The 72,089-nt window shown below is 40.4% G+C and overlaps 4 protein-coding genes across 6 annotated transcripts; 2 read left to right on the forward strand and 2 right to left on the reverse strand.

Annotated features, from left to right (window-relative positions):
* Positions 1-931: 931 nt before the first annotated feature.
* Positions 932-10,533, forward strand: LOC131239284 (sterol 14-demethylase). Its single transcript, XM_058236909.1, has 3 exons — positions 932-1,079; positions 4,065-4,606; positions 9,409-10,533. The coding sequence occupies exons 2-3, from the start codon at positions 4,139-4,141 to the stop codon at positions 10,405-10,407; spliced, it is 1,467 nt and encodes a 488-aa protein (XP_058092892.1). The 5' UTR covers positions 932-1,079; positions 4,065-4,138; the 3' UTR covers positions 10,408-10,533.
* A 3,730-nt stretch (positions 10,534-14,263) lies between these two features.
* On the forward strand, positions 14,264-27,830 carry LOC131239285 (chromophore lyase CRL, chloroplastic). Of its 2 annotated transcripts, XM_058236911.1 has the most exons (9): positions 14,266-14,755; positions 14,889-14,938; positions 17,908-17,968; positions 18,063-18,098; positions 23,983-24,033; positions 24,992-25,084; positions 26,299-26,403; positions 26,533-26,625; positions 27,178-27,830. In XM_058236911.1, the coding sequence occupies exons 1-9, from the start codon at positions 14,597-14,599 to the stop codon at positions 27,319-27,321; spliced, it is 792 nt and encodes a 263-aa protein (XP_058092894.1). In that variant the 5' UTR covers positions 14,266-14,596; the 3' UTR covers positions 27,322-27,830. The 2 variants fall into 2 exon arrangements, with proteins under 2 accessions (XP_058092895.1, XP_058092894.1); XM_058236912.1 differs by lacking the exon at positions 23,983-24,033 and having other exon boundaries at positions 14,264-14,755.
* Positions 27,831-29,300: 1,470 nt separating this feature from the next.
* On the reverse strand, positions 29,301-35,817 carry LOC131239286 (uncharacterized). Of its 2 annotated transcripts, XM_058236913.1 has the most exons (7): positions 35,622-35,815; positions 33,775-33,946; positions 33,309-33,358; positions 31,295-31,595; positions 30,845-31,033; positions 30,198-30,380; positions 29,301-29,606 (listed from the first exon to the last, which is right to left on the reverse strand). In XM_058236913.1, exons 1-7 carry the CDS (start codon positions 35,786-35,788, stop codon positions 29,361-29,363), a joined length of 1,308 nt encoding a protein of 435 aa, XP_058092896.1. In that variant the 5' UTR covers positions 35,789-35,815; the 3' UTR covers positions 29,301-29,360. The 2 variants fall into 2 exon arrangements, with proteins under 2 accessions (XP_058092896.1, XP_058092897.1); XM_058236914.1 differs by lacking the exons at positions 33,309-33,358; positions 33,775-33,946 and having other exon boundaries at positions 35,622-35,817.
* A 4,581-nt stretch (positions 35,818-40,398) lies between these two features.
* LOC131239287 (probable beta-1,4-xylosyltransferase IRX10) lies at positions 40,399-54,052 on the reverse strand. The gene is made up of 4 exons (XM_058236915.1): positions 53,652-54,052; positions 42,797-43,185; positions 41,521-41,762; positions 40,399-41,196 (listed from the first exon to the last, which is right to left on the reverse strand). Exons 1-4 carry the CDS (start codon positions 53,755-53,757, stop codon positions 40,683-40,685), a joined length of 1,251 nt encoding a protein of 416 aa, XP_058092898.1. The 5' UTR covers positions 53,758-54,052; the 3' UTR covers positions 40,399-40,682.
* Positions 54,053-72,089: the final 18,037 nt, after the last annotated feature.

The raw sequence follows: 72,089 nt of genomic DNA on the forward strand, positions 1-72,089 counted from the left end.
ATGTATCCCTTGATTCTAGGATAAAATATACATGAGAAGTATGCGAAAACAAAATGGATTTGGATATTGATTTTGACAACATTTCAGCCTATAATGTTTGTATCTTCACAAGAGAAGAGTTGTGCGGTTTGAATATCCCTGTGTTTGGTTTATAATTAAGTATAAGTAGTTTTTATTTAAAATTACTTAATTCCTTCATTCTAAAGGTGTTTGGCTCATAAGTTGTTTAAAATAAACCACTAAGCTACTAATTCTACAAACAAGTTATCTTAGTTTTGATTTATTGAGAAGATAAGTATGTTTGGCAAACAACACAACGTTGAGAAGATATACATGTATGGAGAGCTGATATTCATGTTTTCCCAGGTGTATGTGACATTATGTGAATAGCAAAAAAACATAATGGTAGGCCCTAGTTAATTTTCAATGGTAGTAAATCAGTCCTCACTGCTTCCTGTGGTGTAGTCCACTTGGGGCTTCAACCTGTCTGCGTTTTGGGGCCCTAAAATGATCTGTTAAAATGAAAGGACGGCACGGGTAAAACATATACATCATGGTAGGCCCCACAGATCCTCCGATCGGACCGTCCGTCTTTATAGCTAGGCCCTGGTGTGGATGTAAGGCGCGTATATCACAGTGGGCCCCACGGTTGGGGATCCACCAAGGTCCGTGGATACGGGGTCCACCCAGACCGCGACCGCCATGGTGGGACCGTGGGGTAGTACCCAATCCGCGCCTGTACTGGGGAGGGTAGTATCCAATCCGCCCCCTTACGACCCGGACCGTGAAAGTGGGGCTTTAGGTCCAATCGACGCAACCGTCCGGTTTTAAAATACCGGTTCGTACTTTTAAGCGAGAGGGGGTCAAGTGACAAAGTAGCGAACACGAGAGTGGGAGAGTCTTTTCTCAGCTCCGGACTTCATCCCATTCGTCCATAAAATACCGAACAGTTAATCTTCATCTTCCCCAAACCCTTCTCTCTCTCTCTCTCTCTCTCTCTCTCTATCTGTTGCGGAGGCGACGAGGAAATGCAGCAGCTGCAGTCTCCGCCGCAAATGCTCGGATTTTAACGAATCTAGGTCCAATTTCTCCTCCTTCCTAGAGTTCAATCTTTATTTTTATTTTATTTTTATATTTCTGCAGATTTTTCGTATTTTTCAGTAAATGATCTGAAATGTGCTTTTCCTCTGATTTCTTACCTGCATTTTTGAGATCTGAACGCATAAAAAAAATCTATTTCTCTTTCAATATAGTGAGGTTTACTTGGAAATTGCGATTTTACGGAGTATTCGGACGGCATCTTTCTCGAATCTCTGCAGATTTGTTTTCTTCTGTTGTCTGATCTCTTCGCATCTCGGATTCCTTTGAACTGTTGTTACTCTCTCTCTCTCTCGATGCTGTAATTTAATACTCATAGGCTAGCGTTTTGAGATCAGATCCGTTTAAAATGATTAGAATAGAGGATTCTAGCGATTGGCTTCTGATGATGATTTATACCTATATGTTAGTTTTTTCTGCGATCTGAACTGCTTTTCTTTTCTTTTTTTCTTTTAATCACAATTTCTTCATATTCACTTTCAAATAGCTTAAGAAGAGTGTTTAGCGATTTCTCACTAAAAAGTATTTAAATGAATTCGTTTTACGGCAACCTCTTTAGCTTATTATGTTGTTGTTATTATTATTATTATTACTACTACTATTATTATTATTTTTTAAGGTGATCTGATTGTTTTCTGTTGTGGCAAGTTTATCATTTTTTCGTATGAAAATTTAGCATATCTTGTTTGATCTCTGTATGCTTTCTCTTGGTGTGTGATCTGGGCAGATGTGGGGCCGACGCGATGCATTTTCACCATCCAACCTGTTTATCAGATGCATTGTCTCTGAAAATCCCTATTGCCCAAACCTCAGTGGGATAGAAAACTCATGCTGGCCGCTGCAAAGAGAATGAACTGCAAGGGAATGCCTACCCGTGAATTCCACAGGGGTTCGCCTGGGTCGGAAAACAGCCTGAATCTTGGCATGCCTGTTCATCAGGACTGGATGAATCGTCTGAACAGCTTTGATTATATATATATACAACACGGTGGGTCCCCTATGCTAATAATTGGTGGGCATTCTCTCTCAATATTATCCCTGTGCTGTGGCCCATCTGAGTTTTGGACCAGTATGATTTTTTAGGCTCTCAATGTTTTCTGAGGTGAAGCATCTACATAACTGGATCTACATCTGCCTGGTATGGTGGTAACGGTAAATGGATCGCGCTCCTCTTTTGTGATCTGAACTGTTTTTTCTTCAAGGAGTTATATATGATACTCAGGCTGTGTATGAGGCTGTGTATGACGCTTGATACACAGGCACTCAGAAACTGCACACGTCTTATATATTAACTCAAATAAACAGAATATATTGTGTGGACCACTGGGCAAATCCAAAATCCCAATATCAAATTGGTTGAACAATCCTAACCTCTAGCTCGTGAACATTTGTTTGTGTAAATGGGAGAGTTATATATTTATCATTGTTAACTGTCCAATAAATGTCCACCAATCTGATGGTCAGATAATCATATAAGCTCAATTTTTGGTTCATGAGACATCTACACTGGGTAACATAATTTGGACAACCTAATTGGACTACTCATATGCAACATGTGCAATTTCTAAATGCATGTGGCAATTTCTAAGTGCATGTGGATCATCCATCACACTCTGCCAGAGTATCAGAGTTTTTCTGTATTTTTTTGGAAACCTGTCTCTATAATCCCTTGGTAGATTTGCTTTGTGCTCCTCTTTTAATCTTCAGCTATCATTTTGTGATCTGAACTGCTTTTATCGAGTTTTACTGCAATTTTACAAGGTTTGCTTATGAAATATTTCTCTCTCAAGTCCATTAGTAGTTTCATATTCTGCTGCTGTTTGATATTCACATGTTCGGTTTTGTGATCTTCTTTCCTTTCTGCAGAATTTTCAAGTAGGTTCACTGGTTGGTTTCCACAATTTTCAATGCGTTTGTGTAATTTTCTTGCAATTTCTCACTGAAATTGGTTAGCAATTTTCCCTTTGCTATGGTCTGTTCTTTGTATGTTAGGCACTGGTTTGCTTTTCTTTGTGCAGACCTTGCATTATACTACAATAAATGGTCTGAACTAAGCTACTATAATTTTTGTGGTTATTGATAAAAAGAAAATCTGAAGATTCTGAACTGTGCTCTTTTGAGTTGCCTTTTACAACTTTTTTTGGCAAATTTCTACTGGAATCAATATGCTAAAATAGATTCCAGTATTCCACTTGTTAGTTTTCTAGAAAGTTTTCCTGGTCACTGCTGGTATTAATTGTTATTTGATGAAACCAATTGGCAGGTTTGCTTCCTGCTTTTGATCTGTGTAAATTAGGTTGCCTTTTCTTTCTGCATATTCTTTATTACAGTTCTGTTTACCCTAGTAATAATCTTAATTTGATTTTTAATGACTTTTGTATGGTTTTAGCAAACTAGGTTTTGAGAACAAATAGTGGGATAAGTTGCTTCAAGTCACATAAACTGCTTTTGGTCTTTTTATTTATTTATTTAATTTCTTATCAGTTCTAGGAATTTATACTCTTGACTGGAAATTCTGCAAAACCAGAAATTTCCTGTTTCTACGACTTCTCTAGACTTCCAACTGGAATGGCTATCGTTCCCCAACAAGGCATTTTGGGGCTTTGAAAGAAAAGAGTTTTGCCTCCCCCTCTGTTTTGGTATGCTGAGATAAGGTGGCCTCGATATATATAAATATATATCATTTTTTAACTGAATTAGATCTAGCAAAACAGCTTTAGACATGTGTGCTTTCTCTTTAGTTTTCTTGCTGCGTTGTGAGTTTTTTTTTGAAATTATACGTTAGGACATTTAACTCTTTCTTTTCCTCCTCCTGTTGTTGTTGTTACTATTATTACTATTTCTCTCTCTCTCTCTTTTTTTTTTGCAGAATTTTATTTGAAGTCTTTCTGTAAGAACTTCTCATACTGAAACATTTTTTCTGTTTCTGTGATTTTTATTCTGTATTTACCCTTCTGATAAAGCAGCTGTGGTAGAAGGCCTTTCTTTGCTGGTTCCGCAGCTTAATTTTGAGAATCTGGTTTAATTCACCTTTTTAGCAATGGATTCACTGAAGGAGAATAAGTTCATGAATGCTGGCCTCATCTTTCTAGCAACAATTGTGTTTGCAAAAGTCATGTCCGCCATTATGATTGCTAGGGCTAGGAAACGTCTCCCTCCTACTGTCAAGGCGTGGCCGGTTCTTGGGGGACTTGCTCGGTTTATGAAAGGCCCGGTCGTGATGCTTAGGGAAGAATATCCAAAGCTTGGGAGCGTATTCACATTGAATTTTTTGAACAAGAACATCACATTTTTCATTGGGCCTGAGGTGTCAGCACATTTTTTCAAGGCCCCAGAATCTGATCTTAGCCAGCAAGAGGTGTACCAGTTTAATGTGCCCACTTTCGGTCCAGGTGTTGTTTTTGATGTTGACTATTCAGTGCGACAAGAGCAGTTTCGGTTCTTCACAGAGTCTCTGAGGGTGACCAAGTTGAAGGGCTATGTAGATCAGATGGTTGTTGAGGCAGAGGTAAGTCTTTCCAAAGAGTTTGGTCTTGTTCTGAAGTTGAATGAGTTACGATCTTTGATTGTTTATGCACACGCATGTTGAATAGCACTACCCTCACATATGTGCAACTTTGTTTTCCTGTCTCTTCTCCCATTGTAAAATGCCTTCTTTGATGGACACTGCAGATGTTTTATTACACAACTGTAGCCTCACTTCATCACGATCACCATCACCATATCACCATCATGATGTTGTCCCCTTACTTGGGGTCAGCCGCTGAGAGAGCATTTTTTTTTTTTTTTGGAAAGGTGACAAATATTATAAAAGGAGGAGAAAAGTGCATGGAAGGCAGAGGACATCTGCTGAGAGGGCAAACGCCACTGCGATACAAGAAAACTGAAATCATAATACTTCAATAGAGGAACAATGACAGCCCATTCTAAGATTAAACATTTAGCCTTATCTGAGGCCGAGTCCGCAGAGTTTGAGGAATTCTCAAAACATCTCCCGTTTCTTTCAATCCAGACAGACCACCAGATTGCGAGGATGGACATTCTCCATATTCGCTTCCTCTTCTTATCCAAACTAACCTGAGGATTTGCCAAGGTCTCATTGGAAAATTTATGCCACAGACTTCAAAATGGACCTGAGGATCATGGCAATCAGATGAGGAAAACCCAATCAACCAAATGTTGATAACGGAGATCCATTGATATGGTGTTCTTTGGGATGCAGAAAACTTTCTCTGCATTCTAGAGAGCACTTTAAATATCGTTACTCCCTTGTAAAGAAAAAAAAAAAAAAAAACGTTCTCTTCTTTTCAGTGGGACCTCTCAAAAATAGAAGGGTGTGGCCCCAGACCTAAGCTCTGTTGGTCCTACACCTCTAGAATGTTTCACGGTCCACTGGCTTGGGTTTGAGATGAGTTTGGGTGAGTTTCCAGGTTTAAGCTTGGCTATAGGTTTACTTGTAGGTACTTAGCTAAATCCTTGCTGGATTGAAAAATTTAAAACAAGACCCTCCATGAAACCAATATGTGTTTCATGTGCAGAAAAGAAGAAGAATCTGTTGATCATTTGTTCATTCATTACATTGTAGCGAAAGAGGTCTGGAATTTATTCCTTGTTCAATTTGAGATATCGTGCATATTCAAATAGATCTATTGAGGATCTGTTGATTGAATAGCGACGCAGTCTGTTCAATGGAAGAAAGGGGATTCTGTGGATCATGGTGTTCTTTGGAATTTCATGTGGATTGTGGAGACTGGAGAGAGAGGAATAGAAGATCCTGGGGACTGGAGAGGGGAGGGCCTTATCGGTTAGCTTGAAGCTCAGGCAGGGCTCTCTTATTTATTTATTTATTTATTTAAGTGACGAAAATCTGTTAGAAAAGATCAAAATACAAGAGAAAGAGGGAATCTCCTGCTGAGATAGTGCGAGAAACGACCTCCAAAGCAAAATAGAAACATGCTAAGTAATGGGATAAACAAGGCCCCATTCTGCTAGGAATTGGTGGACTCTCAGAATTGTAGAACCCGGAGATTTAGAGGTCGTTAAAAAACATCTCCCATTTCTTTCTTCCCAAACCGACCACCAAACTGCCAACAGACCCATTCTCCACATAATCGTTTTCTGTTTTCCCAATTTTGGCCCTAGCCAAGCTTTAATCAGGCTGTCAGTGGAGGAAGGGAAACACCACGCAATGTTGAAAGAGCTGAGAAGAGCTGACCACACTTGACCAATGAACGGATAGTGAACGAATAGGTGATCAACCGATTCCGTAAGTTCTCAACGGGCAAGACTTTCTTCTTCGCTACTAACCAGCTGAACACCGATATCTTTGGAGGCACTTTCTTCTCAATGGGCTTTTGAGAGCTGTATATATTGGATTGGCTATAGGCTGTGTTTTTTCTTTTTTCCTTTTTGGTGTGGGGTCTTTGGATTCCGTTCTAATGGCTATTGGTTGGCTGTCTGTTGTCAGCAGCGATGAGAGGATCACTTATTGCTGGCCTCTTTGGCAGTCTTTTCTAATAGGGTTCATTGTCCTTGAAAGTAAATAAATAAATAAACACAGTTTTGATAAAATGTTCCAAAGTCAATGGAGCTAGAGCCATACTTCTACCCCTGGGAGCTTGAAATGTACTTCCTAGTTTGTCGAACCGGAGCTTTCTTTTGGAGATTTGATATTGCCTTTATCCTTGGAAGTTGTCTACATTCTTTCATCACTTGCATATCTTCTTTTTCAAAAATAGGGTGAATGGTAAAAGATAGGGAATCTGAACTATGATGTGCATCACTGGTCCGAACATCACTAAATATCCAAAGCTGCTGCATTTGAACAATTATGAATAACAAGTCTATAGAAGGCGTTAGTCATGGTTTAAAACATCTTCCAGTATGTCATCATCATCATCGCTGTTGTCAACGTCATCCTCATCATCTAAGCTTCATACCAACTAAGTGGGGTTAGCTACAGGAATCCCTGTTTCAACATTCCACTCTTTCACAGACGTTTTGCTCAGTTACACCAGAGGTCCTCAGGTCTTTTCTTACTGTTGATGGCTACAGTAAAAAAATAAAAAAATAAAAAAAGGAAACGCAGGAGATCCAAGCCCCACAAAGCAGATCCGATCAGCAACAAATAGCACATGCAGGTCATTGACAAAGAAGATCTGATCCCGACCACGGTCCTCCGAATTAGAAAACGGTTCCAACAACAATGGTTGTAGATCCGATGGTGGCGGGTTATGGATGTCAGGTATTATGTGGAGAACGGCTGCCTTGGTATGTTTTTATATGCATTTAGAGAGAGCAATGGAGGGCTTGCAATGTGGAGAACGTGAGTTGATTAGAGTCAATAGAAACCCTAGCCTCCTCACTTTTATATAAAGCTTGAGTATGTGTCTAAACCGTGTAAGGGGCACAATGGGCCTTATTACATGGGCTTGGGCCTACTTCCTTTCAACACTTACTACCTTTGTATGTTATCACATGCATTTTTTATTTTTTTTTAAAATTTTTTTTAAAGTTTTTAATTCCCAGTACAGAACTTAAAATCATCAAAATTTACAGCAGCATGATGATATATGGTGTGTGTCATTCGAACCATGGCAGTACACATTTGTTTGGAACCGCACTATACATTCTCTGGTGCTGATATCTTAAACCTTGGTTTAGTAATCAGTCACTGAAAGAATCAGTCACTTATTGCAAGAAATCACCCATGTATAATGCAATTCTTCTTTCCAAAATTTTAGAATCATTGCCAAAGCATTACATTACATTTAAGTTGCATTTCAAAGAAAAGACTTGTATCCTGGACTCGCATTATTTGCTTCTATAGGATTGAGATATTGAAAAGTAAGGAATTAAAACATAGCTGGTCAATAGGTAAAACATGAAATTTGGACATTGTATCATTAGTCTGTCAGCTTCAGTGATCTGTGGAACTGATACGTAATCAATCTGATAGTCACCTTTTACGGGCCCTTCAACACACACATGCACACATGCATGCGTATGCAGGTCCATGTGCATGCGGGCACACACTAACATTCCCACCATCATGGGGAGGTTAGCAACATCCCCTAGGCCCTTAAATGACACATGAGCCGACCAAATGTGATTTGAAACTGTTCATTTATTCATACAACTAGGGGCAAGCCATGGTGCAAAAATTATGCCAATTGGATGATCCTACATATCCGATAGCACTTTGATGATTCTAACCATGCAATCTATGGCTTGAAAAAACCGGACGGTTATAGGCTAGGAATTCCAATAATCATTTGATCTTGACCACTTTTCTAATTGTATGATGCTTGTCATGCTTTGTTGTACAAGTCATGGTTGCCCAGCCCGTATGGGTTATCATCCGAAACCGGTACGTATCGCCCATTACATATTAGTATAGCCCATGAACAATATGGCTATATCAGCTCAAACCACAGCCCGATAAAGGCAGTGTGGGGCTGTATTGGTGGAGAACAATATGATAAGAGATACACTGATTTTAAACCTTTGGATTGGTTCTTCTATAAATATGCAGGATGATGAATGCTACAATGCAACTTGCATTATGGAAGTGCGCTAGATATCTGCAGGATGAAGAATGCTACAATGCAACTTGCGTTATGGAAGTGCGCTAGATATCTGCAGGATGAAGAATGCTAATACACAGGTTGCACCATAGAAGTGCTAGGCAGCTCCCCCTCCAAATGATACACATTGCAAAACATGTAGTGATTGGGAGTGTTGATCTGGTGGGCCTACATCTGTAAATGCGATATCACAAAAATGGAGATTGGACCATGTTAGCCATCCAATCAGTGGCCTGCAAAGGAATGGTCAGAGCAACAATCCACCTTCAACCAACAAAACTAAACAATTTGTTGGCCTATAGACATCTAAGTGATGGCCCACCTCATCAACGGTCCTTATCATGATTCATGACTCATGATCGCCACTTTTACTGTGAGGAGGGAGCTGCATAGAAGTTCCATGATGCAAGCTGCATTGCATAAAACATTTCTCATGCTGGATTTCTATGCGCACCATGTCATGGAACTGTGTAAGAGAAAACCACGTGCATACAGTTAATACCATGCCATCTCATGGATTTGTTCTTTTAATAGATGAAAATCAAATAAATGGTCTGGATCGTGGAACATTGAGCACTTCAGGTCAATTCATGTTCCGATGCATTAGGACTGGATAATTCCTCGTGCTGATGGTACACTATGCTCTACAGAAGAATGTCGTGGCCTAAGACTGGTTATCCCAAGCACGGTTCTGATTGCTTGTCCTCTTCACTCAATTTTGTAGGACTACTTCTCAAAGTGGGGCGACACTGGTGAAGTGGACCTAAAATACGAGCTGGAGCACCTCATCATCTTGACGGCTAGCCGATGCCTCTTGGGTAGGGAGGTGAGGGACATGCTATTTGAAGATGTCTCTGCCCTCTTCCATGACCTCGACAATGGCATGCTCCCTATCAGTGTCATCTTCCCATATCTCCCAATCCCTGCTCACCGCCGCCGGGACCGGGCCCGAGCGAAGCTCGCAGAAATATTCGCGAACATCATCTCTTCTCGTAAGTGTGCCAGCAAGTCGGAGAATGACATGTTGCAGTGCTTCATTGAGTCAAAGTACAAGGACGGCCGCCCGACGACCGACAATGAGGTCACTGGCCTCCTCATTGCTGCCCTTTTTGCCGGGCAGCACACCAGCTCCATCACCTCCACCTGGACTGGGGCCTACCTTCTCCGCCACAAGGAATACCTCTCAGCTGTGACTGAAGAGCAGAAGAGCCTGATGAAAAAGCACGGGAATAAGGTTGACCATGACATCTTATCGGAAATGGACACTCTTTATCGGTGCATTAAAGAGGCCCTTAGGCTCCACCCTCCATTGATACTCCTGATGCGTAGCTCGCACAGCGACTTCACCGTGAAGACGCGGGAAGGAAAGGAGTATGACATCCCAAAGGGCCACATTGTGGCCACTTCACCTGCTTTTGCCAACCGGCTTCCTTACATTTACCAGGACCCGGACAAGTACGACCCTGACCGGTTTGCACCAGGCAGGGAAGAGGACAAGGCTGCAGGTGCATTTTCCTACATTTCGTTCGGCGGTGGCAGGCATGGGTGCCTCGGGGAGCCATTCGCATACCTGCAGATAAAGGCGATATGGAGCCATTTGCTTCGAAACTTCGAATTGGAGCTCGTATCTCCTTTCCCAGAGAATGACTGGAATGCCATGGTCGTGGGCGTGAAGGGGAAGGTGATGGTTCGCTACAAGCGTCGGCAGCTCACCGTTGAGTGAATGGGTTTGCTTGGTTTCTTTAGTTATGTTTCTTTTCAGATTTCTGCTGTCCAGTCATTCTGATTTTTGGCTTGTAGACATATCCAAGTGGTGGTCCAACTCATCAATGCATCCCAGCTTCCTTCACTCGCCAGTGTTTGCTATCTGGATAGTTTTGTAGGCAACTATGAAAAACAAAATAAAACCCCTACGGACTACAAGCGGCAGTACCGTTTGGTAGTTGCAGGGAAAATATACACATTGTAAGAGACGGCCACTGACAGGTTTCCATGTTGTCGATCTAGCTATGATCATTCCATGGATGAAGCCCATCACTTGCTGTCTTTTACTAGGATGTCTTCTTTATAACAACCAAATGGTTCTCACATTTCAGAGATGGGGGAAGAATTGCTAGTAAGGATCTCTGGGGACTGGAAAGGAGCAAAAGTAGCAGCCATTAATGAATTCAAGTCAGCTGAAATCTGAAAAGCAGCAGAACTAAACTGTCTGCATGGCTTCTTCTTTTGCCTTTTGCATTTGCACTGTCCTGATTTCATCTCTTCTAGTAATTCTTTGTGCCGGCTCTGAACCATAACAACCGTTTGGTCATTATAAGGAAAACCAAGTAAAAGACAATTGCTGATAGGCTTCATCGATACATGTAATCAAAGCCAGCCGCCAATTGGAAGCCTGTTGGCCATCTCGTTACTGGCGAAGAACGAGACAGGACCGCAGTTTGTAGGAGTTTGCTTTTGTTTTTCCATATTTGCCTTTCAAAACTAGGCACAGGGAGAACATTGCATCTCATCTCAGTTTCATCCATTTACTATTTAGGTGTTAATGCTGATGCAGTTTCTTCAGGTCGGGCCTGTGGCTTGTTTTTACCAGATTGCTGATCTGATTGGGCCCTACCCTGTAAATGCCCCAGGTTGGGAGATTGTGACTGAAACTCTGGCCTCTTCTCTGTTGAATGCAGGCCAGTATTATGACTAATTGATAGCTGAGTGTTTGCAGACCACTTTTCTTACTGGGGAGATTTTCGGGGGAATGGTCCCATCCGTTATGGGGCCCATGAGGAGGACGGTTTGGATAAAAAGATCCGTAAGCCCGACATGTACAAAGCTTGCTATTCCTTCTGTTATAGGATTTGTTTAGATGAGATGCTCTTGTTGTCATTTGCTTTGAACATTTTTGCCTGTTTTTATTGCCTATTGGATGTATCAGATGGATAGGATTGGTTGAGATGCTCTTGTTGTCATTAGCTTTGAACATTTGCCTGTTTTTCTTGCCCGTTGATGTCTCAGATGGATGGGATTGGTTTTTTGGTCTTGGCTCTCTGATCACTGGACTCTTCTAGTTGAATGTGGGCCGTTAGTTATGCATTTGCAGCCACTGATGCGATGGTGAGGATTGCCCCTTGGAGCTTTTTGGGACACAATCCGTGATCATTAGACGGCCGGGATGAATGGAGGGTATACGGTAGCCAAACAATAACCAGGGCAGTATGGTGCCCTTGCACAATAATCCCACCTTGACAGATGGCGATTAGGAGGGGTGTTTTTTTTTTATATCAATAATGGACAATCAATGGGGAAGGAACCTGCTGCTTGGGCGGTGCAGATGATCCACAATTACTTGTAGTTTTCTCTTTTCCCACGTGAGAGGGATGTTCCCAATTATGTCGCTTCTAACCAAAAGCACTTGGTCACTGATCAGGCAAAAACAGATCTCTGAGTATAAAAAAATTAGTTTTGTTTCCATCGTTTTTTAAATTTCTATTTGTGGCCCATGGTGTGGACGGCTAAAATTGACGAGATCATGCAAATTTTGGGCGACTGCTAATCCATGGGTGGGCCCTACTTGTCTCAACCATTCGTGTGACCTGCGTGCGTGATGAGCAGCCGATGCATCTTATACGGTGCTCTGTATAAAGAAATGGTGTCTTTTATTCAACCCAACTATTTTAAATTTGGGGCCCATCTTTTGGCAATCAAATATGCACGTCTAGTGGGCCCCAGGATGAAAATGGTCCATCTACTAATATCTCCCCTCTGTGGTGTGGTCCGTGTGGATGGTAAATAGCCAGTGGTCCATTTTTTCACGAGGAAAAGGATGTCTTGAATTGGACGGTTTTGATCGACCGACGAGGACCGTTTTGTACTATCCCACAAAATTAGTGCTATGTGGAATGACTTTGGACCAAGCAAACTGCTGAACCGAACATGTAGATTGAGATCATCAGAGGTAAATCTCGTGAGAATAGATAGAAAACGTAATTCAGTGTTAGCCTTCCAATGTGACTGAAGTGTGTGAAATCCGGGCCATTCACTAGGTGGGTCCCGCCATGAACACACCTGCCCAGAAATCAATCCGTCAACTCGGTTGGAATTCACACGTGTACATTTTACCACACGGATCATTACTCATTTTCCTCATAACAGTCTATTTCCTGATGCAGAACTGATCCTGCACAGCTGAGGTACCACACCTTGTAACATGCCACTTGTGTAGGGCATCAGGGCCATTAAAAGGGTACCTGCATCAGGGCCATTAAAAGGGTAGGTCCCACCGTGAAGATCAAATAGGACAAAAGTCAGGTCATTCTGTTCATCGGTGGGGCCACACTGTTGAAATCAATGGACAACCTATGGTTGACTCAATATCCTGGTGTGGAGTGTGGGCCACCAAGTGATCAGTTTAGACTGATTCTCGACAAGCGAAATCTTAATGGCGGGGCCTACCATTTCCATGGTACTGATTTCTGACACAGGTGGCATGTTAGAGGGAAGGACGTTAAGCAATTGTGGTATGGTTGCGGGTATGCGATCAGTTATCTTCCTTGTATTCGTGTGGTCAACCTGATGAGCAGACCATGCTTCATCTGTTTATTTATTTATTTACCTGGGCCGTTCAAGTTGCTGGGAAACGGCATCTTCTAGCCTACGCGGGACCCGAATACCGGAAGAGCGTGCAATGATCTCTATGACCCACCTGTGATATTTGCGTGACATCCACTCCGTCCATCCATTGCCACGTTGGACATAAAACCATTAATCAGGCCGATCGAAAACTCTAAGTGGGGTCCGGATGAGGGCACCCGCCACAGCAACCTTCCTGGGGTTCACTGTATTGTTTATATCCCATCCAGTCCGTTCATCAGGTGATCCCCTCCAGGATGTAGAGATATCACAAAGGCATCCTTATCCAAAACTTAGGTGAGCCACACATTGCGAATTTAGATGTTTTAGTCGTGATTCTGCATTGTTCCTTGTTTGGGAACACGAGTTTTGGATCCAGCTTAATTTTGTCATTTACAACAGTAGGTGGACCGATGGACGGAGTGGATGTCACTCAAACGTCACAGTGGACCCCCTGTGCTTGTGGTCTTGCACCCTCTCGTAAGTGGATTGCGTATTAAGTACGCTATAGCCTACGGAGTAAACTCTCTCTGGGGCCTAATGTAGATTATGTTTCTTATCCATGCCGTCCATCCGTGTTTCTAGATTATTTTCGGTTATTAGGTAAAAATAGCATACACAAAACTCAAGTGGACCACACAATAGGAAACAGTGGGGATAATGATGTCCACCGTTAAAACCTTCCTAAGGCGCCGTAGGATGAAGGGAAAACACAAATATCAGCTTGATAGAAAACTTCTGTGGCCACAAGAAGTTTTCAACGGTAAGCATTCAGTTCACACTATTTCCTGCGATGTGGTCATAAGATTTGGATGTGCTTCAATTTCCTTCTCACGACCTAAAATGATCTGGTAAAACTAATGGACGGTGTGGATAAGATACATACATCACCGTGGGTCCCACAGAGTTTACTCAGTACGCTATAGCGTGCTGAGTTTCTCGGCACGCTATCCGCTTCCCACGCTCCGCTCTGCAACAGATTCCGCTCCTCCGCATCTCTCTCTCTCTCTCTCTCTCAGGGTTTTAGGAAGGGGAGTTGTATCCAGCAAAATCCCATTCAATTCCATTCTATAAGAAAATCCAAGAAGAAGGAAAAAAGCAGACACGGACAGGAGAAAAGAAGAGTCACGTGTGGTGTGGGCCACTGCCATCGCGCCTCTTGATATTAGCCGTACGCTCCCTCCCAAAATAAATCCTCTCCGATCCGATCCGATAAGAGAGAGAAAGAGAGATGCTTTCCACATGGCTCTTTTCTTTTTCTCCTTCGTACTGCTTTTAGCGGGTTGGATTCGATGACGGGACCCGATAAGAACGGGCCGACCCGAGTGAGGGGGCTGGTGCTGAAAGCTCTGGTTCTGATCGGCGGGGCGCTTCTCATCAAGAGATTCTCCAAGTCCACCACTCGTTGGGATCATGCCCGCATTGTCGCGGAATCCCTATGCGGTGAGAAGGTACCCTAACTGCCTTCTTCCTTTTCGTTTTTTCCTTTCGTTTTATTTATTTATTTATTTAAATTTTTAAATTTTTGGTGGGTTTTCTATGATTTCTCAATTGGGTTTTGTTTTTCATGATTTGGATGTGAAGTTTTCACGGGAACAAGCTCGCAGGGATCCCGTTAACTATTTCAATTTGAGGTATTTGCATTCCTTTTTTCTGCCATAACTTCTACTAATGAACTGAATTGGGTAGGATTTTGATGAATTAGTAGTTGGTTTTTCGATTTTTGGATCACTGCTTGCTAGTTTTGGTGTTCTGTGACATGATAAGATTATGGGTGTTGTTAGTTTGCTAATGAACTGAATTGAATAGTTTTGCCAATGAACTGAATTGGTAGAATTTCGATCGGTTAGTAGTTAGTTTTTCATTTTTTTTTTCGACCAATGTTTGCTATTTTTGGTGTTTCCTGACATGATAAGATTATGGGTGAAGTATGTTGACGAACTGAATTGAGTAGAATTTCAATCAATTAGTTCTACTAATGAGCTGGATTTGTAGAATTTTGATCTTTTTGTAGTTGATTTTTCATTTCTGGGATCAGTGTTTGCTATTTTTGGTGTTTCATAACATGATAAGATGACTGGTGCAGTTAGTTTGCTAATGAACTCAATTGAGAAGACTTTCAATCAATTTGTTCTGCTAATGAGCTGAATTGGGTAGAATTTTGATCGATTAGTAGTTGGTTCTCATTTTTTAGATCAATGTTTGCTATTTTTGGTGTTTTGTGACGTGATAAGATTACAGGTGAAGTTAGTTTGTTAATTGACTGAATTTTAGTAGGATTTCAATCAATTAGTAGTGTTTATTTATTTATTTTAATGAATGTTTGCTATTTTTGGTGTTTGATGACATGATAAGATTTTTGGTGCAGTTAATTTGTTAATGGACTGAACAGATGGGCATTTTAATTGACTGGTAATGATTTGTTTGTCTTTGGGATAAATTTGTGCTGTTTTGATGTGGCAAGTGTTGTGATTCTTACTGTAGCTAGGTTGCTAATGATCTGAATTGATGACAATTTCAACAATTTGTTGATGGATTTTCTGAAATCTTTTTGAAAGATAACCACATATTTAATAAAGCAAAGGCACAAGTAAATGGGTTTTTTCGTATATGGGATGAGTGTGCACCATTTGATGTTGTAACCTGTCAAGATACTGGCTGCGATTAGTTGCTTGATGAACTTAAATTGTTGACAAATTCAATTGATTCCTTTTCTTCTATTGGGACCAGTCGCCTATAGCTGGTTGTATTCTACAAATCATTTTTTATGCCAGTAAAATGCTCGTAGAAAGGCCTGTACCCTCTCTCTCTCTCTCATCAATTTGTACTGTTACATTGTTGTAACATGTTAATCTGTTAAGAATTGAATTGATGTGGATTCTGAACCACTTATTATTATTTATTTATAAATAATTGTGTGTTTTGGATGCATTTGTACCATTCCGAGGTCATAACATGTTAAGTTAGGTGCTCTTCTCTCCCTCTGGGGATATTCTATCATTTCCAGCCTTGGTTGTAATTTTTCTTTGAGATCAATATATAACAGTTTGTGACTAACTTCTATCCTCTGTCATAATGTTTTTGGATGCTTTGATAGAAGCTTGATTCGGGATGTGAAAATACACTGCTTGTTTGGCCATATATGCCTTTTAATATTATTTTGAATGACAATGAATTTTATTAAACCCAAAAGGGAAAAGAAAAGGCTAAGGGCATGTTTGGATAGTTGGATTCCATTTGGCTCAGTGGATAATGTAACATGATAATTTCCATAGTCGTTGCAGAAAATAGGATTCCAAATGGGGTGCCTGGCTGGATATCAAGTGGAATCCTCAAATTCATTAGACAATGCTCACCTTATTTCTTGTGTTAGAGAACTCTGGCCATGGATAAGAGTAATGATTATAATGTGTGGAATCCACATTACAAAACAACCCAACTGTCTTATCAGTGGAAAAGAATTTCCATTTCTGCATGGATTCCGTATATCCAAACACCCCCTAAGATAAATAGAAAGAGGAGCCCATGTCAATTGACCCTCATGTCACCCCCTCTATAGCGGCCTATGGCTACAAGCAGCCTCATTGGCCTTATTGTGAGCTAAAGAGAGATGGGCTTCTGACGATGATACCATCAATTTGATCTCAGACTTCTTTTTTGAAGTTCAGTACTTCAATATTTATTTATTTTCACTAAAAAGTTTAGCATCTTCAAATATACATTTGGCTTCATGTTTTGATAAAACGCAACCTTCTCACATTTCTATGATTTTCTTCGGTTTTGAGACATTTGTTAATGTGGGTTCAGACAGATAGTTGACATTTAAATTTGGTTTCTGCATAAACTGAATCAAATAGACATTGGTGGGCTTCTATTGTAAGGACTAGGGCTGCAACCTGGCTTCAGATCAACTTGGTTTCAGGTAATTGTTGAAAAAACAAAAACAAGTTGGCTTCAGGTCAAACCAAACCTGACTGACCCGACCTGAGTTCAGGTTGGGTAGGGCTGGGTTGTCAAGGTCCTTGGTTTGCTAACTTGAGTTCAAGGTGGGTGGGGTTAGGTTGTCAAGGTCCTCTGTTTGCAACCCAATTTGATTTCGCGTTGGGTTCAGGTTGAGCAAATTCGGGTTGGGTTAGGAATAATCACATGTATTTGGGTCGGGTTGGGTTGAGTATGGAGGACTTTGGGTTGGCTTCGGTTTGGGCACCTTGGTTTGGAATTTCGTGTTGGTTCAGGTTGCGATTTGTTTCCCCTCAACGTCATGTTGATCGTAGGTTGACCCTCAACCCGATCCAACCTGCTGAGTTGCACCCCTAGCAAGAAATCCTTGAGCTCAATGTGTTGAACGCTTGCTCTTTCGAGGGGATTGCATATATTTTTTCTATGGATGAGTGAGTTTATATGGCTTCTTGACATGCGTAGGGTAGATACCTTATACCATATCCAAAAGCATGCTCCTCCTATTTTGTAATTTGCATCTGCACACACATTTTCTGCATTGTTCTAGAGGTTTGTTTTTTTTTTTTTTTTTTAATAAATAAAATTCAATTTTCAGACTGAGGCTTTTCTCTGATGCAATATTTCTTTCCTCTTTTTCCAACAGAATGCTTACATGCCCAGCAACAGAGATGGTCGATGGTTCAAGGGTTTTATATTTTGAACAAGTTGGTGTAACTTGATAGCCATGTGTTGACATTTAGCAATTTCATTTGTTGCATTGCAATACATAATTTTTAAGAGTTCTTTTTCTGGTGGCAGGCATTTTGGAGAACTCCTCAGAAGCCCTTTCGACAAGTATGTTAACTTTCACCTCGTATTGCAACATGCATTTTATCCTCCTATCTATTTTACTTGCCACATGCGGACATGCTTGCGTTTGTACTTTTGCCAACTTATCGTGATTCCATTTTCATTCTTCCTTCTCTTTTAACACATGCAAACATCCAAAATTTCAATTTCTTATTTTCCCATGTCTATTTTCTAATACCAGCTGCCTCTAGATGACATTGAATTTATAAAATGGTTGCAGAATTAGTTAGATACTGCATATTTGGTTGAGGAAAGAAATAATCATTTGCGTGTGATATGCAGGACTAGAAGATATATGGATTCAATTCTTTGGGCTTTGGCCCAGATTATTTGTACATGTCCCATTGTAATTGATGGCATTCCATGGTCTTCTGTTCATTCTTTTGATGTTGGTCAACATCCCACCATAGGGCCCAACATGTATTGGGTTTGTGCCTTTTGTTTTAAAAAATACAAAACATGGGGTCCTAAATGTTAGAGATACTAGATATGTAATAATTGGGGGAGTTTCATTGAAGATTCGTAGGAGTCGTGAGTTTTTTTAAGAAGTATTTATATATATTTTTTAGAAGTTTAAGAGAAGAAGTTTGAATATCAATAAAGTTATGTCTCCTCTATTAAAAAATTTCCTTTGAGTGTATTAGTGTTCATATCATTGTGATTTGCGCATGTGGGGATCTCATTTACTTGATAATTGCGTTGCACTATTTTGATATCAAAGTGGGTGATCGTTGGGGGATTTTTAGCTCTACATCATCTCCTAATAGTTTCAAAAGCGGTGACATAGGAAGAGCTTGTGCAAGTAACCCAATTGATCCATGCACTTATAGAGCAAGTAGATCAACTCACACATACAGTAGGCCATCTCACTAATCAAGTGAGAAAGCTTGTTGCAGAGGGAATCTAGAGACTGAAGTTGGAGTACGTGGACATAAGGGGAAGGTCCCCATGATGGTCCTAACAAACGATGGGTGACCATGGCTTGTGAAGGGACCAATGATCGAATCCTTCAATTGTTAGAACATGGCAGAGAATCCAGAATTAAGGTGGAAATTCCAGAATTTCATGGTCGTGTGCATGTTGACAACTTCATTAATTGGCTAAGGTGGAAAAGGTGTTCGAGTACAAGAAACTCGTGGATAATCAAATGGTTGAGTTGGTAGCTATGAAGTTTTTTAGTCATGCATTGGCATGGTGGGGCAATCTCCAAGCCAAATGAATCTATTAAGGGAAAAGTAAATTCTTGAAGAAAGATGAGAAGTTAAAAGGAAAGTTCCTACCTACAACTTATGCCCGTGACCTCCATCAAAGATGTCACGATTTCGACAAGGCAACAAATCGATAAATGAATACTGAGGAGTACCATAAATTGACATCATAGGCAGGGTTTCATGAGTATGTAGACGCAAAAATTCCAAGATATTTTAATGGTCTTAACTCGGACATAAGAAATGAATTTGTGTTCAAAGATGTGTTTAAGATGTCTGATGCATACACATTTGCAGTAAAATCCAATGAGATAGTAATTGGGACTTGAGAGATGATTCGGGGCCCCATGAGGATCGGTCATCATAGGTTGAGGGATGATGGGCTAATGTCTAACAATGAAGCCAAACCCTAACCCAAGGGGAGGTGGTTATGGACAAGGATACTAATGAACCAAAAAGGAGTAAAATAACGCTCGTTTTTCATGCTTTAAGTGTGGGGCAGCTGGGACATCGTTCTTTTCAATGTCTTGAACATCAGTCCTTAGAAGTATGAATAAAGAGAATATGTTGAAGACACTCTCAATTGTATGAAAGCTGATGATGATACAAAATATGAAGAACATGCATATGAGGGTGGGACGTATATTGAAAAAGATGCAGTAAATGTGTACGGTGATAGGGGTGAGTTGTTGGTTATACAATGTAATATGCTATCGACGGCTCGGGTGATTGATGAAGGCAATGGTTGCGACATAGTATCTTTTGCACAACTTGCACTTTTGGTGTTAAAATATGCACGATTTTGGTAGATGGGGGGTGTGGTAAAAAATTTCTCGCAAGAAATGGTAGATAAACTATCCTTCAAAAAAAGAAATGGTGGATAAATTAATATTCAAAGAACACAAATATCCACCAAGAAATTGGGAGAAGTTTTTGTTAACTCCAGGTGCTCAATTTTTTTCTTGTTGGTTATACAATGGAATATGCTATCGATGGCTCGGGTGATTGATGAAGGCAATGGTTGCGACATAATATCTTCTACACAACTTGCACTTTTGGTGGAAAGATATGTATGATTTTGGTAGATGGGGGGTGTAGTAAAAAGTTTCTTGCAAGAAATGGTAGATAAACTATCCTTCCAAAAAAGAAATGGTGGATAAATTAATATTCACAGAACACAAGTATCCATGCTTATACCAGATTTGTTTGTTCAAGAAATTGGGAGAAGTTTTTGTTAACTCTAGGTGCTCAATTTTTTTCTTGATTAGATCTAAGTAAAAAGATGAGGTGCATGTCATATTTTGTTGGGGAAACTGTGATTGTGGGATCGAGATATGAACCTATTCCTTATGCAATGATAGTACTAATATTACAGTACTTAACGAAACATCTTCTAACACCCAAATTTGATAAAGATGATGGTAAGAAATCACTTAGTTGAAAAAAGTTTGAATAGGAAAGTAAGGAGTCTGGCATTATTTATGTCTTTGTTGTAAAGAAGACAAGACAATTAGATGTTCCACCTCCTATATAAGAGCTCCTTCATGAATATGAAGACTTTGGTCATCGAAGAACTCCCGGTTAGACTTTCTCATATGAAGAACATTTAGCATCACATTGATTTAGTGCCGGATTCAAGCCTACTAAATCTTGCACACCATTTCGTGAGTCCAGTCGAACAAGCTGAGCTCCACTGACAGGTTATTAAGTTTTTATATAAGGGTTTAATTCGGGAAAATATGTCACCATTTTCTGTTTCTACATTATTGACCCCTAAAAAAGATGGACCTTGGAGGGTGTGCGTAAATAGCCGTGCGAGCAACTAGATTACTATAAGTACTAGTTTCGTAGATTGGACGATGTGTTGGACATGTCGCACGCAACAAAGATTTTAGAGTTCGAATTTATGAGCAACTATCATTAGATTCGTATCCGGCCCGGGGATGAGTGAAAGACCGCATTTAAGACTCGATATGAATTGTATGAGTGGCTTGTAATGCCATTCGGCCTTTCAAACGTGCGAATACTTTCATGAGGCTAATAACAAAGGTATTTCGCTCCTTCAAAGGGAAGTTCTTAGTTGTTTATTTTGATGATATTTTTGGTTTTTGTCCTAATTCATCAATTCACCTTGACCACCAAACTTAAAAAGCAGCCTTTTTTTTTCATGGCTCGATGAAATTTTACTAGAAAATTGTTCAGAATTTCAGTACATTTTTTGCAGTTGTCATTGATTGCACGTGCAGATGTAAGTTTGAATGGACTTAAGCAGTGGACCAAAGCTTTAATACCATAAAAATGAAGATGATAAAGGTTCCGGTTATTTCACTTTCGGACTTAATAAAGTCTTTGAGGTGGAAAGCGACGCTTCAAATGATGGCATTGGCATGGCGTTGAGTTAAGAAGGAAAGTTGATCGCTTTATTTAGCGAGAAGCATAATGATGTATGAAAGAACTACTTCACGTATAATCATGAGTTCAATACAATGGTCTAGGTGCTACAACATTGGTGACATTACTTGATTTATTTGGAATTCATTCTATACTTGGACTATGAGGCATTGAGATATCTCAACTTACAAAAGAAGCTGAAATGCTCATCATGTGAAATGGATGACTTCTCTATAAGAACATACTCTCTTTGTGTCACAAAGCTAGAAGTCAGAATAAATGATAGACGCTTCGAGTAAGATGGTGGTTCTATTATGAATACTTGCCATGGAGGTCATGGGATTCGAGGCATTATAAGAACAATATAAGGAAGACCACATTTTTGGCAAGGTGCTCAATAGATGTAATGTAGGGGCATTTTCACATCAGGCTTGAGTGGGGTGACTTGTGGGATGCAAGGGCACACTAGGGGCGGGTGGCTCGTGTGAGGTGGAACCCATGTGATGTAGGGCCCGCGGGGGGGGGGGGTTTCGGCCGAGGACCTAACCCATGGGATGTGGGGCCTGAGCTATGAGATAAAGGGATTGATTCGCCACGCTCTATCAGTTCGGTCTTTTAGAGCAGGCGGTTGTCCTACATCAAAGTGGTATCAGAGTGGGAGGTCTCGTGTTTGAGACTCCTCACTAAGGATGATTAATGTAGGGACATTTTCAAACATTTTCACACTGGATGACTTAATATCTTGCCAACTTCTATGTGGCGGATTTGTTTGAGTACCGTGACGATGTGTTTGACGTGCAGGATGAAGTCATTATCGATATGGATGAATAGCTCCTGAAGGAAAATAATTAAGAAGTTTAACAAATGTTACATGAAAACTATTGAAACTTGATGGCGCTAATACAAGCAATACTAGGTGAAATGGAAGAACAAACTCTATTTTGAATGCATATGGATCAGAGGTGACGAATTGAAAAGATTAGATCCGGAACTCTACGAGCATGAAACGTCCAGCTCAATGGAGTCGTGTTCTTTCTAACCCAGGGGGAATAATGTAGGCCCACGGTCTATGTAGGGCCTAACATGTGCTGATTTTTAGGCTGTTTGTTACAAAAATTGGGGCCTAAATGTCATATATCACATTTGCCATTTGTGGAAAATAGGTGGCTGGTATGGAAGATAGATTGAAGGTTTTGGGGGCATTTAGTTATATATATATATATATATATATATATATATATATATATAAAATATTGCCTACTATGTTAGGCTAAATCTTATTTGGTGGGATTTTAGTATCTTAAATAAATTATAAATTGTTTGAAATCAATGTAATAGTTGTGGATTTTCATTAAGGATTCATAGAGATTATTTGAAATCAATACAGTCATTTCTTCCTCTCTACTCAAATATTTCTAGTGGGGTTATGCGTGTGCATTTCTTTGCTAATTCGGGTGTCGAGATCTCGTTGACTCAATAACCTGGTTGTATCTAGAGCTGGGCATCGAGTCGAGTCGGACTGAGTTAGGGCTGACCCGACTCGATCCGGTTTTGAAATAGGCCTGACCCGAACTCGACTTGACTCGGTACCGAGTCCAGCATGCCTAAACCGATCCGAATCTGGGCTTGGCCTGAACTAATCCGGATTGAGTCCAACCCTGTAAAAAGTACCGAGTTGGTTCGAGTTGGCATCGATTCAAATTGGGGGGGGGGGGACGGTGGTGAATCTGGTGATGGTGGCTGGCTGCTGGGCTTGGAAGAGGAGGGTGGGAGTGGAGAGGAGAGAGAGAGAGAGGAGGAGGAGGAGGAGAGTGGTGATGGTGGTGGGTGGTTGCCGGGCTTGGAAGAGGAGGATGAGGGAGGAAGAGAGAGTTTGGGATCGGGTCAGGGTGCAGCGTATAGGGTTAGAAATACTTAAAAGCTAGGGTTATTATTATTATTATTATTATACTGGAATCCAAGTTAAGTCGGTTTCGGATTGAGTCGAGTCTGACCGGATCGAGTTTCGGGTCGAGTTACTGGGTAACTCGAACTCAACTCGGTTTGAGTTCGGATTGGGCGAAGCCTACTCAGTTCGGACCGACTCACCCATTCGGTTCAGGTTGAGTCAGGTCCAAACGAGTTGGACGAGTTGGGTCCAAACGAGTCGGAGGAGTCGAGTCAGTTCGTGCCCAGCTCTAGTTGCATCAACTCTGAACCTTTAAAGAACATATCTGCATCTTTGTAAGTGCTTTTCTATTTAGAAAATTCTGACAAGTTTCTGATTGCAGAGATTTTATATGGTGAAGCCCTGTCCAAAAGAGATGAAATGTGATGTTGAGGTGAGTTTTTTTTTTTTTCCTGGTTAATGGGTTCTTTTGAAGGATACAAACAGGGAGACTGATTCCATTACCTTCTAATTCGGAATACTTAACATACTTGGAAATTTCCAGCTTGCTTATTGCCAGTTTTCTGGAGGGACTGGCATAACCGTGGATTGCTGATACTGATTGTCTGTTAGATTAAAAATAAAACTAAAACTAAGTACAAATACAATTGTATTATGTTCCACCACAAGCAGTTGAATGCTTTCAATTCTAGTTTAGGTTGTATTGCTGTTGCTGGTACCACCGAAAACTTACAAATAATAAATAGGGGTGCTCTCCAGTGGTGCCAGTACCACCGTAAACTTACAATGGTACCGGGCCAATGTGGGCCCCACACGATTATATGATGCACATCCAACGTGTCCATCAGATGTGTGAACCCATGTTATCCTCAGGTCCCAAATATCTGCCCGATCCAGGGGCCACACCATAGGGAACAAATTGGGTGGAAATGCGCACCAACGCCCATCCGAGTTTCAAAACAGCCTGATTTTGGCCTTCATCCGGGCCAGATGAAGAGTTTGAATGGCCTGGATGACATATACACAACTATGGTCCCCTACACAAATGAAGGTTTGGCGTTTCCTCCCTCTTTTTCCATGTGCTGTGGCCAGCATGATTCACAGATTGGCGTGATTTTTTGGGTCCTGCTAGTAAGATTTGTGATGCATCTGGTGGACAGGTTGGATTTTCTTCATGCATCACGTGGGCACCCCATCTGTCTGGTACCAGGGTAGCTTATGGTAGTGTACCGGCACCACCCTAGCTGTCCTAATGAATAATTAATGATAGAACACAGACACAAACGAAGAAGAAGAGGTGAATTCTCCATATAGTTGGAGCCAATATTGGCTTGTTTTGCAAGAATATTCTCCTTGTCTGTTTCTCTAACCTTTTTCTTCTGAATGGCCAGCTGAGTTCCTATGCCATTAGGGATGCTGAGGAGTACAAAAACTTCTGTGATCGGCCAAAGGATCAGCGACCACAGCCTGATGAAGTTATCGGAGTATGTCTTGCTGCATATGAAAACATGAAATTATTGTTTCTGCTAATTCTCTATGGTATCAGCTCCTTTTTTTTAGGCAACGGAATTTTTATTCAAGAAACACCAAGATGGTGCAAATAGGTACCTGCTCAAAGTAAAAGATTGCAATCCTTTAAAATCATCCATACAAGAGGCCCATTCTGCTAGACAAAATCTCGGCAGCACCCACGACATTACTGAAAATCCTGAGGGTCACCCTGTTTATTTATTTATTTATTATTATGGATGCTTTAATTAAAAAACTTTTGTGCATAAACGTAATGGGTTAGTTGTCTAGAAGGGGTTCAGTCTTGTGGATTGCCCATAGAAATATCTAAGTGATGCAGAAATCCCTTTCAACACTGGCCATAATGCTAATGCAGGGATAAGCTTCTATTTCTCATCTTGGAGGAAACTAAGCTCAGTCTTGGAGTTGTTATGTAACGCTCAGCAGGCAGTGCTTTGTTTTGATACCTAGTGCCCTTTTCCCTTCTGTTCCAGCTCCACGTGTAACGAAGTTACATATGGGCTTGAAAGTTTAACACCAACAGTCTCAGCCACGTAAATCCCAGACCCCAGGTTATTGCTGATCCAATGGTTATCTTTGGCAGCCTGTGCTGGTGCTTGCTCACAGGAATTCAACAAAATTTCTGGCTCTTTTTTCCCTTGAACACCCACAAAATGTTACCGATGTACGGATTGGGACTGTTCATTATACCCAGGTTTGGATGTTCCATAGCTCAAAAATCATGCTGAATTGAACAATCCTAGCCCTTGGAACAGAAGACTTTTGCCTGTTGAGTGTGGATTTTTATTTTTATTTTATCCTCTTTTTTCTTTTAGTTATCATCCGTAGACCACCAGTTCGAGGGCTAGGATTCTCAGTCCGTATATCTTTGAGCTACAGGCCCTCCATGGTAGGACCCTCCTGATAAATTGTCTGTCTTGTCCAGATGTGCGTCTAGATGCGCCACATGTGCAGTTTTGGATGTTAGATATATTGCTATGTCCGTGATGGAGACTTGGATAGGACTAGCTTCTAATCTTTTGGCCTGTTGGCAAGTTGCCGATTGAGTCCTGGCGTCCTATGCTTTTTCCCTTTGAGGCATGACTGTTCCATCTTGTTTTAGATAAGAACTGATTGCTGTGAGTCTTTTTTTTGTTTTTTAATGCTTTTATTTGTATACTATTTGCAGGATATTGCCGAACATCTGATAACCATTCATCTCTCGCGCTGCGAACGTGGAAAGCGCTGCTTATATGAAGGTTCAACCCCTTCTGGCGGTTTCCCTAATTCATGGGTATTCCTCTTTTCTATGAATGAAATGCTGCTGCTCATTGACCACACGGGTTGTTCTACGTTGGTTTGAATGCATGGCGGTTTCTGCCTTGTCAGATTCAGTTTCTTATTAATATATTCTGTTCTACAGAGTGGTGCGGCATACTGCACTTCAGATCTTGCGCTCCTTAAACATAACGAAATACATACATGGGATAGGGGTTATGACGATGAAGGAAATCAAGTGAGTTTTGGGCATCTTTTGGTTCTCAATTTGTTAGAGTCTTGAGAAAGTCTCAAGGATGCATTTGGATGCACAAGTGAAATGAATCAAAGAGGAAAATACAAAGAATGATATTTCAAAGTGACCCAGAGTGGTAGCATAATTCTAAAATTTGGTGACTGGACTCAAAACTCAGCCGAGTCAGCTCGACTCAACGAGATTTCAAGCCAAATCACGAGGAAACTCGCTTGTGAGTGTGGCTCAGTTTCGGCTCGTTGAGTTGGTCCGCTGACTCGATGTGATTTGGTGGGACTCGAACTAAGTCACTCATAGGTGAGTGTATGTTTTTCAAGGAAAGAAAAGCAACATGAACACTGCATTTGACAGTTTTGCCCATTTTCAATACTTGATGCATTATAAATTATCTGCAATTACTCTAAAATTGCTTTATTTATTAGATATCGAGCTGAGTAGTATAAAGACTCCGCTGAGTCTGAGTCAATGCGACTCGGGTGGATATTGAGTCAAGTTTTTAAGTTTTTGAACTGTGTGGTGGTGGTTTTTCTTGGACAGGTTTGGGGAGTGAAGGGAGGTCCGTATGAGTTCAAGCCCGCTCCGACATCAACTGCATCGGGCTTTGATGACATGTTTTCCCCTCTAAATTTCCTACCGCCTATCTCATTGGAGAAGAGGATAGAAGATTCGTTTGTCGTGTAGGAATGATCAGTCTTCATTGTATACATCGCAATCAAATTTTCAGGTACCATTATCAAAGATTTCCCGGCAGTGGGGATTTACAGCTCCTCCTATTGATGCTACAGCACTCTCGATAATCTCTCGTGGCACCATCCCATCACATATGAAGATGACTCAATAGTGGAAATTGCAATTTCTTCTCATGCTTGCATTGGGTACTTGAAGGGGTAAGCAGACAAATGGCAGGGCCCATGTGATCAAGTGTGACTGTTAGACTCTCAGGCAAGTGTTGGGGCCCATCCAATCCATATGAATCGGTGTCAGTCCCATTACGATGAAATCCCACTCAAGGATCCCACTGGAGGGTAGTTGGATCACATCATTATATCTATTATCTCTCTTTTTAAGGGAATTTAATCTTGATTAGCTGACTATTATGGTTGGTTCAGGTGTACGAGATATCCCTACTCTTAATGTTGGTAAAAGAATAAACTGCTTTCAAGATATATAATGGAGAAATGTTCATACAATGGTGTATGTGAACTTTCACATACAACGCTTTGTTCTTGTGAATGTATCACTTGTGTTGAACATCCGACCCATGCACAAGGTGGGTTGAATCATAAAGATAACCTGTGTAGAAAAACAAGAACCATTCAACAGGTGGGCTACAATGAAAATTAATGTGCAGCAGACGGTCTGATTCAGTGCACAGATGTGGACCCATTTAAAATTTTTTGCACCAGGTGACCTTTATGGTGGATCCACTTTTCGCATGGCCCAGATTTTCAAAATAACTGACACGTTGGCAAGAAAGAAAAACGGTTTAAGTGAAAGTTTAGTCCAATGTATGTTGCATATAAAGGTGAATGTATGTTTTCTTAATAGGATTCATTTTGTAATCAGGAGGCTAGTTTTTCTTCTGAAAAATGCTATATCTGAGTATTTATCTTGAGATATATTCCAATGATGAACTATATGATCCTCGATCTTTGGATGTTACCACCGTCCACAGGTTTTTGAGTTTGTACAAGTGGGCCCCATGGTTCAGTGATCCGGAATGTTAATCCGATCATCATGATTGGTCCATGTTATCACTGTCATTGTCAGCACTTCTGCATTAAATGCAACCTAAGATGAGTTGGCCCAATCACATTGCAACAAATATGAGTTTTTTGTTCGTGGTAAGCAGAGGATCTAGATTCTTTGTCAAAGGCTACTCACAAATTGACATCCCTCAATCTAAACCATTGGATTCTTCTCTAATGGTGGCAGCCATAGTTAGTAAAACACCATATAGCAAGAAAAACAATATTGGAAATTTTCGAGTTTAATTTGGTCTCAATCATTAAAAAGATGGTTAAAAAAATCAGAGAAATGAAAATGCAAAAATTCAGAAGGTTAAGTTTAACGGTTTAATGCGGTTTCAAGTAATACAGACTGAAGAAAAAAAAGGCTATATTTGTCTTATATAAATAAGATTAAAATATAAAAGAAAATTCAAAATTATTGGATCCTTCCTTTTCAAGTAATCCCTATGTAAATCACTTCCATCTCTATTTAAAAAAAAATTCCACCTACTCAATGCTATTAATCAATGGCAATCACCAATCTCTGTTTTTTATTTTTTATTTTTTATTATTATTTTTTTTTTATAAACATATATATAAATTTTTTTAAGAGCACATTTTCAGAAATGGGTTTTTTTCGGGTTTTCTTTCTTTCTTTCTTTCTTTCTTTCTTTTTTTTTTTTTCGAAATACATGGAGTTTTCAACAATGAAGCAATTATGGAGGTTTTCTTCTTCTTTTTTTCCCCTCCAAACATACGTAGTTTGAAATGGAATTTTGCTAGCAATGGTTACAACAGTCTCTTGTCAATTGGCGGGAGATCCCCCAACATGCAGACAACATATTACGATCACATAAATGGACTTAAAAAAAGACGGACAGATATATATCTTTGGCATCATGCATCTGAGTTCACAGGTGAACACTGATATTCACATAAATCAGCTTTATTAAAGCCAAATGACATAGCAGAAGATCAAGCAAAAGCTTCTTACAAGCTGACCGGCTTGAGAGAGTCCGCCTTCTCTTGCAGGCTTGCAAGCAGGCCGTCAAAGCTCTTCTTGAAAGAATCCACGCCCTCGAATTCAAGCAATTTTCCAACCTCGCTCCAATCGATCCCCAACTTCTCGAGTGCACTGTAGGCGCCTTCTGCCTCCAACAAGTTGGAGTCAATCGTCCTGGAGACAGTCCCGTGGTCGATGAATGCCTGCAGAGCATTATCCGGCATGGTCGATACCTGAAATGAACAATGAAAACTGCAATCAGCAAATTCACTGCCTAGATGTTTTGAAGAGTTATATAATGGTTGATTGAAAGGAACACCGGTTTTCTTGTTCGACCCAGGAATGGTAGTAATGGTGGGCCAACTTTCAGTAACCTAAGCCATTGATTGGAAGGGAAGGGACCCATCATATATTAAACAAAAAGCAGAAAATACAATGATCCATCAAGTCATTAGATGAGAATACCCAGAAATCCTAGGAGGATCCATCATGGACAGTGTGAACCCTCCTATCTCCCTGATCGGATGGTCCTAGTGATCTAATGATAGCAGTTCTGATCATTACAAACACTCGATGGGAGAAATTTTAGGGGAATACCCCATCAACCATGCAGCCCACCGTTCAAACTGTTTTGGATCACCAAAAGGTGGGCCTCCGTACAGTTTACTGGGCTAAGCAAATGGTCAATCCAACTTTGTATGTTTTCCTCTTTGAAGAATCTTAATATTGTTATGTCCTTCTGTCACTATACTGGTCATACAAGCAGAAGCGACACCATCGATATTCAGATGTTCTTTACCAGGAGGTTGAGACTGAAGACTCACCGTATCAGGTCCGATGAGAGGAGCAATGTACAAGGTGTCCGGGTACACGGGATTCTTAACGCTGGTCGAGGCCCACAACAACCTCTGCTTCTTGGCACCTTTCTTCACCAGAGCCTCCCATCGTGGTCCTGAGAATTTCTCTTGGTACAGCTTATATGCAAGTGCTGCTTGAGCTACTGCAGCCTACAAAAGCAGGTGATCACAGTTTCAAGCCATAAGAGAGGAACCAGCCTAAAGGCTTATATTTAAGTAAGATATCTAGAACTATTTCCGTAAACATAGACCCCTTTAACATTCAGATTGTTCTTCAGTTAGGTCCCACCATTGACAGTGACGAGGGGGAATACACCAAAAACCACAAGGTTTAACAAATGCATATTCCAATCGGTTTTTGCCCATAGAATATTGACCCTTGGACCTTCACTAACCATCCATTTACAATCATCAATGGTCCTGAAATGGTGGCTAGGATCATCCTACCAATCTGATTTTTGGGGTGCTGCTGATTGATAGTAGCCCCCAGAAGATAAGCAGTCTGGATCTCAAAAGGATATTATAAGGGTGCCCAATAACTAATTTGAGTACAAGTGATACACCAGATTTTCTCCTTTCCTATGGAGTCAACCAACACAAGCTTTAAGCTTTACCTTTCCCCGGAGGTCGAGAGCTTCTGGTGTTCCTATCTTTTCAAGCATCTTGTCGATGAGCGTGTCAACACGGCTGACAAAGAAAGACGCGACGCTCGTAACTCTGGAGAGGTCGCTAAGCCCGGAGGCCTCAAGGCCATCCAAGTAAGCATCAATGACTGCTTCGTATCGAGGAAGAGAGAAAATTAGCTGCAAATGAAGAAAAAAAGAAAAAAGAAAAGAAAAAGAAAGAAAGAATTATCCCTACAGATTCAGGAGGTGAATACAAATCTACCAGGGATATGATTCATAGCTGTCACAGACAAGCTAAAAAAATGTAATGAAATGGATGATAATTCGAAGGAAATCCATATGCAAAACTCATATGCCATCATGAACATAAAGTAACATGTGATCGTTGGCAAACCAAGAATCTAGATTACACAAGCATTTATAAATACTGATACTTACAGTAACATTTACGCTTATTCCATTTGAGATAACATCCTTGATGGAAGGGACGCATTCCGCTGTTGCTGGAATCTTTATGTATACATTGGGACGGTCCACCACTTTGTGCAGCCATTTAGCAGCATCCACGGTTTCTTTTGTCTTGTCAGCGAGCCTAGGCGAAACTTCAACGGACACGTATCCATCTGCCGCATCCGTTTGATCATATATCGGTTCAAAAAGCTTGCATGCATCTTGTATATCTTTTATTACGAGTTCCCAGTATGCACTCTCTACGTCATTTCCTTTTCCAACAAGCTCCCTGCAAAGCCCGTGAGTTGGGAGTTCAGACGCAAAACCATGCGCATAACTCATAAAGGAGTTGAAATAACAGAAAAAAATATTTAAGCCTCCAAATCAAACCAACTACACTCAAAATTCGAAATTAGAGTGTATGTAATGATCGTTTCATCAAATACTCCTAAATACTTCAAAATTAGTCTCAATTGATAGCTGGGTGAAGGAAATTTTTGAAAAAAACATGGAGAACATGAAGAAAATTGTGGATATCGAAATCAAAGCTCCAACTCCATGATTTTTCATGCAAAACATGAAGAACCAATGGATTTGTAACCATTTGACACTAATTTAACATAATTTCAAAAAAAAAAAAAAAAAAAAAGGGATTGGAAAATGGAAGTGCTCACTGGATTGAACATATGGGATATATCGACACTACCTGTGCGTTTCGTATATCGTGAGATATATCGGCTGATATTGTCGATATTTAAAACATTGGGTGTGAGCTTATTACAGGCTCACTATCCCAAGCCCATGCTTGAACCTGAAGTAAACTTACCTTGTGACTGAGCCCGATTAAACTCAATAGGTTCAAGGCTCAAGGCTCAAGCCTGATCCTGATCGAACCTAATTGGTCCAAGCCTGTTTCACATTAATAGAAATGACATGTGTATGTCTGGCCAGATTAAACCATATCCATAAGTGCCTGATGGGCTATAATCATTAGACTCAGGCCCAGCCTGATCCGCATGCCTGAGACACTGACTGGCCTGATAGACAAACCCAACTGTGTCTCTTGTTGGGACAAGCCCAAAAGCCCAAGCAGCTGTCCCAGCCCATTTACCTCCTAAGACAGCAGCATTTGAGGCAGTGAATTAGAAGCACCTAAAATTAAAATGTCGGTGGTGTTGTGTGGCTTATTTAGGGAGTATCTCTAGACATAATTTCTTGTGGCTTGTAAGATCAAGGTAATTGGCATGCCTTGAAGGAACACTGTTTTTTTTTTTTTTGCTGTAATACCGGAGTTCCTAGGCACTTTAGAAAGACTAGGGAAGTTGAATTTCAGAGATCTTTTAGGCCCTTTAGAACATGTACAGAAGTCAAGATACTCAACTTATCAATAGATGCAAACTCCTTGGCGATAGTATGGCCAACATCGGAGCCATGGTCCCTATTTGTGCATTGAGCACATGTTACATGAGTCACATCTAACACCCATCCACCATGGAACAACGTCTAGGGTCCACGTCACTCACAGCATACTCGAATAACCTGATGATTCTGAATGTTCCATCCAGTGGCACTGCTGTGGATGGGATGGGCACGGTTGAAGATCATGATCCACCAACTAGTGGCATTGAAACAAATGATTGTAAAGAAAACCAGTCTGCAGTCCACATTCAACTGTAAAAATTCATGGACAAAGCAGTCCAACATTGTAATTTTTGGACTGCAGACCACCCACAGTGCCACCAGATGGACCATTTGGATAATACGAAGTGCCAAACACGCAGTCATGCAGGCCACATGAAGACAAATGGTGGATAGACATGCGTTGAGACTCACAAGAGGCTCCCTTGTGTGTTTGTGGCGCTCAAGATGTATGGGTGAGTGTCATGTGATCAGCATATTTTATTTTAGCAGGTGGAAATCAACGCTCCCTACATTTTATTCTGGACTCAATTGAGGGGAAAAATGAGTACAAGTTTGAGAAAAGATAGAGAGCTACTAGAACCTGAATTGCTCATCGTAGGCATCTGATGACGAGATTGCTTTCTGGAAAATCTGCAATCAGATGTATCAAACACAACGCCATTAATCCCACACTCGAACAAATAATCACATGGATAAAAGTAAATGATGCGGAGGCATCTTGGTGCGACTCCAAGGATGCACCATATCTCCACACCGGGGGTGGGGTGGCCCACGAGGTTGGACCCATGTGATGCAGGGGTTACCCACAGGGAGGACTGCTTGGTTTTGCCTGGGAGAGCCAGAATATAGGATAAATCGGTGCTCCCCCAACAGCTTTGGAGCTTTTGGTTCTTTGGCCGGTTGTCCGCTATCAGTAAACCTCAGTGAATTTGAATGCTTAGTCTATGAGAAATAGCCCAGAATCCTCAGATATACTGAATAAATCCACTCAAACAGAGACAGGGTGTCGATACTCGATATCACAATGGAAAATATGGGTGTATTACCGTCGGATTGCTGGTGACACCTCTGACTCCGCTTGCAATCAACGGCAGCAAATCGGTGACTGGACGACAGAGATTATCATACCAAGGGCTCTGCCCCTGCTTTTCGTAAAGGTCGTGGAGAGTTGTTCTCTTTATTTGGGCACCATTTCCATCCGTCTGAGAACATTTTACACTGCAGCACAATTTCTCTTTCATGACAAAATTGCAAAACGAGAAAAACTTCCACCACCACAAGAAAAACAAGTTAGGAATTAGATCATACTTCAGCAAGCATGTGCACATCCAATGAACATGGCTTGCATAAAAATCAATAGAGACGATCCAGATCGGGGTGGGTCCCACTATAGATAGGGTATGGCAAAAAATCACAATGACTCTAGCCATTCGATCTGTGGCCATGTAACTGACACTTGAAAAGAAAATTGGTGAATGGTCTGAGACCATGTAAATCAAATGATTAGGAATGTCTGATCAGCATGATCTTGGTCCATGTCCCATCCACAGCTGCTCCTGCTTTTGGTGGTCTGGATTGGTATGCACGCATGCACATGGCCACCATACTTGGCTAGGGTGTGGTCTAATTCCTCAAAGAAAAAAGGTTTTTTTCTTTCTTCTTCTTCTTCTTTTTTATTCCTATCAAACATAATAACAATGAGGGACTGTGCAATAAATTGGCACAGCATGGAGGATCACACTCGCGGACTTGTCCCACCATGCACGTCGCATGCATACACTGAAACCGCACCACCCAAACTGTGGACGTGGATTGCATACTGAGTAACTCAGTATACTATAGCATGCTGATAAAACTTCGTGGGGCCCACTGTGACGTATGTGAATTATGCACAGCGTCCATCTGTTTTTCCAGCTCATTTTAGGGGATGATCCCAGAATTGAAGCATAACCAAATCTCAAGTGGACCGCACCATAGGAAACAGTGGGAATTGAACGCCAACAGTTGAAAACTTCTTGGGGGCCACAAAAGTTTTGGATCAAGCTCATATTTGTGGTTTCCCTTCATCCATGTCCATGTGATCTTATGAACAGATTGGACAACAAATAAACATCACCATGGGCACTAGGAAGGTTTCAACGATGGATGTCATTATCCCCACTGTTTCCCGAGGTGTGGTCCACTTGAGCTCTAGATATGCTTCAGTTTTGGGCTCATGCCATACAATGAGCTAGTAAAACAGATGGACGGCATGGATAATGACACATACATCACAGTGGGCCCCACAGAGTTTACTCAGTACACAATCTGTGTCCCCAAACTGTGGCCCCAATGTAGGAGGGGGCAGACAATCCTAACCATACAATCAATGGACATCTGCGCATCTAAAATGCACCATCTTCCCCTTTAACCGTCCATTTTATGGTAACTGGCTAATCAGTCCAAATCTCCATTCAAGTGTGTCCCACAACTTGCATTGCGCATGTACATTACTCTTCAAACATGTAAACCATACGTATGGAGGACAATTGCGGTGTCACGATCCGCCATTACCCCGACAGAGTATTATCATGAAATTCCTCAGTAACAAAAAACAACAACAATAACAACACCACCACAACGAATCAATTCAAACTCTAACAATAAGGCAGAAATATTATTATTTCCAGCTCACTTTCCAATACTTGAACTTAAAACAGTACAAAATAGTACTATTTCAGTTCCAAAGACGGAGGATGAGAGGGTAAAAATCAATCAGAGAGTGTAGATTGTCAATTCCCTAAAATCAGATCCAAAACCGACAATCGGCCCGAAACAAAACCGATCCAATGGTCCAAAATAGATCATGTATGCGATCAAATCATCGACAAGAAAATAAATGAAAGAAACTTACATTGATGAGCTCCTCTTGACCTGATTTCTTCCAATCGAGAGGCTAGAATGTGTAATTCTTCTTCGAATCGAGGGTATGGCGTGGACATCGATCGATATTTTCCGATCGGAGGATTTGAATTTCAGAGATGAGAATGTAGGGTTTGGTAGATTGGAGACGGAAGCCATGAGAGAGAGAGAGAGAGAGAGAGAGAGGTGTCTGCGAATGGAGGTTTTCCGGGGGGTTTTAAAATGCAAGGGGAGTTGATTGATACTCTAGCGGACTATGTCTAGATCATACTCATGCAATCATCCAACAGACACGTGGAACTTGTGAAATTGATTACAAACCGTCCAAATAGTAGAGTAAAACGTTGATCGTACAGTAATTACAACTTTAGATCATATAAACGATCCTGATATTTTGATCCATGGAATTCTTTCGTTGAATTGGGACCATTACTTTTTTGTGGCCCATTCCTTAGTTGTCTAATCCAATCAACGAGTTAGGATCGTACACGTGGAATACGACCTATATCCACCCGCAATGTGGACATAGCAGGAAACACTGTGAGATGGTACTTAGCCCTAAGATCAGGTTGACTAACGGAATCTTGACCTCTGTTAATGGACATTGTTCTTAGGGAGTTATTTGATACTCTGGCAGAATATGACACTTGATATACTGGCACTCCGAAATTTGACACGTGGCATACATTAACTCAAATAAAATCTTGTCTAAACTGTGGAACCGATTGTAGATAAGCTACGGTCCCAAATTCAGATCGGTTTGATAACTCTTAACGTTTGATTCGTGGACACTTGTTTGTTTAAATGGAACCGTGGGATGCATGTTCATTTATAACCGTCCAACAGATGTCCGCCGATCCTATGGTTAGATGATCAAGAAAATCATAATTTTTGGTTCACGATATATATAAATGGGACTCATAATTTGGACGGTTTAATTTCATTTACTTGCATGCCACGCCTGCAATTTGTAGATAATATCCGAGTATCATCCATCACACTGTCAGAGTATCAAAGTTTCTCTCTTTGTTGTTTTACCTACCATGCAGTAATTTTTTTAGACCGTTCGTTAGATGATTGTCCTCCAATCAGCGAGTCTGTTCAATACGATCGTCCGCCATTCCCTGGAAGAGTATGGGGTATCGTACTCATGCGATATCCACCACACACGTGTCATATGTTAACCTAAATCCAAGCCGTCCAAATAGTGGAAGACACTATGGATTGGGAAAATCTACAAAATCATATCCATTAGACGATCTAGATCTCAGATAAATGGACATTACTTTATAAAATTCAAGATAGTTTTCCTTTGGTTTTCTGCCAATCAGCCGGTTAGGATTATCATTTCAGCATGATTTCTTGATCATGGCCCATCTAAAAGGGACCAATGATGAACGTTTGAATTTGAGTTACACTAAACCACTGTAGAACAGCGATGTCACATCTGAATCTCACATGATGCTTCGAATATCAAAGCGTTTAGGCATCTGCCACGTAGCCTTGGAAGGAGAGACAGTGGATCTAAACCGTCCACCTATCGTGACATTAGCCTTCAAATGGACGGTTGAAAGAAAGGATGGTCAGATATTGAATTTGATAGATAATGTATCTTAATTGTCATAATTTTTTAAATGTGAACCATCCAAGGTGGAAAACAGTAGGTGGAGGGTCCTGATCCATCCATTATCCTTCCACGTGTACGTTGGATGGAGGAAGAGTATGATACTACGATGGAGACGTATCTACCAAAAGTGGGCAGATTCGGTGGGTTAGGTACCTGAAGGTGATGTTAGGTTTTGGAGCGGCGTGAATTTGGAGTAATGATTTTAAAATTCTTTTTTCGGAGTTTCGCTAAACGACACGAGTTTATGGAAACACACACGTGTGTCAACGTGGGGCACGTGCGAAACTATGCTCCTCTTGTCAGTTTCTTGAGAATGTTTAGGCACCGTTGTTGTGATCTGGTGGAGGTCCCATCCATGGTTTGGCTCGCCGCATGAACGGCCAGGATCTCATGCATGTGAACCACGTGGACAGGTCAATGCCTGTCTTTAGGGAATGTAGTACAGCATAGTTTCACATTGTTCCAGTGGCGTGACCTACCTGAGTTTTGGATCTATATGGTTTTTGGTATGTTCGGTTTACATGAGGAGATGAAACTGATGGACGGAGTGGATGTACCAGAAACATCATGGTAGGCTCCACGGTGCTCTGGTGTTGCGCGCGCTTGGCCCACCTGTTGTAGGAAGAGCGTGCAACAAGGTTCACCGTGATTTGTTTGTTACATCCACACCGTCCATCAGCTGCGAAACCTCATGTTATGACCTGATCCCAATAATCAAACTGATATGAATTCACGTGAGCCACACCACATGGAAGGGTGGGATGGGGACGCCCACCGTAGAAATTTCCATGAGGTTTTGGACATGGTTAAATGACCTGGTGACTAAGACTCACTTGATCAATGAGGAGCTAAGTCATGGCTTTGATAGCGTTTGACTTGTCAATGTGTGTTAGTGTATACTGAATTGGTTGACTTATATTGAAAGATATTATAAACCAACATTGAAGCTCGAAGACAACGGGTAAATTGAAGTGCCATGGTGTATGTAGCCCTGGGACTCTGGACTCCTTTAAGTTTCAGATTAATAGGGTCTGGTGGTAGACTCTCATGAGTTTCAACACCTGGTCAAGGGTTAAGTACCCATAAGTAGTGAAATTCCACAAAGGTGTGAGTGTGTGGGGGCGTATGTGTGTGTGTGTTAAAAAAACAAAAAAAATAAATAAATAAAATTCAAAACCATAGGTATTTAGATGATCTATTCTTGATAGAAAAATAATAGGCTTTTCGGGCATTGTTGACTCGACCAGGGAAATTTTTTTATCCCAGCGAAATTGGTTAAATCAATGCAAGAAGCTAATTAGAAATTTTAAATTTTTTGGTCTTCCTATGGTGAGCCTTCGGCTCAAGTCGGTTCGACTAAAAGTCTCATCGTCCAGTTTGACTAACAATTAGCCATTATATATCCATTGAAACTTTTTCTCTATACAATTTGCACTCGGATCTTTATAAAATTAATGAAATTTGGTGATTTATAAGCCCTAATGTATCCTACTCTTTTTATTTTCTTATAGGCTCCATCTCAAAGAAATTCATGTCATTTTTCCTATGATTCATCACTCCGATAAACATTTCAAGTCTCATTTAAATATGAACATGAAATCTTAAATTCTCTAAATATTAGACATCAATTCAATAGGTAAATCATTTGTTTATCATCTCTTGGAATGCCCATCTAAGTGAATTTTCAATTGGAACCAACTATCCATTTGTTACGTGAGATTTCACCACTATCCAATTACATTGATATCCTCATAGGTATATATCCTTGCAAGGTAGCTAATAGAAGGAGTTGAAGAAGATCCACCTCAAAAATCAAGAGAGGAAAAGAGAAACCGATTTAAGTTTAAAGAAGCATTTCTATAAATGTATTATCAATGAGGCTTGTGTAACTGGTAATGTTTGAAATCCAAACTCGAATAGGTCCTTATATAAGACCGTCTCCAGCAGGAGTGTACATAAAATTAGTTCTTATGTAAGACTAATCAAAGGTTATTGGTTAACCTATAAAAAACTATTTTAGTCTTCAAGGGAGTCACCAACACAAGTGTAAATGTGTTCCATCAGCACAGGAGTGTACGTATTAGGCCTTGTGTAGGACCACCATCGACACGGATGCGTACTTGTAGGTTATTGGTGAGCCTATGAAAACCCTTTAAGTCTTCGAGGGAGCAACCGACTCGGGTGTAAACGTATTGCACCAACACAGGTGTGTACATATAAGTTCTTCTGTAGGATCATCACTGACACATATGCATATATATTGGTTTGTGGTTAACTTATTGAAAACCATTATAAAAGTTTATGGTGAATCTATGAAAAATCAATTGAGATAGTGAAATCCGGTATAATCAAGTTTGAGTGCGAGTAGGGTATGTACTTAACCAAACCACTAAACATCATTATGTTTGCAATTGTTTATGTAGATGAAATTCTATTATTGCTTGTGATTGAATTAATTTAATTTATATGAATGCATGATTAGAGTATATAATAGACACTTAATTTGTAACACACATAATTCTTATTTCATATCTCACACCACTTTGCAATTAGTTGTATTCTTTTTGGAATATGTTTTTGGATTCACTTAATTAAATCAACTGGTAAATAATTTTAAGTAGTCTTATTCATCTCTCCTCGAGACTTAACAATAATTCTAAGCTTTATAAGCTTCCGCGTGCCATGATATCATGTTAGATAATCAACACAATTTCAAACTTGCCCAAACAAACCCTTGTTCATATGGGTTAGGTTGGGCTGGATTGAGGGTCAACCCAAGGCCAACCCAACCCTAAGACTACCAATACTGGACCCAACCTGTGATTGTTTCCAACCAGACCTAAACAGACCCAAATTTGCTCATCCCAAGCCCAACCCAAGTCAAATTAGGTAAGCATTTTTCAACACAAACCTAACCCAACCCGACGTCTCAGAGTGTGGCCCACTTTTGTCTAGAAGGGATATCTTCATTGTGGGGCCTACCATTTTCATGGAATGAAAGCCCTGCATAACTGGCCATTTGTAGCAACCTAGGGCATCACAATTCCATACATAAATTCCCAGATCAATGATTCCTACAGTTCCTCTAAATCGCTCTCCAACTCTAACAAGATGTAAAGCTTCATTTAGCCAAGCAAATCAATGCCAATAAAACCAATGGACAGGATGAAAACTCCCATTGGGCCACTAACATTCAAACCTCAAATTACAATCAGAGTACAATATACCCATACATGCATCTACAGCTGCAAAAAAAAAAAAAAAAAAAAAAAAAAAAGAGAGAATAGAAAAAGGAAGAACTATAATGCAACATTTTCAACAGAAAAATGTACAGTTTCTATGATTGCCCACACCTTTGCCTCAATGGTTTTGGGTGGAGAAAACCGGTAACGTTCAATGGCTATGATTTTGGTAAAAAATCCACCACTACCATGGTTTCAGATCGCCAATCGGGCCCCTGGTCCAGTTCAAAATCCTCTCACCTGACTTCAAGTAAATGCTCCTATCGTGTGGCAGCTTACGGGCCAGCCCATTCAGTATCTGATGGAATGCATCGCCTGGCTGGGCAGGCTGCGGAAACAGCATCGCCTGCTTCATTGAAGGATTGGCAAGCAGCCGTTGCTTCCTCAGTATCACCTCTGGCGATATCGACGTGAGGATGGTGTCCAAGTTGGGGACATCCTCTTCAGCAACGAACACGCCGATGTCCTCCCATGGGATCGCGTCCGCAAAGGGCAGGACAATGTCGTCCGCTATGATTACTGGTATACAGCCAAAGATCACCCCTTCCACCAATCTGGGGCTCCATGGGGCCCACCCAAGTGGGCACAAACAGAACACGGCCCGCTGCATGTCTTCATAATACGTGGTCGGATGCTCTGTGGAGATGTCGAAAAGCGGGTTGTCCTTGAAGTTCTCCCACACCGACGCCCTCGCACCTCTATAACAATCAAACCAGAAAATGAAGGGTCATTAAGCAATCTAATAGCAATTTACCAAGGCATACATATAATTAATGCCATAGTGGATGAATAATCCCAACCATCTGATTAGGACCACAACAATTGCAGATCATTGGTTGTAAAGTGTCCATTGCCATTAGATGTCTAGGATCATCTGATAGCAGAATGCACAGCAACACCCACCCATGATGGTGCCCACCATGTCAATGGTGGTCCCATGCCCTATTGCTGGGGCCCAACAAAAGAAAATGCCCCAGTGACATGACTGTTAGTTTAGTTCCAAAAACTTAGAAGAACAATACCTTGCATAATAACCACCTTCAGGGTCGTTTCCAACGTCATAGAACAAACCCCGGAAATAAACGAAGATGGAGCGGGGTGTGTCCGGAGGAATAAAGTGAGCTTGCATCTTCTGCGGAGGTGCGTACGGAGGAATCGTGATCGATCCTTCCTTCAAACAGACATGATTCCGTTGCCCGAACGTCTGAACCAAAGTGGCACGCTGAAGCAAGTGAAGAATCCCCCGTTCGATGGCTTTCTCTTCCTACAATGACCAAAACATACAGTAATGAAATCAAGTAAATATGGTGATAGATTCACAAAAACCAGACCACAAGATACCAGTTACAGTGAGGGGGAAATATATGATCCTCAGCTCTTTGGCCCTGAATTTGTGAGTGGATCTCATGGTTCAGTGATCCAGACTGTTGATCTGATGGTCGGCACCAGGGATGGACCATATCATAGATATCTAACTAATGGGACAATTCAGAGCCTTTGGCTAGTGGCAGGCAAATAGGCAGTTAAGAATCATGAAGCAGTTCATATTCGATGAAAAGAAGGGAGAGAATTGGGTGGGCAGGATCTTCCAATCAAGGACTTGTGGGGCATACTCATCTATGTGGGTCCACCAGATCAATAGTCAGGATCTTGTACAGATCAAGGTCTGAGTATATAATGCATGTCCTCTGGGAGCAGCAGCCATTCCTCTCATCTAATTGCTCTACAACTCGAAAGGATGCAATTGATTTCAGAGGTTTGCTAAAACAAATCCGGGCATATTGCTATAGGATGATCTAAACTGTTGATCTGACAAAATACAATGTCGAAGGAGGTGCCTCAAAAATCTTCAATATTGGAAAATCCTAGACTATCGAATCAATGGCCAACAAAGCAACAGTCAAGTAGCTCCGTTAAAAAGTTAAATGATCAAAGAGCCAAAGTATTCCAAATGTAGATTTTCATCATTACCCATCCTCCATTGATGATGAAGCCCAATCTCCTAAACAGCTTGGATCACCGAATATGTCCCCAGATACAATGGCTTTAGTCCCAATGTATATTATTGCAATATGCTGGGATGTTTCTAGCAAACCTCAAGATTTCTAATTCACGTAATCCCCGGAACTTCAAAAATTGGGAAAGATTGCATTTTCCAATTGATACATGGGAGATTGGCCACCAACAACTCCCAACCAATCCATTCATGGCCACGGATCAATGAGTGGGAGACAATGGCACACAATCTCCATGTACCAATTGGAACACAAGCTGGGCATGGAAAGAGAAAGTTCTTACTTGATAGTGAAAGCATGCTCCAAAGTCATGAGGAACGACAAAGAAGTGGTCCGCCCCTTCTGTTCGATTCCAGTAAGGCCAATTTGTTGAGATCAGCTGTATCGCACTCCTCATCATCCGCGGTGATTTGAAAGGCAATGGGAGCCCATTAGGTGTCAGGTCACAAGTAGTGTATACGGGCGTGTAAAACCAATCGGCTTCATCAGGATTAAGAGTCCGTACGGGGCTGGACAACAAGAACCGATGCATGTAGATCTCCGCAGCGAACATGTGCGTGAGGCATCGTGGGTCCTTTTGAAGGATCTTCTTGTTGTATTTGCTCGGAAGCTCATAAACAAACACCTTCAACCTTCCAACTGGGTCATCTTCTAGCACATCACCCGCACTCCCTACATTCAGCAAATCACAATGTCACTCCAAGTGAAGATAGCATGACAGTATCGATATTCATTTGTATCCCATATATTTCTCACCCGCTCATTTCATCATTTATACATTTTCTCAGAGCTTCCTAGGTTGCGTTTGGAAGCACTATTGAATTGCATTGCAATTTAATAAAGTGCAAACAACCAAAGTGTGATTTCCCTAGCATTTATATTGAAGGTCTCTGTTCCAAATCACAATCACGTCTATTTCAAGCTGGACATTAAAGAAGCGTTAATGCAATTTGAATTTTGAAGGCTATGTCGACTATATGGATACTGAGAAACATTGTTAACTTTGGTTGACCCATCTTGATTAAACTGAATGTTTGCAATTCGATTGCACATCCAAACACAGCCCAAGTGATTTTTCATCAACTTGGCCAACATCTGTAGTTCTTTACTAGCTCAGCCAACTCGAACTTGGGAATCTGCAGACTAATTCTCGACTCTGTTTTGATTACTTGTGCATATCTCTTATCATTTAGCTCCCAATAATCTTAAAAGAAGTCATGAAAATGTTTCTGGGAAACAGATTCCAAGTGAATGAGATTCTGTCTATGATGTTTGGGTACTGGGAAATCTATTCTCAGGAATCCAGTTTTTCTTTTTGTTTGATATTGGGAAAGAGTTGGTACAAACCTTTTATCCTTTTCAAAAATATGACTGCTGGATGGGAATCCATTACCAAAATTTTGCAACCCATATGGGAATTATAAAAGGCACAAATTTTGGAAATTCATTTCCAGCCCTTTCCCAGGACCCAAAGACCCATTCAACCCCTCACCAATGGAATCCATTTCCCAAGCGTTGATTTCCCCAGCGTTCGAACTATCAGTATCGCTACCGTCGATATTATTGCCAATAACCGGAAATGCGGGGAAACATGGGGAAAACGGTGGAATTTTTCCGTGAAACTTCAGTAGATGCTAAAACACACATATATTCATATTTAGGAATTAAAAAATTGCAAAAAGAATGCATGCAAAATGAGTTTCCATTTGATGGGGGCCTAAAAAACGTGTTGTCACAAGAAACCAATCCAACTATCCCATCCATCCATCGATATTTTAGAATATCAACATGATGTAGAGCGGGTCACGGATACTTTCATGTCCAAGATGGATTAGAGAAGGCCCGATAGATGTCATCAAGACTGTCAGAACCTTAAAACAGGCATATCTCGCAAACTGGAATGAGTTACTTAACGTACCATATGATTTTGGGGTAGGACGAGCTACTTTAGCCAACCAACCCGGCTATGCCGGGTTGCCCACGCTGAATTTGCGAGATTCCGTTTTTACTATTTTTAGTAAGTTTTAGTTTGATTATAACTCTTCATCCGTTGGGATTTAGGAGTTGGGTCCAACATGAAAAGTGCTTAGAATAATTAGGAGAATAACGTGGTTAGGCCACATAGGACACTCACTATAAAAAGTAAATTTACTATTTATAATAAGTTACGAATTTTAGGGAGTTTTAGTCGTAGTTTAATTATGAAATTTCTTCCAAGGCTTGGTATCCCTATTTAAAGGGTTGTAGACTTGTTTATTTCATTCATCAATCAAATTACGAATTTTATAGAATTTATTTCTATTTTTCTCATTTTTTCCTTGTGGATTCGAAAAGTCTCTATGAGGAGTCCAGAGTATTGAGATGTGGAACCACATCTGGGGGCCGCACGACCGGTCGTGGCCCCTACTCGACCGGTCGTGCAGCCCCCACGACTAGTAGTGGATTGGCTCGACCCAAAGTCCAGCAAGCATCAATTTTTTGGGTTCCGAGGTGCTCGATCGGTCGTGGCCCATGCTCAACCGGTCGTGCAGTCTGCTCGACCAGTCGAGGTTACGCAGATTCATTTCCGGATTTGATGCGAACTGCGAAAATTTGAGTCGGTTTTCACAAGGGTGCGAAAGGGAAGTTGCCTAAACTATAAATATGTATCCCTATGGCTTTTCTAGTGTATGAGGAAATAATTCTAAGGTGTAGGCAAAAGGTTTTCTATGTACTTTCAAGGGAGAGGTTAGTATATTGCCTTGTAATCTTCGTTTTTCTTTGCAGTGGAAGTTTGCATCCGTAGTTTTTTACCCTAGTTTGGGCTTTTTCCACGTATATTTTGTCTTGTGGTTTGTTTGGATTGCTTTGATCTGTTTCTAGTTTATATTTCTTCTTGTTTATCGTTTATGGGTGAGACTGGAGATTGGATATTGGTTCACTGCGTTGTTGGCGTGCTGCGCAACAACTTGTATCAGAGCTATTGGTTTAGTTCTGTTGAGAGCGATGATGGAAGAAGAGAAGACTAGAATTGAAAAGTTTGATGGTTCAAACTTTGCCTTCTGGAAGATGCAGATGGAGGATTATCTGTATCAGAAGGACCTCTATATTCTTCTAGAAGGAAAAGAGAAGAAATTAGAAAAGATGACAGATGACGAATGGTTTTTATTGGATCGGAAGGCTTTAGGAACGATCCGATTCTCTTTGTCTAAGAGCGTCGCCTTCAATATATCCAAGATGAAAACTACAAAAAAATTAATGGAAGCCCTAGCCACCATGTATAAAAAACCCTCAGCGTCCCACAAGGTTCATCTTATGAAACAACTATTCAACATGAAGATGTCAGATGATGGGAGCGTGGCTGAACATCTAAACGAATTTAATACACTCACGAGCCAGTTGAAATCTGTTGGCATTGTTTTTGAGGATGAGGTCAGGGCATTATTAATCTTATCCAGTTTGCCAGACAGTTGGGATGATTTGGTGATTGCTGTGAGCAATTCCTCAGGGTCGACAAAGCTGAAATTTGATGATGTGGCCGGCCTAATTCTCAAAGAAAAATCTAGAAGAAAGGCATCAGGAGTTTTAGGGGATTCAGAAAATGCTCTAAACGTTGAAGGAAAAGGAAGATCACTGAACAAATGAGGCAATAAACACGGACGTTCTAAGTCGAGGAAGAAGTCCAAGGGACCGAAAGACAAAGACGGGGTTGGCATTGCGGGAAGAAAGAGCAGATGAAACGTGATTGCAGGGCGCTCAAGAAATAAGAAGGAAGTTCTCAAGACGGGAAGAATTCAGTGAATCTATCTGAGAAGAGTGACAAAGAGGCGTTGATCTTGTCTCTTGATGCGAGGAATGAGTCTTGGGTTATAGACTCGGGTGCTTCGTTTAATGCCACTTCATGCAAGGAAGTTTTGCGTAATTATGTATCAGGTGACTTCGGGAGAGTATACCTGAATGATGATGAGCCGTGCAGTATTGTTGGAAAGGGGGACGTTCATGTAAATCAGAAAGACGGAACGACTTTGAAATTGAAGGATGTCAGACATGTACCGAGTTTGAAACGTAACTTGATTTCAGTGGGGCGGTTGGTCGATACCGGTTATGTGACGATATTCACCAGTAATTCCTGTAAGATCACAAAAGGTGCCTTAGTGATATCTGAAGGCAAGAAGGAAGGTACTTTGTACGTGACTTCAAGATCGTATAGTTCACTCGCAGTCACATCAACTGGAGTGAATGGGCAGTTATGACATCAGAGGTTGGGACATATGAGTGAGAAAAGGATGAAAGTGCTATTGTCAAAAGGGAAGCTACCAGGGCTGAAGTCTATTGACTTGAAATTCTGCGAGGACTGTGTGTATGGCAAGCAGAAGAGGATAAGCTTCAAGAAGACGGGACGCGCTCCAAAGACGCATCTATTGGAGCTTGTACACACTGATGTGTGGGGACTGGCACAGGTATTATCTCTTGGTGGCTCACGTTATTTGTTTCCTTTATTAATGATGCTAGTAGAAAATTGTGGGTCTATTTCTTAAAACATAAATTTGATATATTTGATGTATTGAAGAAGTGGAAAGTTATGGTAGAAAATGAGACATGTAAAACAGTAAAATGTCTCAGATCTGATAGTAGGGGAGAGTACTGTGATAAGAGATTTGAGGAGTATTGTGCAGAAAATGGAATCAAACATTAGAAAATGATTCCAGGGACACCGCAGCAGAATGATGTGGCTTAGCGCATTAACAGGACCATCCTTGAGCGCGCCAGAAGCATGAGGTTACATGCAGGGTTGCCCAAGATTTTTTGGGCAGATGCTGTGAATACTGCCGCATATCTCATCAATAGAAGTCCCTCAGCACCATTGGATGGTGGGCTACAAGAAGAAACGTGGACTGAGAAAGAAGTGAACCTTGCACATCTCAGAGTGTTCGGTTGCACTTCATATGTTCATATTAATGCAGAGCATAGAAACAAGCTGGATGCGAAGTCCAGGAGGTGCACGTTTATAAGCTACAGGCAGCATGATTTTGGCTACAGGTTTTGGAATGCAGAAAACAGGAAAATCATCAGAAACAAGGACGTAGTCTTCAATGAAAAAGTGATGCATAAGGGCAGTGTGCAGGATAATTAGGCCGAAAAAAAGGAATTCGTAGAGTTGGAAGAGTTACCGGACACGGGTGTTACAGCGCCTCAGAATGATCATGCACAAGAGCATTATAAGGCAGATCCGTATACACCGATTGTGAGGAGGTCTACTCTGGAGAGGAGACCCACGGTCCGATACTCACCCTCCTTACATTATCTACTGCTGACAGATAATGATGAACCAGAGTGGTTTGAAAAGGTATTACAGTCGGATACACAGGTTAAGTGGGAGCAGGCCATGGATGATGAGATGGACTCTCTTGAGTCTAATCTTACATGGGAGCTAGTCACTCTACCCAGGGGTAAGAAAGCTCTTCATAACAAGTGGGTTTACAGACTGAAGGAGGAGCACGATGGTTCGAAACGGTACAAGGCTAAATTGGTTGTGAAAGGGTTTCAACAAAAGGCAGGTATCGATTTCACTGAAATATTTTCACCTGTGATGAAAATGTCTACGATTCGTATGGTCTTGAGTATAGTGGCTACAAAGGACTTACATCTAGAGCAGCTAGATGTTAAGACGGCCTTTCTTCATGGGGACCTTGAAGAAGAGATATATATGCATCAGCCGACAGGATACGTGGCACCAGGAAAGGAGAACAAGGTGTGTAGACTGAAAAAGAGTCTATATGGCCTGAAGCAGGCTCCGAGGCAGTGGTACAAGAAGTTCAACAGTTTCATGTTGGGAAACGGTTTTAGAAGATGTCATGCAGACCACTGTTGTTATTTGAAGAAGTTTGATACGTCGTACATCATCATTCTTCTGTACGTTGATAATATGCTTATGGCCGGTTCAAGCATGAAGGACATCTCAGATCTCAAAAGACAATTGTTTAGAGAATTTGCCATGAAGGATTTAAGAGCTACAAAACAAATCCTAAGCATGAGGATAGAGCGTGATAGGGAAAATAAGAAATTAGTTTTGTCACAGGCAGAGTATATAGCCAAGGTACTTGATCGATTCAATATGGGAGGTGCTAAGCCGGTTAGCACTCCATTAGCCAACCACTTCAAGCTATCTAAGGAGCAAGGTGCAAAGACACAGGAGGAACGAGACTATATGGCTAAAGTCCCATACGCGTCAGCCATTGAGAGTCTCATGTATGCTATGGTGAGCACGAGGCCAGACATTGCTCAAGCAGTGAGAGTTGTTAGTAGGTTCATGAACAACCCTGGAAAGGAATATTGGGAAGCTGTGAAGTGGATTCTTAGATACCTGGTAGGTACTAAGGATGTAGGGTTGTGCTATGATGGATCGGAAACAAAGCTACAAGGCTATGTGGATTTAGAATTGACAGGAGATATCGACAGTAGAAGGAGCACTACAGGTTATGTCTTTACTCTGGATAGTGCAGCAATCAGCTGGGTCTCTCAGTTACAGAAGATAATATCTATTAGTATAACGGAAGCAGAATATGTTGCGGCTACAGAAGCGTGCAAGGAGATGGTGTGGATGCAAGGTTTTATGGAAGAGTTGGGTAAGAAGCAAGCAAATTGCAAGCTGTACAGTGACAGTCAGAGTGCAATACACTTGGCTAAGAATTTAGTCTTTCATTCAAGGATCAAGTATATTGCCATCAGATATCACTTCATACGTTCATTACTGGAAGATGAATCGATTGCTCTAGAGAAGATTCATACAAGTGAGAATCCTGCGGATATGCTGACCAAAGCGGTCACACGGGAGAAGCTGAAGCTTTGTTCAGCTTTGATTGGTCTTCAGGCTTGAAGATGGAGAGGTGGTGTACTCCGGATGTAGAAGACAAAGGTTTATGGTGATGTGTCTCCAAGTGGGAGATTGTTGAGATGTGGAGCCACATCTAGGGGCCGCACGACTGGTCGTGGCTCCTGTTCGACCGGTCGTGCAGCCTCCACGACCAGTCGTGGACTGACTTGACTCAAAGTCCAACGAGCATCAATTTTTTAGGTTCTGAGGTACTCAACCGGTCGACGGGTCCGCTCGACCGATCGTGCAGTCTGCTCGACCAGTTGAGGTTACGCAGATTCGTTTCTGGATTTGATGTGGACTACGGAAATTTGAGTCAGTTTTCGCAAGGGTGCAAAAGGGAAGTTGCCTAAACTATAAATAGGTGTCCCTAGGGCTTTTCTAGTGTATGGGGAAGTAATTCTAAGGTGTGGGCAAAGGGTTTTCTATGTACTTCCAAGGGAGAGGTTAGTATATTGCCTTGTAATCTTCGTTTTTCTTCATAGTGGAGGTTTGCATCCGTGATTTTTTATCCTAGTTTGGGATTTTTCCATGTATATATTATCTTGTGGTTTGTTTGGATTGCTTTGATTTGTTTCTAGTTTATATTTCTTCTTGTTAATCGTTTGTGGGTGAGACCGGAGATTGGACCTCAGTTCACTGCATTGTTGGCGTGCTGCGCAACACAGAGAAGCTCCGTGGATTTGGAGTAGTTATCCTTGAGGAAGACAATGATCGACATCATCACGTTCATCCCTGCGTCACAACAACACACGATGTTTCGCCGAGAAATCATCGACAAGAAGAAACGAAACGAAGGGCTGGAGTCTTGATATCACCCATGTTGCAATAACGATAATATCGCGATATGATCGATATTATCGCTGACAATTTACACACTGCATATAACCGTGTGCCCATTAAAAAAAAAATGAAATGATTTTTTTTTAATAAACAGATTTTTGGTGATATCAATACATTGCTAATATTATCAAAATATCCTCGATATACTAGCAATACAAGCAACACTTGGAATTTACACTAAAAAATATTGGCAATATCGATACATTAGCGATACTTGGTGATATATCGTCGGTACCTAAAATTTCTGAGACTACCAGTGTTATCGATATCGCTACCGGTGTTATCAGTATCGCCAGGCTGGAGATACGAATAATATCGGGGATATTTCAATAATATCGGGGATACTCCAAACAATGGATTTCCCAAGAGCCAAACGACCAACCAATCAGATAAAAGTTTGTAACTTTCACCACCAGAAGACTTCCAAAATCCAGATCTAAGAAACCAACATGAATCTTGACCAAACTTGCAGCTAAAAGTTCAGAATGGGAAAGCCAATCGATTTACCTCAACAAATGACAACGTTGAACTTAAAATATTAGCTGCCATCAATGTTTTAAATATCGATGATATTGGCCGATATATCCCATGATATATCTTGTATCCAACCTGTGTGATACGAAACTTGCAAGTAGTGCGATATATCTCACATGTTCGATTCGGTGAGCATTTTCAATTTTTGATCCTTTTTTTTTTTTTGTAAATCATGTTAAATTAGCGTCAAATTGTTACAAGTACATGGTTTTTCATGTTTTGCATGAAAACAAATGGATTGGGAGCTTCAATTTTGAGATTTGGAGGACATGGGCCGAGTTGTGGAAAGTTGAAAAAATCAAAATTTCCCACTTGCTCGCAAATCAGTTTCAATCATTGTGTCCAAACATAAAATCAAACATGTATGTAACCTAATCTAGTGATTCTTCTTTTGCTTTTGAATGTATTGGTTGTGTTTCCACACGTCTTCTTATATTTATAAATTATATGAATGAACTTTGAATATACTTGCATCAATTCAGTTAGAAAACGCATAAATTAGGACTCCATACAAAGAAAATCTATTATGTGTACTTATTTTTTGTAATGTTTTGATTTATAAGTGTGTGTTGATGTGTTTTTTAACAATCACTGAAGTTTCATTGAAAAAATTGACCAATTTCCCCATGTTTCCAACAACAATGATACATTACGCAATACAACCGATATATCCCATGCGATAACCGATACGTATTTGTATCCCAAAGGTGCGATACGTAACGCGATACCCATATTTCGAACATTGGCTGCCATCCATAAATTTTAACTCCAAATGATCCATACATAATTCCGATGGCAAAGAAAAATACATGCTATACAATGGAACATATGTTTGTGAAGTTTTAATACAAATCACAACTCAAGAACTCCAAAACCAGTCCCACAGCCTTCAAATAATTCCACTTCAAATGATAACAATGAACCTAAAACCATAGGCTTCCCAACTCCAAATGGAAACTTTCAATTGAACCTTCAATTTTAACTCACAGCCACATTTGAAAGAAATGCGGAAGCGAAAGTCCCCAGTTCTTAACTATAGAATGCAGACAAACCCGAATAATCAAAAGAACAACAACTAATGAGAACCAGAAGTTAAGCTAGATTCATCTAAACAAACCATCAATTGAAACTTAAATTTAAATAGGCAAAAGGACCCAATTCCACGAAACCCGAAAATCCACAAACTCCAACTCCATCAACCAAAGAAAAGCAGAAATTCCATGCACAAATCAGAAAAATAAAAAACTGAAACTGCAGCCATTTAAGACTGTTGATTTGTTTGGCCATCAAGATAATGGGCTGTGGACCAGAACAAAGTGGGTTAGACTACGGTAGCCATCGGATCAACGACCAGCAAATGAAAAGGTTAACATGAAGTTGAACAAAAAATGGGTAATGGTTGAGGTCCAATGGGCAAAACTCACAATGATTGCATGGTTAGTATCATTCACACGGTGAGACTTTGGGTGATGGGCATCCAAGTTTTGGCCAGCCAGATCAATGGTCCTGACAACTCACCAACATTTGCTCATGTAGAGGACTCTAAATATGGAACTTCCAAAATGCATAATGGGCCATTTGGCAGCAACAATTTTGGGAATTAGAATTTTGGCACCCTGGATTTTGTTGGATTTCCAATCCACCCAGGATTGAAATCCTCAAAAGGTGCCCTTTTTTTTATACTTCTCTAAAAGGTGGGATTCTCATTTCTCTCCAATTGTCATATTTGATCTTTCCTCCTCTCTATAAAGTAGCCTTTTTGAACCCCTTTTCAAAAACCCAGGTTGAAAGTTAGTTTCCGGATTCCAAGGGATTGAAAATCCAAGCTGCCAAATACAACTAACATCATGAAAATCCCAGGGAGTGAAAATTTTGGATTTGAATTGTTAATCAATGTTGTCATGTGCGATCACATAAGCGCTTATGGGAGCATACACCGCATATGCCATCGTAGAATATGCAGTTTTATAACCATTTGGCATTATGCGGCCACATAAAGAAGTATGCGACAGCAAGGGAGACGGGGGTGCATATGCGTCCACACAGCCTCCTTGGGTCGCATATGATCGCTCGACATCAATGATGGTTATGTTAAAATCCAATTCCAAGGTGCCAAACAACAGCCAATAGCAGTTCTCAAAACCACGAAAAGCCCAAAGTCCGCAGCCAGAAATCAGCCCACATCTGCCGAAAGGACCACAGCTCAACCTCTAATCATACGTGAAAACGGAGGTAATATGCAATGTGAAGCCTCAGGTATCAATGATCCTGAGCAAGTGGGGCCAATTTTACAGAGTTCCACATTGCTGGACCATCCAGTGGGCTCCATAATCTCCTCCACTAAACAATCTTCAGCCATCCAATCAATGGACACTTCCCTGTTTGATAAGGACCTTCCACAACAATCCTATTCCAACCGTTGAGATTTGTAGACCAAGAATCACGTCACCACAATTTTCAGTGGGCAAGTGTTTTGCTTCTGCAGCATTGAGAATGAGGCCCACAAGATGAACTAAACAGAATGGATCACTGCAGGGTAGGCCCCACCCAGGCAGTACACTGTCCCAGATGAAATCTATAATCCCATACTAGAATCATAGATTGCCTTGCTAAATACTAAAAAAGGCCAATATCAAAGAACCCAAAAATAAAATCCCAAAATTTCAACTCTGTATTAGAGATTAGAAAAGAACCATAAATTCAACAAATTCAAGTACAAATTACAGCTAAATAAGCACAAACCAATCCAATTCAAATCCCATATAAAAGCTCCAAAAACCCATTTCAACATCAAAAGAAACAAACAAACATTTCAACCCAAAAAAACAGCTAAAATCAACCAATTCAAAAGAAGAAGAAAAACCCACTTCAAATTCAATAATAATAATAAAGAAAATGGAATAGCCACCTGAAATCCGTTCCGTCTTCTGTCCCAGCTCAATCGCTTCAGCACCCACCATCAAAAAGACAAGGAAAACAAGAAAATTACGCAAAACCCACATCCTAATTTTCATTTCTCCTCACGAGAACTCCACTCTCTGATTGCAGAGACGTGAAGAAATCGAAGAAAGGGAGATGGGATTATGGGATTTATTCAAAACAGGAGGAGAAGTCCATTTTTCTCTAGTTGGAACGTCGTAAGTAGAGTGGTTGGATAGGATGCAGGATTTACGGCAGCGATTTGCTTGAAGAAAACGAGAAGAGTGGCTTTCCGGGAAGAAAGAAAATTGAAATATTTTTTAATTTTTTTTATTTAAGGGAAGATCGTTTGTTTCTTTCGATCGCTGGTCTGCTGAGAAGTCCATCTCAAGAACCTGCTGCCGAAATTCGACCTTTCCCTTGCACTGATTAGATACTCTGGCTGCGTACGACACTTCATGCGCAGGCACGTAGAAGTGGTACTTGGAATATTTTTATTCAAATTAAACCGATTAAATTGTGAGTAAGTTTCAATATAAAATTATATTTTTTTGAATCATCTTAACTTCGGATTCTTGGACACTTGTTGTTTGAAATAAGACTGTTGGATATTTTCATTTTTAACCGTCCAATAAATGTGTATCAATCTAATAATTTTTATTACCGGATAATAGTAAAACTTTTTTCAAAATAAATCTAAACTGTTTCCGACAATTTGGACGGTTATTCTGAATTTATTTATATGCCACGTATGGATTTTGCAGCAATATTTAATTGCCTGCGTATCATCCATCATGCTCAGCCAGAGTATCAAAGTATCTCATTTTTAATGATTTTGCAAAACGTGGCACTTTGAACACGTGCACGAGATCCAGGTCGCTCATCAGATGGGGGACCACGTTTTATCATCTGGAATGAAAATTTGGGGTTGGGATGATAAGTAGGTGGAGCACATATGCATAAAATAGATGGACGCGGATGGGGTACTAGCCCCGCAGGTTCCAAGATAGGAACGGACAGGGTTACGAGGGGCCATCGTGATGTATGGGTCTTATCCACACCGTCCATCCATTTTTCCATGTCATTTTTGGGGTGTAGTGTTAAAAATAGGCTGTTCCAAGGCTCAAGTGGACCACGCAGTGGGGATTAAACACCTACCGTTGAAAAGTTTTTGGGGCCACAGAAGTTTTGGATGAACCTGATATCTGTGTTTTTCCTTCATCCAGGTCTATGTGACCTTATGAACAGTTTTGATGGCGATTAACCATCATGATGGGCCCACGGAAGGCTTCAAATATGGGTGTGATTATAGCCGCTGCTTCCTGTGGTGTGGTCCACTTGAGCCTTGAGTCTGACTCATTTTTTCGCTTGTAGCCTAAATTGACACGGAAAAATGGATGGACGGTGTGGATAAAACCCACACACCACGTTGGCCCCTCAGAGCCCTGTCCGTTTCTAACTAGCGACTGCCGGGGGTAGTACCCAATCTGCGTACAAAATAGACTGGTGGTTAAGAGAAATTTACCAACGATCCAAATCCCGTGTGGCCCATCTGAGGATCAGTTCGGCCTGGGTTTTGGACGCGGATTAGGTGGGGTTGCAAACACCACCCAGCGGTGGTGTTGGGCCCACTGTAATGTATATGTTTTATATCCACGCCGTCCATCCGTTTTGCCTCCTCATTTTAGGGCATGAATCCAAAAATAAAGCATATTCGAAGCTGAAGTGGACCAGGAAACAGTGGGGATAATTACACCCACCGTTGAAAGCTTTCTAGGAGCCACGATAATGTTTATTTGTCATCCAACCTGTTGATAAGATTACTCATACCTGAATGAGGGGAAAACACAAATATCAGACTGATCCAAAACTTCCATGGCCCCCAAGAAGTTTTTAATGGTAGGCATTCAATCTCCACTCTTTCCTGTGGTGTGGTCCACTTGTGCTTTGGATCTGTTTCAATTTTGGGTTCATAGCGTAAAATGAGGGGTGAAACAGATTGACGACGTGGATATAGAACACATACATCACGTTGGGCCCTACAGAGCCTGACACATCACACACCATGCTGGTGTGGTGTTGGCAACACCACCTGATCCGCGTCCCTGGCTTTTTCTGACAAAGGACGGGCTAATCTAATTGCTCCAAGTCCAGTTTAAAGCCACGCTGGGCTGAGCTGCAACCCTGTGGTCGACCTGAGTTTTCGAAGGGCCTAAGTATCTGGGTAGCGGATTACTCTGATGGATTATCCGTTTAACACCTTACTTACAGTGTGGGGCTTACTCTGATGGATTTCTTGTATATCTGATCGGTCCACCCTTTTTACCCTATCATTTTAGCACTTGATCCCAAAAATTAAGAATATTAAAATCTTATATGGACCACAACTCTATAAAAAGTGGTGAATTACCATTAAAAGCTTTTTGTGTGGCATAGAAGTTTTAGATCTAGCTGATATTTATATTTTCCCTTCATCCAGTTCTTCCTGACCTCATCAATGGTTTGGATGAAAATGAAACATTTCGTTAGACATTACTGTGGGCCTTAGGAGGTTTTTAACGGTAGGCATTTAGTCACCTTTGTTTCCTTTGGTATGGTCCACTTGAAATTTGGATCTGCTTAATTTTTAAGATCACGTCCTAAACTGTCCTGTAAAAACAGATGGACAGCATGGATATACAAAACATTATTAAGGTGGGCCCCACGGTAAGGGTAGTACCCACTCAGGTAATACCCGGTTAGCACCTAATCCGCTCCCAAATATTCGTAGATCCGGGATCCATCGAGGTGGGTGGATCCCTGAATGTCGGGTCCACCGTCACATATCTGCCCTAAATCCACGCTGTCCATCCGTTTTGACAGCTCATTTTAGGTATGATTAGGTAAATGAAATAGATACAAATCTCAGCCGTACTACACCACTGGAAACAGTGGTAATTGACCGTTAAAAGCTTCTTGTGGGCCACAAAAGTTCCGGATCAAGATGACATTTGTGTCATTCATTGATCCAGGTTTTCGTGACATTATCATAAGGTTGGTTGGCAAATAAGCATTCCAGTGCCCCCCAAGGTATTTTTAATGGAAGGTATTCAATCACCACGATTTCCCATGGTGTGGTCCACCTAAGAATTAGATCTGCTTCATTTTTTGGATCAGGATCTAAAATGATTTTTCAAAACGGATGGATGGTGTAGATTTAAGTCACATACACCATGGTAGGCCCCACATCAGGATACACCCACACCAGCTCATACTGGTATAATATGATTTTACTTGAAATGTTAATGACAATAAAATTTAAATACACACACGTTTGCATGTATATATGTTTGCTTCTAATCAAATTCTATTTATTCGAAAATTAAATTAATCCACGTATTCATATGCCCATGAAATATAAACAAATCTCAATCTAAAAGCCTTTAAAAGTTCTTAAAAAAAAAAAAAACAGAAGTTTTATAATTAAATGACAGTTGCTGGAGTTTGCGTACAAGATACAATCACAAGCAAGTTGTCAATCCACGAGATGTGATGGATGGTACTCAAGAACTTAAAATTTATATACGTGGCATATAATTAATACTTTTAAATGTTTTAAATTATGGGTATTAATTTACATTCATCATGTAGTGAATATCGAAGCTGATTAGGTACGGCTAACCTCACCCAAGACGGTGCCACTTTGATGTATGCATTTTAAATCTACATTGTCCATCGCAGATGGTGGATTGTGTTGTACGAAATAGTGGTTGTTGAACATGCTAGCATTAAAAATTTCTAAAGCCAACTTTGATGTTTATTTGCCATCCAACCTGTCGAGAAGGTGATACGAAACTGGACGAAGCAAAACTGGATGAATCTAAAAAATGGATATGAGCTTGATCTGAAACTTTTGTGGGGGCACAGGAAGTTTTTAAGGGTCAATCACCGCTATTTACCATGGGAGAGCAAATTGCTTGTAAAGATGTCCTTCACATATTCACTCCCTTCATGTATTTTGAAAGACCACAATAGAACAAGATTCTAAAAATTAGTTAGTTCCAAACTTAGGTAATTTATATAATTATTACCACTCGGATAAATTGTAGGAACAATTTTGGCACTTTTTTCAGTTTGGGTTCCTTTGGTCATGTGTGTGTGGGTGATCATCCAAGAATTGACTAAGCGGCTCGATTCTAATCGAACAACTTGACCCCAAGCACTAATATAAGCAAATACAGTGGCTGTGATCGTATATGACTGAGATATGAGCAAACCGGTCACATATTCAGTCACTTGCAAATTGTTTTTAGAAAATAATCAGGTGATTGTCGAAAGGTGGAGTTCTTCTACTGAAGATGAATTTAGCTTTGCCTTCCGTATGAAAGAACTTTTTTATACTACTCTGTCATCAAACTAGAAGGAGATACTTATAGTCGGTCGAGGAACAACTGCAAGAAAATTTATCAAATGAAGAATTGCTCATATTTAGAACGGATAAAGTCCAACATATGGGCGTAGACTTAAATTACAGGTAATTAATTACAATTAAAAGATTACTACTACTCCTAAGATAGATCTAAGGCTAAAAAGATTATGCTAAAAAAAGATAAGATAAATTTAACTAGATTTGTTGGATTGGTATGAGATGATTTGTTTTGTAAATTTCCTTCTTTATTTATAAACTTCTATATGAAGTAATCGTTTTAATATTCACACCTAACACCACAACGGCATCCATAATAACATCCACGTGCGTTCAATGAATATCGATAGTTCATAGTGTGTATCAATGACTCTCGGCAATCCATAGTATTTATCAGCGATTCATAGTGTGTATCGTCGATCTTTAGTGTGTATTGGCAATCCCCATTATGTATCATCGATTCACAGTGTATCAGCGATCCACATTCAATGATTTAAAATATATATATATATATATATATATATATATATATATATATAAGGTGTAGTCAGAGACAAAGTAAAAATAAATAAATAAAAAATTAGGTTTGTACATATATGACAAAATACATCTTAAATTTGTCAATTTCATACCCACTCATATTGAGAGGTCAAATAAGCCAAGACCACAACAACAATTGATAAATTATCCCTACAGGTAATTGTTTGAACCTCTTCATCATTATAATGGGAAAGTACTCTCGCAAGAAGGGCTTGTTCCTTGGTTAAGAGATGTTCGGCATCTTTCATTAATTCGGCCTTTAATAGTGCTACTTATCGGGCTTCGCAAAACTAAATTTTAACATTATAAAACCAACATTCAAATTCTCTAATGTGGCATTTTCTTCTGATTTGACATTCCAATCTATTTTTGAGCATAAAGAGTTATAGGATAGCAGTGCAGAAGACATCTACGGTGATTTAGTCGTTGTGAAGGTCTTCTCGCACTTGTCTAAATTGCTCCTCAAGAACTTGATGACAACGAAATCGTTCTGTATCAGAATGTAAAATTATTGGGCCTCTCACAATGATGGAAGAATGACTTGAACCATTCGTAAAACGGTGGCCACTTTCCGTGCAAAAGTGTCTGAATTTTCAAAGGGATGGAGTTCTTCTATATGTGCATCAATCTCTCCATCCCTACCTGCAAGACTCGTAGACAACAAATCTAACTCTAAGATGAAGTCATAAAAGCAATAACACAACGAGCGGCTTCGAAAGCCATAATAAGAGCGAGTACTTTCTACAAGAAGATTACAAATCTGGAGGGATGAGATTAATGAGGGTTATGGTCATAAAGCATATATAACTAGGAAATAAGACATTGGAAATCGCTCTATATTAAATTGGTTGTTAACTGCATGTAGGGGGCTTGGTTCTCCATACTTGAATTTTCCATTCTCAAAGGGTGACACTAAAAATTGATCCTTATTAGTTCGTTAAATAAATGGGGCTTGTTCTCCATACTTGATTTTTTCTTTATAAAAAATCGACATTGAAAATCAATCTCCATTAATTCATTGCATGAAAGGAGCTTGGTTCTCTATGCTTGGTTTTTCCATTCTCAAAAGACGATACTGAAAATTAATCTTCATTAATTCATTGTATGAAGGGGACTTGGTTATCCATGTTTGATTTTTTCTTTCTCAAAAGTTGACACTGGAAATCGATCATCATTAATTCATTGCATGAAGGGGCTTCGTTCTCCATGCTTCATTTTTCATTTCTTAAAGGATGATGCTGAAAATTGATCATCATTAATTCATTGCATGAAGGGGCTTCGTTCTCCAAGTTTTCTTTTAAAAAAAAATAAAATTTCTTAAAGGGTGACACCAAAAATTGAACCATATTAATTCACTGTATGAAGGGGCTTGGTTTTCTATGGTTAATTTTTTGTTCTAAAATAGCGCATTAAGTGTAAGTGTGCATTCGTGATACGTGGTGGATCGTTGATACACATTGTGGGTCACCGATAGTAACCATGAGTCCCCAATAGTGGGTATTGGTGACCTATAGTGTGTGTCGGTAATCCACAATGTGTATCGGCGATTCACAATCTGTATCGATGGTCCAAGGCACAAAATATAATGTGTGGTGACTACATATAAAAAGGGATAGTCAGAAGAATACAAAACAAAAGACATCTTAATTTCTCACATTTTGCACTGATCATATCGAGAGGTGCAATCGGCCAAGTCCATATCAATTTGTGATGATTGCTCCCTCCACTTAATTGTTTCATGCTCTTCCCGTTCATAGCGAGCAAATAAACATGCATAAAGCTCTTATCCCATATTTAAGAGATCTTCAGATCTTTCTATCAATTTAGCCATAAATAGTGTTACACATCAGGCTTCTTGGAGGGTAAATATGACTTTAAGAAGACGACCTTCAATTTTGCAAGGCAACCATCTCTTCTTGTTTAACGTCTCCATCTGTGTAGCAGCATAGCGAGCTATCTAGAGTTGGGCATCGATCCGGATCGGATCGGATTACGTCCAACCCGATCCGATCCAAAATCCCAAATGCTTGACCCGAACCCGATCCGACCCGAGACCCAATCCGGGTCACTAGACTCGGACAGATCCGATGTATGGTTGGCCTGACCCGAACCGAGTTCGACTCGGTCAGGGAAGCCGAGTCGGATCGGGTTGGGTACGATTCGGATCGTATAAACTTTAATTCAACTGTTTCATGTGGTGTGGTCTACTTCAGTCTTTAATATACCAACTTTTTGTGCCCATGGTCTAAAATAATATTTCAAAATGGATAAACGGCTTAGATATAATACATACATCAAGGTGGGCCCCATATGGCTCTGGAAGACTTTCAATCTAACGTATACGTGTTTTTACGGAACTTTAACTTTTGATGTGCACAGTGCACTGCACAAAATGGCAGTAGCTTGCTGTTCACGCAAGCACAACGTCCAGCTAATGAAATTTTTTATCGACGTGTGTGAGTTCTGTGGGCTTGATTATGGGGTATGTATTATATCCAAACTGTCCATCCATTTGGCGAGCTCTTCTTAAGGCTTGAGACGAAAAATAAGACAGATCTAACTATCAAGTGGACCACGCGAATTGTTTAACGGTGAAAATCATTCTCTGCTGTTATTTGTGGTGTGGTCCAGATGATCTTTGGATATTGTTTATTTTTTGGCTAATTTTCTATAACTTTCTCTAAAAATATATGAGCGGTCTAGATATAATAAATACATCACCGTTCGTACAACTCGGAGCTCGAGGAGCGCCAAATGCCCTTACCTCTGTCAGAAACGGACTGGCTACTCCCCTTGCCACTGGCTGGTGGTCAGTGCTCTGTGGGCCCCACCATGATGTATGTGTTTCATCCATGCCCTCCATCTATTTTTATAGATCATTTTATTTATGAGATTAAAAAAAATGAGGTATATCGAAATCTCAAGTGGACCACATTATAGGAAACAGTTTTAAATGAACGTTGACCATTAAAAACGTTTCGGAGGCCATAAAAGTTTTTGATCAAGCTGATATTTATTGTTTCCGTTTACCTGGGTCCTTATGACCAAATCAACAGATTAGATGTCAAATAAACAGTACAGTGGGCCTTAGGATGATTATAATGGTGGATATCCAATCATTATTGTTTTCCTGTGGTATGGTCCACCTGAGATTTATATCCCTATCATTTTTCTGTAGAAAGCCCTGGAATGATCTGTAAAATGGATGAACGGAATGAATGAAACACATACATCTTCGGATCAGGTCAAATCCGATCAAATCGGATTCAATCAGATCAGATTATGGATCGGGTTGGTTCGGAACAAGGCCTATCCGGATCTGACCCGAAAATATTTCGGATCTGGCTTATGCTACCTGATCCTAACCGATTCCGACCATCGGTTCTGTTCGAATCGGGTCGGATCGGGTCTGATCGGGTCGGATCCACCGGTTCGGATATGAATTGCCCACCTCTAGAGCTATCAGACAGTGTCAACCATTATAATAATCCGTGCGGCAGGCGTCTACGATGGCTTGGACATGGTTAATGTCTTATCACAATTGTCTAAGTTATTCTTGAAAAACTTGATGAGCATGAAGTCGTTGTGTCATCATAATGTGAAATTGTCGGGCCTCTTCAAATTCTTGAAGAATGAATCGAACCAGTTGTACAATAGCCGCCAATTCTCACACATGAGTGTCTGTAGTATCAAAAGAATGGAATTTTTGGAGATGTGCAACAATCTCTTTATTCCTTCCGGTAAGACTCATATTCAACAAATCTAACTGAAAAATAAAAATCACAAAAGTAATGCCACAGCAAGTAGCATCGGAAGTCATGAAAAAAGATATGACTTTCTACAACAAGATTAATTAACAAGTTGAAAGGATTGGATTAAAAATGGTTGATGGTTAGACACATATAGTGCAATTGAATAACTTGGCATTTAATGTGGATCACCGATGGTCAATGCGAATCAGTGTTTATTGGTGATCCATTGTGTATCGGTGATCCTCACAGCCTGACTTTTTACCAAAAAAAAGGAATTAAAAAAAAGAAGAATAAACACCCACTTTTCATATGGGATCACCACACTCTCCACCTTTTATACAAACACCAATAGGATAGTGTGTTGTTCATCGTATAATTACCAACCGTCAAGGAAGCTTTGACTCTTAGTGTGGTCTACTCCAAGAGGAAAAAAAAACACCAAAGTAGCCAAATTGGCCTCCTATGACAAGGGATCCATCTTTTGAACTAATCCTAGATCATGGCCCACTTGATTGTTGTCAAGAGCTTTGGCTCTTCATTGTCATCCCCTCTTATGAAAAAACCAAGAAAGAGGGAGAAAAGACCAAATGGCCTTTCTCGTGTAAGGGACCCACCTATTGAACTCCACATGAGACCCTATTTGGGGTCCATTGGATAATCTCGTAACAGATCCAAGCGGTCCAAATGAAATGAGTTTTAATTTCATGGAATCTGCCCAAGTTTGAGAGTAAAACTTGTCATGGATGGACCATACTTAAGGAAACAATTTAGAATTAACGCACGACACTCATATAGTTGTGTACCACAAATAACTCTAACAAAATTTGAAATGACCTTACTACTTGTTCATGGTTGCCCAATTAAAGTGAATGGATGAAATCAGTTGAGGAGTAACCCCAATCGTTAATTTAATAGAGCTCACACTACCATTCTGAAAAAAACAATCTCCACTTCCTCAAAAAGCTACCATGGCCCGAAGGGCTAAATAATAATAACTTTAGATGCCGAGGTTAGCACTTTTATAACATCATAATTAGAGACTATTTTAATTAATTTATCAACTTATGGCCATTGGCAAGGACTAGAATTCAGTAGTGACCCCTCCAATACCTGTGGGAAGGCTCCGTGGGCCCATCATGATGAATGTGTTTTATCCCCTCTATTCATCCATTTTTATAGCTAGTTTTAATGCATCCACCCAAAAACAGATCCAATAATCGGATTAGAGTACAAAAAAATAAACATTACAATGGGCGTTAGGAAGTTTTTAACGACGGGCGTTCAATCACCACCGTTTCTTTTGGTGTAGTCCATCTGAAATTTCATTTGGTTTGGAGGAAAAAAAAAAAAAAGAAAAGAAAAAGGATGGACAGCTTGGATAAACAAATATACGTCATGATGGGGCCACAGAGCACCGACCAATACCACGTAGGTACTGGAGGGGTGACTACCGAATCCGAGTCCATTTGCAAACGGGACATGCAAATTATGCTCGGGTTTTCAAGTTGTATATGTGTGCCCTATGGAAAAGCGATCAGGACCATTGATACGCTGATCCTCAGCATGGACTGGCTACAACCAGAAAAACTCATCAATGGAGAAATCCTAACTTTATCATTTTCTTCCTTCAAATAGATAGTTAAGAAGAGGAATACATCAGCGGTCCACATTAAACCGGCCCCAAAACTTGAGGCTATGATCATTAAGTCCTTTGTTTCAAGTTTTAACCAACAGACCAACAGTCTAGATCTCTGAGCCATGGGCCACACTAGTAAAAACTGAGAATCGAGTTTCTTAATTATACCCTTGGGTCATGGGTAGATGTGTACACAAACCGATTTAGCAGGGTTAGCTCGCTCGACTCCACTCAAAAAAGCTCAGTTTGGGTCATTTTGAAGCTGAGTTCAAGCCAAGTTCAGCCGATATTTTAAGTCGAGTCGAGCAATTTGAAGCTATGTTCGAGCCAAGTTGACCTGATTTTTTGAGCTCAAAAATGAGTTCGAGCTAGCCCCAGCTTGACTCGACTCGGTTCGAACTAGTTCAGTGACTTGGTTACTTTGATATTGATGTTACTCGCCAAGTGTTTGATGAAATGACTCAAAGAAGTGTGGCCAATGGCAAGGAAGGTATGTATATGAAACCAACACCCTTTTTTCTTGATTTTTATGTTGCTTATAAGGTGTTTGATAAAATACTTATAAAACCATTACTGTTGTATCAAATACAGTGAGATTTTAAAGGTGTATGTACAGGTGTTTGTGAAAATGCTGCAATGGCGAACTCGGCTCGAGCTGCTGACTAAACCAAGCCAAGCTGGCTAGTCAGGGTCAAGAAGCGAGCTAAGCCAAGTTCAAGCTGAGGTCAGCTAGTGGCCGAGCCGAGTTGAGCTAAGGCTAGCTCGACTCGATTCAACTCGGATTTCTTGCGAAAGCCTTCAGTAGCAAACGCGGATTGGCTGGTGTACCACACACCGGCTATATAGCTGGTGTATGTACGTGTCGTGCGAAGATGACTGCGGATGCTCCTCGAGCTTCGAGTTGTACGAATGGTTCAAAGGAGATCAAAGTTGCATGGCCCCCAAAATGTACTTATTATATCCACACCGTTCATCCAGTTTTCGAGATCATTTTAGTGCATTAGCCAAAATTTGAATGATATCCAAAGGTCAAATGGACAACACCAAAAATAGTAGGGGGATAATGAATTTCACCACCATAATGTTTATTTTCCATGAAGAGGAAAATAAATATCATATTGATCCAAAACTCCTGTGACCCCTAAAAAGGTTTCAATGGCAGACATTTAATCCCCCACTGCTTTTTGAAGTGTGGTACACTTGATATTTAGATCTGTCTTATTTTTCGTATCAAGCCTTAATAGGATCTTGCAGAATGGATGGACGGTTTGGATATAACACATACCTCATAATGGGACCCACAAAACTTGCTGACATCGTTACACCAGCTAATCCGTTTCCGCCAGCAGCTGGGAAGCTAAATGGGGCCCACTGTGATGTCCACCACGTCCTTCTAATTTGCAGGTCAATTTTAGGATGTTCCACGGAAAATGAAGTACATAAACTCAGATAAGCTACACGAGAAGGAAAATTGGGGAAAGAAATTCCCATGGTTGAAACCTTCTTGGGCTCCACATTAAGGGTTATATGCCATCCAAACCGTTCATAAAGTCATTTTCACCCGGATAAAGTGATTGAAAAATTAGCCTATACAAGACTTTTGTAACCACGCGAATATTTCAATGGTGGTAACTGAATTTCCACAATTTTCTATGTGGACATTTGAGTTTTGAATCTGCTTTATTTTTAGTGAAATGTCGGAAAATGAACTCACAATGAACAGACGAATTGTATTCCTCACAAACATCATATTAGGCCAGTGCAGGACTTCGTGTGGAAGGCTTTCGTAGGGAATCCGTGTTTGGGTTGATGGGCATGCGGTGAAAGATGATCAGTAACAGACGCGGACTGTGTCCTATCCCCGCCGCCTCTAACCTACATTTGTGTGGGGATCACACTTAGATGTATTTGATTATCCACGCCATTCATTCTTTTTCTCATGTCATTCTAAGTAATGAATTCAAAAATAAGGAAAGCCCAAAGCTCAAGTGGACCACACCAAATAAAAAATGCTTAGTGCATTTAAAGCAATTCAAGCTTCCTATAACACATTAATGGAATTAGAGTTGTTGATTTCTTACTATCAAAGAAGAATTTAGAAACCCTTTGACTAAGAGACTATCTACAGGGCCCGTTTGAGAGCGTGGATTTAGAACCCCTTAGGATGCAGAACCCCCAAGATTAGAAACCCCCTAAATTTGCAATCCTCCCAGTATGTTTGGTACATTGGTGTGTGAATCTATCATGATCCAAAACTACCTATCCATGATATATTTATAGGGGTTCAAATTTAATTACTAAATCAACTTTAATATATCTAATTAGTGAGATATGTCATTTTTGACACAATGGTTGTGATAAGCCCGTTGAAATATATGCTTTGCCTGAAAATGATGAAATTCCATGTCTCGGATGGGCCACAAGCACGAGATTATGTCTGAGTGACTAACCAATGATTTTTAATCATTGATTTATATGGACAATGTTTGGATAGTGCTGGACAATGTTTGGACAGTGCTAATTTACATGGACAATGTTTGGACAGTGCTGATCATCATTAGTGGGCCATGTGCCCAACAGAATAATAATGTATAGTGACACACATGTTACACCAGCAACTATTGAAATGATTTTAGGTGTAATCCATTACAAACTCCCTCAAAGAGAGGGATTAGAAACCCCTTGATTTAAAACCCTGATTACCTTATGCTACTAAACAACCAGGGTATTTGAAACCCTCTCCAACCCATCGTGCCAAACGATCCCAAAGTGTTAGTCATGGAAACATTGAAGCAAATATGACTAAGCCTAATTGAATAATTTACTATCGATAACTCAACATATACAAGTAGAGATCCCATCCGATAGGTTTAATAAATAAACAACAAAATATTAAGACTCTGAGAAGCGCTATAGAAAATATGCCCCTTCCTATAGTGTAGCAAGTGTAAACAACAACACATGAGAGGATGTGTTTTTGAATTCTTAACCAATTCAAAATAAAATACAGTAGTGTATCCAATTACTATGTACATTTTGAAAGAATTCATCTACACGCGTGAATTCAACTCCTTGGGATGCACTTCAAGAATGGTAGATTTGGTTTCAAACTTAAGTAACCCTGTCATACCTCGACTCAAACAAATAAATTATATTTTCTTTATTTCATTATGTAATTTTATTTTATTTTGTCAAATATCATGTGCAGTTTTCAACACATTAATTCCAACACCTAACAACATTCAAACATACTCAAATGTAATAACAACACGTGGCCCAATGGCCCAATGAAATTCTGCCACACCACTCAACTAGGCCATATCTTCAGGAGCACATAACTCAATCAAATCCTGCAACAACGGGGCTGCTTGACTGTTCTTAGCCCTTGGTCCACACCCAACCCAACGAAGACCAACAAATTCAAAATGCTCAGTGGACCAATTTGGCGTTGGATTTGAACTGTTTGAGATCTTTGGGGACCTTTCATTTTTTCCTCGTGCATGGCCCACCTGATGAGCTTACTAGCCTTTTTTGGTCAAGAGAGGATGTGTGGAAGGGTGTGATGAACGCTCACGATCTTGTTTAGAATGTTGCGTGTTTGTGCATGTTGGGTGTGTCGTAATGTACAGAATAAATATCAGCTTTGGGCGAGCTTGGGCTGGAATAATGGGCCTAAAGCTGGGCTGTAATTGAGATATTCTCTAATTGCACTAGCCTCACACGTGGAAAATTTTCACACGTGTATAAGATGGGAACAGTTCATCACACAATCTTACTACGTAGATTTCATTCATCTAAAATGGGCAAATATGATTATCAGATGGGCCCTGTACGTGGACAGAATTTCAACCGTTGGTTTATTTCTTTTCCACCTTTATTTCTTGAGTCCGGATCCTCTGTTATCAGGTCAACAGAGAATTCCTGATACCCTAATTCTCATTGGTCCACGTCACTACTCACTAAAAAAATAAAAATAATAAAAAACAGCTTCGGACGCCAAACCATTAGGATAATAGGAATTCTCTGTTGACCTGATAACAGAGGATCCCGACTCTTCTTTCTTATGTACATGTGAGGCCCACCTGACGATGATTTAGTCCTGGTTTGCTAGATATAGAGAATCGCTAGCGGATTGGATGCTGAGCGCTTCAGTAGCCAAAACGCTAGTGAAGTGATGTGGCAAAACGCCATTGGTTAGATACCAATGGCATGGTCCCTGGGTATAAATGCTACTCCGTTGGATCCGTTAACGAATCTTTCTCCGTATCCGCCGTGCACCCACTCAGCCATGAAATCGGATTGTTATAATGAGAAAATTCAGTTGGGCTCAATGTGAATTTATGTTATTTATCCACACCTTCCATCTGTTTTTTCATCTAATTATAAGCGTTGAGCCCAAAATTGTAGCTTATAAAAATCTCAAGTGGACCATACCACAGGAAACAGTGGAAATAATGATTTCCAACTTTGAAACCTTTCCAGGCCCCACAGTGATGTTTATTTTTCATCCAAATTGTTCAAAGGAACAAAAAACATGGATGAAGGTAAAAAATATATATATATATATATAATCTTGATCCAAAACTTCTGTGCCCCGGGAATTTTTCAACGGTGTAAATTCAATTCACACTGTTTCATCTGGTGTGGTCGATTGTAGCCTTATATATGCTTAGGTTTTTAACTAAGTCCCTAAAATTATCTTATAAAATAGATGGACTGACTGGATAAAATATATAAATCACAGTGGACCCTGCAGAGTTTACTCAGTACGCAATCCGCTTCCCTTGGCCACTTACGCGGTAAACTCTACGTACAGTTTTTTCTGGACGCGGAAGTTCCTGGCAACCAAGTGGGGCCCACTGTGATGTCTGTGAGAAATCCTCTCCTTCCATCCGTTTTTTAAGTTCATTTCAAGACATAAAGCCAAAAATGAACTGTATCCAAAGTTCAAGTGGGTTGTACTAAAGGAAAATGTGGTTAGGGAAATTCCTACCATTAAAATCTACCTGGGTTCGACAGTGATGTTTGCAAGCCATCCGTACCGTTAATAACTTCATTCCTACTGGGATGAACTGAAATAAAAATATTAGCATAACTCAAAACTTTCTTGGCTCACGAATATTTCAACTGTGGATGTTCAACTATCACGTTTTTGACCCACTTGAGCTCGGGAAATAGATCATTTTTGGCTTCATGTCTTGAATTGAACTCAAAAAACGGATGGATGGGTATGATTTCTCACGAACAAAACGCCCCACCTAGGTTCCCTAGCATGAACTTCCTGCGAAGTCTTTGGCAGGAAATCCAAGTCTTGTTTTTCTTTAGATAAACCATTACCTATGTTTGGCCGAGTGCGTTCACGGCCTAAACGAAAAAACTAACGGATTTTCGTTGGAAGAGCATTTATTGAAAAGAAATAGCAGGTTGTATCCATCAACGCCATTTTGCCACGTCACTTCAGTAGCATTTTAGCTACTGAAGCGCTCAGTATCCAATCCACTCATTATTGGCACCATCCAGAAAATGGACGGTCCGAATGTGATGAATAATCTACCAACCGCCAGCGTTTGGATGCGACTTGCATTTATGACATTTTACGTGGGGAAGCGATCCAGCGCTCCCGTTACGACGAGCGAGTTGTACGAACAGTTCAAAGGAGATCAAAGTTACGTAGCCTTGCAGTGATGTATTTGTTATATTTACACTGTTTAATTATTTTGGAAATAATTTTAAAATATTTTTTAAAATATGAATCATATTTAAAGATCATTTGTACCGCACTACAAATAGCAGCGGAGGTAATGATTTTCCCCGTTAAACAATTCATAAGGCCCACCGTAACATTTATTTTTCATCTAATATGTTCATAAGGCCACAAAGACCTAAATTAAGAGGAAAAATAAATTTCATAATGATCGAAAACTTCTATAACCTTAAAAAGAGTTTTAATGGTAGACGTTAAATCCTCTATTACTTTTTGTAGTGTGGTCCACTTGATAACTAGATCTGTCTTATTTTTCGTCTCAACTCTTAAGACGAGCTCACGAAATGGATTGACAGTCTAGATATAACAAATACCTTGTAATAAGACCCTCATAACTTGCTTACGTTAATACAGCAGCTATATAGCTGATGTGAGGTACACGAGCCCATCCGCTTCCCTTTTTGACAGTGAAAGCATATCCCATTGATGTTAAGGGCCTGTTTGGCCGGCTGGATTAGACAGGCATAGGTGGGATGGAATTGCATACGGTCCTGTGCCAATTTCACTCCATGTTTGGGAAGAGCGGAACAGCTTGGAAGTAGGTTAGATGGAATCGTATTGGGACCGTGCCAATTTCACTCAATGTTAGCAAGTTGTGTAGGTCCCATCATGATGTGTGGGCTATATCCACACTGTCCACCCATTTTTCGAGATCATTTTAATGCATGGGCCAAAAAATCAAGTAGATCTAAAGTTCAAGTAGACCCCACCATAGAAAGCAACAGGGATTGAATACTTACCATTGAACACTTCTTTGGGGCCACATAAGTTTTGGATCTTCCTCATTTTTACACCCATGCCATAAAATGAGGTTACAAAATAAATGATCGATTTAGGTACAACGCATGTGCGTTATTCTCAATAATTTCAAATGATGGTGCATATGTCCTTTCAATGTACCACCATATTACAAACAAAGCAGGAAATTAAGCTTATCCTATCGTAAGAGGGAACAACCCTGCCATGGGTAATAATTATGTTTTTCGAATCCCATCCTACCTAGTCCTTTCCAATGCAACTGGCCAATCAGGCCCTAAGTTTTCAAAAATAAATTGCCCATCACTTGCGCGTGTCACATGCTAGAGAGTTGAATTTATTGGACATTGCTGACTGTCCATTTACTGCTCTTTGATTTGGACCATTACCCATAAAACATAATATATGGATACTGTTGCGGTAGTGACCCTTCGGTGCCACAGAATCTCTGTGGGCCTCACCGTGATGTATATATTTTATCATTGTTCCGTTTTGATAACTCATTGTAGGGCATGTCCCCAAAAATGAGGAAGATTTAAATATCAGTTAGACTACACCATAGGAAACAATGGTGATTTAACGGCTCTCATTAAATACCCACAGAAGTTTTGAATCAAGCTGATATTAGTGTTTTCCTTTCGTCAATGTTTGTGTGACCGTATCAACATGTTGGATGACAAATAAACATTAGTGTAGGCGTTCAATCACCACTGTTCCCTACGGTGAGGTTCACCTGAGATTTGAATCTGCCTCATTTTTTGACTTATGCCCTATAGTGAGCTGGCAAATTGGATGGACGCAATGGATAAAATACATACATCATTGTGGGTCCCACAGAGCTTTTTCAGCCCCGACGTCGGTAGGCCCCTGATTATCACGTATGAGATCATCCAGGCCATTCGTAGGCCACTGATTGAGCGGTTGGGATTAATGAGTAGGCTCACATCAACATTTATTGAGGTATTTGAAAAATCCAGTAGGAATTCACGTGATTTGTTAGACATTGATTGCTGGTTTGCAACTAGCCATTGGTGAGGTGGTCCTAGTGCACGTGGCACACATTTATGGGAAACGGATTGGCTACTCCACCTGACACCAGCCAATGGCTGATGGTCGGTGCTATGTGGGCCCCACCATGATGTAGGTGTTTCATCCATGCCGTCCATCTATTTTTAGAGATCATTTTACAGTATGAGACAAAAAATGAGGGATATCCCAATCTCAAGTGGACCACATTACAGGAAACAGTGTTGAATGAGGGTCCATCATTAAAAACATTTTTGGGGCCATAAAAGCTTTGGATCAGGCTGATTTTTGTTTTTTCCCTTAATCTGGGACTGTATGACCTAATCAATAGATTGGATGTCAAATAAACAGTACAATGGGCCTTAGGAGGATTTTAATGGTGGATATTCAATCACTATTGTTTTAATGTGGTGTGGTCCTCCTGATATTTATATCACTCTCATTTTTGGAATTAAGCCTAGAATGACCTGTAAAAATGGATGAACGGAATGGATGAAACACATACATCATGGTGGGGCCCATAGAGCACCGACCACCAGCCACGGGGC

This window comes from Magnolia sinica, chromosome 3, assembly GCF_029962835.1.
Source record: "Magnolia sinica isolate HGM2019 chromosome 3, MsV1, whole genome shotgun sequence".
Taxonomy (NCBI): domain Eukaryota; kingdom Viridiplantae; phylum Streptophyta; class Magnoliopsida; order Magnoliales; family Magnoliaceae; genus Magnolia; species Magnolia sinica.

Bases quoted from the DNA above. Each gene is read 5' to 3' on its own strand.
- LOC131239284 (XM_058236909.1), top strand. From the start codon at position 4,139: ATGGATTCACTGAAGGAGAATAAGTTCATGAATGCTGGCCTCATCTTT. The intron at 4,607-9,408 runs GTAAGTCTTTCC...TCAATTTTGTAG, and splicing joins AGATGGTTGTTGAGGCAGAG to GACTACTTCTCAAAGTGGGG.
- LOC131239285 (XM_058236911.1), top strand. From the start codon at position 14,597: ATGACGGGACCCGATAAGAACGGGCCGACCCGAGTGAGGGGGCTGGTG. The intron at 17,969-18,062 runs GTTGGTGTAACT...TTCTGGTGGCAG, and splicing joins GGGTTTTATATTTTGAACAA to GCATTTTGGAGAACTCCTCA. The intron at 26,404-26,532 runs GTATTCCTCTTT...TCTGTTCTACAG, and splicing joins GCGGTTTCCCTAATTCATGG to AGTGGTGCGGCATACTGCAC.
- LOC131239286 (XM_058236913.1), bottom strand. From the start codon at position 35,788: ATGGCTTCCGTCTCCAATCTACCAAACCCTACATTCTCATCTCTGAAA. The intron at 31,596-33,308 runs GTTCTAGTAGCT...CGGGCTTTGCAG, and splicing joins GCCTACGATGAGCAATTCAG to GGAGCTTGTTGGAAAAGGAA. The intron at 30,381-30,844 runs GTAAAGCTTAAA...CTGCTTTTGTAG, and splicing joins CTCTCGACCTCCGGGGAAAG to GCTGCAGTAGCTCAAGCAGC.
- LOC131239287 (XM_058236915.1), bottom strand. From the start codon at position 53,757: ATGAAAATTAGGATGTGGGTTTTGCGTAATTTTCTTGTTTTCCTTGTC. The intron at 43,186-53,651 runs GTGGCTATTCCA...TGCTGAATGTAG, and splicing joins GAAGACGGAACGGATTTCAG to GGAGTGCGGGTGATGTGCTA. The intron at 41,197-41,520 runs GTATTGTTCTTC...TGATTGTTATAG, and splicing joins GAAGGTGGTTATTATGCAAG to AGGTGCGAGGGCGTCGGTGT.